We start from the raw sequence: 61,864 nt of genomic DNA, 5'->3' as shown, positions 1-61,864 counted from the left end.
ATCGCTGCTATTTGTGTCGTTTTACCCTGTATCCTACCTCTCTTGGTGCGAACTATTACCAACACCATGTCCCTGCTTGTTGAGAAAAGAGCGGCCACTAAGGCTATGGCAATGTGGGAGGAGGCTGGAGAGATGGCTGGAGAATATGTCACGTTGATGGCCGAGGACTGCCACTCTTCTATCTATGAAACTACACAGTAATCTTTTGATGAGGGTGGAGTTTCAAAAGGGGGGAATGAGGCAGGTGGGAGAACACAGGTAAAACTAACAGCACGCTGTAGGTGTAGGAGCCCCCAAGCCCCAACAATGTTCTTAGCTTTAAATCAGTGATAGGCACTTTATATGTACTTTGATTAAACTTTGATTTACTTCTTCCTCTTAGTATTACAAATACTACTGGAACAGTGTGACAAGATGCTGTAAAGGTGGAGCCCAGGCAATTCAGATTTTGGTGTGTGAGCATGCTGAACTCGATGCATCAATAAACCTTGATCTCTTTTACCTTCGTGGTCTCACTTCCCGTTTTTACTGCGCACTGTGGCGAAAGCCTCAACCTGCTGCAACAATATCATTTCTGAGATTATGGTAATTATCAGTGTAATGCTGAGTTATACATATATGACCTGGGGCACTGAAAGCAATACATTGTCAAAAAAATTAAGTTGAATGAATTAGAATTATTAGAATAACAGAGTTGGAAGGGACCTTGGAGGTCTTCTAGTCCAACCCCCTGCTTAGGCAGGAAACCCTATACCATTTCAGACAAATGGTTGTCCAATCTCTTAAAACGTCCAGTGTTGGAGCATTTACAACTTCTGGAGGCAAGTTGTTCCACTGATTAATTCCACCGATTGACGATTGATAAATGAAGAAGTATGAACCTGTTTAAGCCAAAGTCTTTAAGAAGATGTTGGATAGCTATTTATCTGAAACGGTATAGGGTTTCCTGCCTAGGCAGGGGGTTGGACTAGAAGGCCTCCAAGGTCCCTTCCAACTCTACTATTGTATTATTATTGTAAACAAAATCACTTTGGTTCTCTTGATCAAAGACTGGCATCATGGTGACTTCTAGAAGTTTTGGATTCCTTTTCAGTGTCAACCTGCACTGCCTTTTTCGTGGGACTGTGGAACATCCCAACCAGTGGTGGGTTGCCAATTTTTTTACTGCCAGTTCAGGCACACTCGCACGAGCTCACAACACTTCTGTGCATGAGCAAAAGCATCCAGGCGCGTGGGCGGAGCCTCCTAGTGCTGCTACTACCAGTTTGCCCGATCCGGGCCGAACCTGCAGCAACCCACCTCTGATCCCAACCAAACATGAAATTTGCAGTCCAACTATTCTGTACAAGGAAACCCTTTAAAGTTCCTTTATTCAAGAAAGCTTTCTTGAGGTCAGTGATAGATGATTTACCGAATAAGCCACAGTGTCAAATTCTCTCAAGACTCTAAGCCATGAACACCCATAATATAATGGTCTCCCCTCCATTCCACTGCTACTTTCTTCAGAATGAGTGTTGTTACATCTTTTTCCAGTGAGATACAACCCAATACATTCAGATCACAAAGACTTATTTACTTACTTATTAAATATGTATGCTACCCAATTCTGTCACTGGGCAGCTTACATTACAGCAATATAAAAACACAACATAAAACAATAAAAGCATTAATAACATTTAAAAACATTCAGCATTAAGAATTAAAGCATTAAAATTAACCAAGAACTAGATAAAAGGGACCAAGATGTAAATGAGGTGGAGGCGGGGTCTTCTCCTAATCTACCAATTACCAGTATCTCCAAAGTGGGACATCCCAGGCCAATTGGCAGAACCAGGTTTTCAGGCCCTTTCAGAAAGCCAATTGTTAGATATTAACACAAGCTACTGTGGTTTCCACTCCAGTCCTCTGTTCAGGTGGGAACAGAGGTTTAATCTGATTGGTTGAGAGGTCTGACAGCTCCCTATAAAAGAAGAGCTGTCAGACCTAACTGCTGCTGGATTGTACAGACTTGATTGTTGTAATAAAAAGCTGTTGTTGCGTTAAACCTGAGTCTGCCTTCTCATTGCCCTATCTAACACTGGCGACGAAGGTGGGATTGAGAGGCAGATAAGGCAAAGAACAAACAACGAGTCAATCCAGCAAGTGAATCCAGCCCGGAGCATTGGCGCGGCATCGAGCAACCATTTTGAGCGGCAAACTCGAATCGCCTAAACGAAAATGGCTATGCACGCCCCGCCAACTCCATACGACCCAGTGGCCGAACCCTGGAAATCCTACATGCTGAGGTTCGAATGCTTCCTCGAGGCAAACGACCTCATGGGCATTCCAGACTCCCACAAGAAAAACCTCTTCCTGGGCTACTGCGGCCGAGAAGTCTTCGAAACGGCAAAATACCTATCGGAGTCAACTCCGATCCAAGCGGTTACATGGGTGGCATTGCAACAGACTTTAAAAACGTATTACGCGCCCAAGCCTTCGAGGCACGTTCGCCGCCACGAATTCAACGTGCAGAACCAGAAGGAAGGAGAGTCCATTAACCAGTATGTTGCGGCCCTGCGAAAGGCCCTGCGACATACTGTGACTTCCGTGACCTGGACGACCAAATCCTAGATCGCCTGATCTGCGGAGTGCGGGACATCAACCTGCAGAGACGTCTGCTAGCAAAATCAAACATGTCTCTGCAGATCGCACTTGATGAAGCCAGAGGGTCCGAGTCATCCGACAAGTCCACGGAAGCCTTACAGCGCCAGCACACCGTGCCACAAACTGCACAGAAACAGGCACACGTTCACCATGAGGCCGCAGACCAAGAAACCTCCGACAGCGAAGACAATGACAGATCCCGCATGCGCAGTAGCCGCACAAAGCCAGCGCGAAAATTCAACTCGCATTTGCCGCCCTGCGCAAGCTGCAGAGGAGACCATGCCCAGTCTACTTGCCGATTCCGGGACACAACCTGTCAGCGTTGTGACAAAAAAGGGCACATCGCAAAATGTGCTGGAGCAAAGTCCCTGCCACCACTTGGCAGCCAAAGTCAAACCGCCAACAGAGGCCCAACCCAGGGGCCTGGTGGAAATACCAAGGGTGCCCAGAGAGAGAACCCAGAGAGAGAGAGCCCAGAGAGAGTACCCAGAGAGAGAACCAAGAATAACCTATCAAACCACAATAGGGCAAGTCCGCACAAGGCGGCCAAAAAAGCTGAAAGTCACGGTCCTCATTGAGGACGCGCCCTGCAAGCTTGAAGTCGACACTGGATCGTCCCTCACGATCATCTCCTGGTCGACCCTGAAGCAAGCCATTCCGAGCCTGAAAAAACGGCAGTTTCGCACGCCAGACATCATGCTGTGCGACTACCAGCGAAACCGAGTCCCCATCTTGGGCCAAGGCACCTTCCAGGTCCAGTTCAAGGGCATCAACACCAAGCTTCCAATGACTGTGGCCAGCGCACCGCTACAGAGCCTCCTGGGGCTAGACTGGTTCGAAGTCCTGGGCTTGGAAGTCACCGAGATCAACGCCATAGTGGACGGCGGCGCTGAGGTGATTTTTAAGGAGTTCGAGGACGTCTTCAGCTCCGGTCTCAGTAAGTATGTGGGGACACCAATTTCTTTGAACTTGGACCCCAACGTCACGCCTATCAGGCTAAAACCCAGGAGAGTGCCTTTTGCTCTCCACCCTAAAATCGATAGGGAAATTGACAAACTGGTGAGCCAGGGGATCCTAGAACCAGTCGACCATGCTCGCTGGGAGACCCCTATAGTGACCCCGGTCAAGCTGGACGGGTCATTCCGCATCTGCGTGGACTATAAATGCACAATTAATAGCACGCTGCAACAAAGCACCTACCCTGTGCCCATTGTACAGCACCTACTACATTCGCTAGGGCCAGGAAAAAGTTTTGCTAAATTAGATATGGCGTAGGCATCCAAGCAGCTGCCTGTAGATGGCACCACAGTGGAGGTTCAAATCATTGTGACGCACAGGGGTGCATTAAATGCAATTCGGAGTTAGTATCGCCCCGGGACTGTTCCAAAGCGTCATGGAACGGCTTTTGCAGGGGATACCAGGAGTCGTCCCCTATTTCGACGACATTTTGGTATCGGCTGCAAATGAGGCGCAACTTTTAAAAAGAGTTAGGGCTGTTTTGACCAGAATTCGCGAAAAAGGCCTCCGACTTAAAAAAGAAAAATGCAAAATTAATGTGCCCAGGGTAGAATTCCTAGGGTACATGATTGATGGTTCTGGGATCCACCCGACATCCCAAAAAGTAAAAGCAATCCAGGACACCCCTACACCTCACAATCAGGCTGAGCTTTCCTCGGGCTCCTTAACTTCTACAGCGTCTTTCTCAAACAGAAAGCTACCATCGCTGAGCCCTTGCATCGCCTCCTGTCTAAAAATTCCAAATGGTCCTGGGGCCGAGCCGAGGCCGCCGCATTCGCCGGGGTGAAACACCTGCTCACCACTGACTCCCTGCTGGTCCAGTACAGCCAAACCCTGCCACTGGTTCTAACATGTGACACTTCTCCTTTTGGCGTCGGCGCTGTCCTCATCCACCGCATGTCCAATGGCACGGAAGCCCCCATTGCCTTCTACTTGCGAACCTTGTCTCCCGCTGAACGGAACTATAGCCAACTGGACAGAGAGGCTTTGGCTGCAGTAGCAGGAGTCAAGCGGTTTCACAAGTGGGGCTATTGGCTGGGGACCGACCTACCCCAGTTTCCTTGTCTCTGCACATGACCAGGTGGACTGTTTTCCTGGCTGCCTATTCCTACAAGCTCATCCACTGCCCTGGCTCCACGTTGGGACATGCCGACGCGTTAAGCCACTGTCTCCTATCTGAACTGTTGGCCGACCCCACTCCTGAGACACCGGTCCTTCTTATTGACTGCCTGGACTCTGGACCTGTCTCTTCCACTGACGTTGCCCGCTTTTCTGCCAAAGACGCTGTTATTAAGCAGGTTCTTAACTGGATGTGGAGGGGGTGGCCCAAGGGGCCTGTTGGGGCCGATTTTAAAATGTTTTTTGCTAAATGCGATGAGCTGTCGGTAATCAAAGGTTGTTTACTGTGGGGGGACCGGGTGGTTGTTCCAAGCAAACTGTGAAAGGCAGTATTGGAGGCATTACATGTGGGGCATCCTGGCATCGTCAGGATGAAGTCCTTGGCTAGGAGCTACGTCTGGTGGCCTAACATGGACAGGGAGATAGAAGAGTGGGTGGCTACCTGCGCTCCATGTCAGGAATCCAGACCAGCTCCCCCAGAGGTACCTGCTAAGGAGTGGGAGAGCCCTCAGGCACCCTGGTCTAGGGTGCACATTGATTTTGCAGGCCCCATTCATGGCCAAACGTTCCTCATAGTTGTGGACGCATATTCGAAATGGCTAGAAGTAGCCCTGATGACCTCTACCACGGCAGAGGCAGTCATCAAGGTGCTATGGAGACTTTTCTCCACGCACGGCCTGCCTGATGTCTTGGTCTCTGACAATGGGTTCCAATTCATGGCCATGCAATTCGAGACCTACATAGCTAGCCAGGGAATTCGGCATGCCCTGGTCGCGCCATTCCATCCGGCTTCCAATGGTCAGGCGGAGAGAATGGTGCGATCTGCTAAAGAGGCCCTAGCCAGAATGGGCCCGGGTGATTGGCAAACACGGGTTGATCACTATCTACTAATCCAACATATTACGCCAAGTGCCACCACCGGGAGAAGCCCCTCTGAGCTTCTCATGGGTCGCCGTCTAAGGTCCCACTTAGACTGGCTACACCCAAACTACTCTGCCACATCGCCCCCAGACTCCACAAGCAAGATTCGGAATTTCAGCATAGGGGATTCAGTATACGCCCACAACTATGCCGGGGGAACTCTGTGGATTCCTGCTATGGTGATAGGCATCACCGGGCCTCGCTCTTACTTACTAGAGCTAGAGGATGGTAGAAATTGGAGGAGGCACATTGACCAACTCCGTGGTCGCCTCTCCCACTCCAATCTTAGGGTACCAGACGAAACTCTGAAACCAAACGACCAAGGCCCTACCCAAAAGGAGCAAACATTCACTCCTTTCACAGACAATTCAAACCCGAAATGTCCGGTAGACTTATCTGAGTTTGTTGCAGGCCCACAGTGAGCTCCATGCGAGCAAACCTAAGGAACTCGAGCCACGGCCTGGGGTAAGCTCCAGCAGGTTCCACAGAGTGGAGCTGGAGAGCAGACAGGTCCATCCGACTTGCCTGAAGAGCCAGTTCCAAATGAACTGCGCAGGTCTGGTAGGGCAAAACAAAGACCCGCCTACCTCAAGGCCTATGTAACCAATTGTAACATCCCGACCAAGAGGGGAGGGGTGTTAGATATTAACACAAGCTACTGTGGTTTCTATTCCAGTCCTCTGTTCAGGCGGAACAGAGGTTTAATCTGATTGGTTGAAAGGTCTGACAGCTCCCTATAAAAGGAGAGCTGTCAGACCTAACTGCTGCTGGATTGTACAGACTTGACTGTTGTAATAAAGAGCTGTTGTTGTGTTAAACCTGAGTCTGCCTTCTCATTGCCCTATCTAACACCAATCTCAAGGGCTGATCTCATTTTGAGGGATATGATGTATAAATCCAGCAATATGATTTGTACACTGCAGCATATGAGTTAATGTGTTGGGTGAATCTAGCCAACTGTTATTTATTCAGCAACTTCTGGTTAAACAAATTGTAGTTGAACTCTTAACCACAGACGTACTATTTCGGCTATGCTATTACAGACATGAGGTCATAATGACAGTAGCAAAAAGACATTCGATGTTTTTATGATTGGACCTAAGAATTAATGTATAGAGCAGTAAAGCAAAATATGTATTGATCTCTATCAAATCCACATTGAACAGGTCACTGTTTGTTTCTCCATCCCTGAACTTCAATCTTTCTTCTCTAATTTTTACAGCAGTCAAACTGAATGATGGTGCTAATAATTTCCAAATCTCTAGGGGAGTAGGTGCATTTCCAAGATTTCTAGCTGCTACCCATAGTCCAGGTAATTGTACAACAATATTGTGACTAGCGGTTCTGGATCCATTGCTTCCAAAAGGTGCAAAAGGCTATTTGAATTTGTTCTTGCCATATAAATTTTTGCATGACCTGGTCATCAATTGTACCTGGTCATCAATTTCATTGCTGGTATTAGACTCGGCTGCGAGTTCCTCATCGTCCATTGCAAAATTTTTGTCACAATTCGATTCCACGTCACTCAGATCATTCTCTGCTTCTCCATACCATTTCAGAACAGTTTCTTTGAGGTTTTGGATCACCAAATCCCACTCTTCTTGGTGGAACACTTGGCCCCGACATTATATTTTAAAAAAAGTTAACAAAGATTCAGTCAAGATGACTGAAACTCAAGTTCAAATGCCACTGCAGAAAACCCCAAATAACTTATTCAAGCATGATGCTGAACACACTCTTATTGGTGGAAAAACAAAAGAATGGTCCATTTCTAAAAATAGGGGTGTTCCGAACATTTTGGAAAACTGTTGCGGTCACTATGACCGCAAGTCTGTGTTTATAGGTTAATATAAGATGTAAATTAGGGCCTAATACAGGGGTGTCAAACTTGATTTCATTGTGGGCTGCATGAGGGTTGTGTTTGACCTTGGGGGGCATGGCCAGCTTGACATTATTCGTGTTGGGGGCATCTAGGGTGGCCGGAGTGCTCTGCCAGTGAAAATGGGCTCTTGAGTTCCATTTTCAGCTATGACAACATACTTCAACACTCTGCCAGCAAAAATGGAGCTCCATTTTTGCTGGCAGAAGCATCATGGGCTGGTCCTTTGCTGTTTCCAGTGTGGTTCCATGGTCCTGATCTAAGTACCCTGTTGGTTGGGTCTGGCCCCCAGGTCTTGAGTTTGAAACCCCTGGCCTAATACATAATTCTGCCTTACCTTTGGCCTGAAAGCAGATATGTACACTGTCATTTACAAGATTTTTGTGAACTGATTTCTCTTTAATAAGGTGACCAACTTTTTTGCAATGAAAAGGAGGACAAATAAATTTGAAAAAATATATCGTAAATAAAAGAAATATTTTATTCATTGCAACAATAATACACTAAAATATGATATATGCATAATAAAAACATTTGCAACATTTTATATTGTAATCATGCTTACATGCCTATTAATTATTATTTAAATGAGTACTTTTCCATTGAATTAATATTTTTGTCAATGTATCATCTTCTAACAATATATTGGAAATATCTGAACAAGAAATATCCTTCATATTGAATTTTACGGCAAGTGCTGCAGCTAGAGTATCAACATTCAATCTCGATTTCTCACTTGTCGAAAAATCATTGGCAATTGAAAAAAACTCTTTCAACTGCTGCATTAGTTCCAGGGCAGCACAACGTAAATTGAACAAGTATAAATAAATGTTCACATGGAATATGTTCATTTTTGAAATGGCTGAAAATATCCACCCATCTTTTATCAATTTCAACATGTTGATTTTCCCATTGTATTAATTTTTCAGAATTTAAATATACATTCAGTCTTCTAATTTCTTCAAAGAGACAATTGTCGTCTATTTTAATGTCTAGCATTTCTTTAGATAAAAATTCAACACAAGATTCAGTATCTGTTCAATATACTTGTGATGAAGTAAAAAAAAACACCATTAAAACTGTTTAATAAAACGTGAATTGTACTTACCTCTGTATAATTGAATATTCACTGAGAAAGAAATAATTTCCGTGAGTCATTCAATTGCCGACGTGCCGTGAGTCTACTGCGTGCGTATGTGCCGTGTTGTGTTTCGGTAAGAAGTAAACAAAGCCACTTGCATGCGGCGCTCTCTCTCAAGGTCTCCCGTGCGGAGCGCATGCATCTCATAATTGCGTCTTATACCGCACTATACCGAGTCTTGACAAATTGTCATGTCAAATACAAATACGTCACATAACGCGCAACAGATTAGTCTTCAAATATTGAAAAGGAGGACATGTAGGAGGACACTTTTCGAGGGAGGACAGAACTTACAAAAGAAGGACTGTCCTCCCTAAAGGAGGACAGTTGGTCACCTTATCTTTAATAGCCCACAATCTGTCAAGCTGGACAAGATGCCTTTCTTAGTTGAAAAGTTATAATTCTTTTTAATGCCCCCAGCAACATTTTAATAAGTGTTTACTGTTTGTAGGTGTCTATTAAAAGCAGAAACACAATAGATGTTTAAACTCTCTCCAGAAAAAAAGTTACTTGTCCCATTTTAGCTTTTCTATAATGTTTCCTGTTTTCTCCTTTCGCTCTTACAATTATACTGTAAATTGCTAACACCGTATAGATTGTAAGGGCTGCCAAATCTTGGGAATAACATGCATGACTTAAAGTTACGTTCTGGAATTGTTTATTCCTGCTCAGTTCATAGTTGTGAATTTTTCAGAACCAGGTTCAATAAGTTATGCTTAGCACTCCCATGGAGGAAATTTAGTCTCTGTGGCTAGTCACACCTGCCCTCGTGCTGAGAATTCAACTAAATTTACCTTTCATGTGCAGTTATATTGTCCATTTTATAACAGCCTCATGATAATGGTTCATCCTTCATCTGTTGTGCAAATTTTAGATTGGTCTGAAGAATTTTGTTTTGACTTTCTTCTATCACGTTCTAACATTTAAAATGTAACCAAGTTTTACACTTACGCTAATAATTACCCTCATATTTTTATTTCAATAATTCTTTATGGTTGACTGTAATTTTAACATTTTATAGGATGATTTATGTCAATCTTCCTATAAATTGATTTTTTTTAGATTCAGATACAAATTATATTGAAGAATTTTAGCTATAATAATACAGATAGTTTTTGCCTAACAACTGTTCATTTAGTGACTGTTCAAAGATACAACGACACTGAAAAAAGTAACATAACTATTTTCAGAATTATGACTTTTGAAGCTTCGCCATGATCATTTGATCAAAATTCAGATGTATGGCAACTGTTTCATATTTATGACTATTGCAGTGACCCAGGGTCATATGATCACCTTTTGCAACCTTCTGATGAGCAAATTCAATGGGAAAGCTAGGTTCACATAACAACTGTGTTACTAACTTAACAACTGTAGTGATTCACTTAACAACTGTGGCAAGAAAAGTCGTAAAATTGGGGCAAAATTCACTTAACAAATTTCTCACTTAGCAATATACATTTTGGGCTTAATGTGGTCATAAGTCCAGGACTACTATACCTGTATAACTACTATATCATTTATTTATTTTGTTTACTCATTTCATATTTGTACATTTGATCTTATTGTACTTTGTATTTTGTTTCCTTTGTGTACATTTGATCTCATTGTAGATTGTACTTTTTCCCTTTTTACACTGGTCCTACTGACAATAGTAAAATCTTACCTTATGTAATCTACATTTGTTTTTGTACAGACTGTGTTCATATATTTTTTTAAAAGACATGTATTGTACTAAAATGTTCAAAAAGTTCACCTTTTAAATTAATACTAAGTTTCAGTTTGTATATTGATTCAAATATTTTTGTTATTACTGCTCAAGGTGCCAGTAGAGAGGCATGTCTTGTGTCAGTTCCCAAGTTCCCAAAACCCTTTCCTTCAAAGTCACTGCCAAAACTCTTTCCTTCAAAGTCACTGCCAAAATGTTTACATCCCTAAAAACATACTGAGCAATACATGAGTATAATGAATATTTTCCAGTAAATCTTTGCGGCCAAAATTGAGATCCACATAAACATGCTTCAAACCGGTAGACTCGGGGGCTATAGTAAAAATAATTATTATAATAATTATATCACTTAATACTATTATCCTTTTAATTAATAAGCTCTGATCATGCTTAGAAACAATTTATTGAATTCAGTGAAATCGAACGTAATTAAAAGTAACCTGATATTGACTAAGTTCCCGTATGATACTAAAGTGGCCTAAAGTACAGCACATTTAACAGCAATGGTCATTGATAAGACTTTTCCTCTGTAAAAATATTAGCAGAGGGAGGAAACCAAATGAAACCATCTATTATGAATTGTACTGATTATATCAGGCATAGATTTTCTTCAAGAAATAATCTGTATATCCTACGCCTAATTTCAATCAAGATTTTTCCCCCAAAAATGTGTACACCCAATACTGGGTGATAAAGGTAAAGGTTCCACCACACAGGCATGCTAGTCGTTCCAGGCTCTAGGGGGCAGTGCTCATCTCCGTTTCAAAGCCAAAGAGCCAGCGCTGTCCGAAGCTCTGTCTCCGTGATCATGTGGCCGGCATGACTAAACGCTGAAGGCACACAGAACGCTGTTACCTTCCTATCTGAGGTGGTTCCTATTTTTCTACTTGCATTTTTATGTGCTTTCAAACTGGGGGCAAGTAACGGGAGCTCACTCCATTATGCGGCGCTAGGGATTCAAACCACTGAACTGCTGACCTTCTGATCAACAAGCTCAGTGTCTTAGCTACTGAGCCACTGCATCCCTACTGGGGTGGTAGGTGTGGTCAAATTATTATATTGCAATTGCACATAACTTTGTTACTTCCTCCTCTAGTGATAAGGTGGGTGTGGATAGAGCTTGCTAATTCAGAGCCTAAGATATACCCTTTCAAGATTGCCTTTGGCCTGAAGGTGCGATTTGTTCACTGATCCTAGCAGCCTGCAGGCATGATTAGATAACAGAGTCCAAATGTATATCATTGCCAACATACCAATAGTAAGCAATCTGTAAGCAAAAATGATTTGCCATCACAAGCATAGATTCATAGGGGAAGAAAAAAGCAATTTAACAATTTTTTATTTTATTCTTATTATTTATATTTTATTTCCATGAGGAGGAAAGGAAAGTTTATTCACAAATAAACCTGGTGCGGTCAGGACAAGGTATAGTATTTGATTACTGGCTGTTAAGGAAACATAGTGTTGGGACTTAGTTGAATATTTATTTTGTTGCTAAGACTGTGGTTTCTGGAACTCCCAGAATACAGTGTGTGAGCCGTATCAAAAATACCCTACACAAACTACATTACGGTTTTTTAAAATAAAATGACATAGTAAACCCTATGTTTGTCCTTGACTTAGTGAAAATAGGTAGAACACAAAAATAACAGAATAACAGAATTGGAAGGGACCTTGGAGGTGTAGTCCAACCCCAGCTCAGGCAGGAAAACCTATACTATTTCAGACAAGTAATATTTGACATTACCGCCAAAATTGCATGTTATAAACAAACGGAATAAACTTTACTCCACGATTTTTGGTTCATTTTATTTCCCCCAATAAACATGGAAACCGGATATGCCTTAACACTTGGATTATGAATTAGTATTCCCACTGAAAAATGACTTAAAATTCCAAGGTTCTCTTTCATAATGTAATCATCAGATTAAATATAATTCTATTCATAGATAATGTTTGTATAACTGCATCTCTTTAGCTAGACTGTTCCTAACACTGGAAAATTCCTATGGATAATTTCCAGTTTAGTCAGTCTCTCTATTCATACAGTATCACTCACACAACATGGAGCTCAGCTAGCAAAAATTTAGTTTGATCTTTATTTATTAGGACTACCTCTGACCTCCGCTCCTTCCGTGTAAAGCTCAAGACCCACCTATTCCAAGTAGCTGGCCTGGCTCAACCATGATCTAACTATATCGCTCCTGACGGGTTTTTTATTTGTGTAATTTAATGGAATTTATTTATTTATTTAGGGGTTTTTAAATATTGTGATTTTAATTGTTTTTATCCATCTGCCCACCTCCTCCTTGTACACGTCTTAGTATACGTCTTTGTTATATGTATGTCTTGTCCAGATATGTATTTTATATGTTTTATTGTATGCCGCCCCGAGTCCTTCGGGAGAGGGTGCGGCTAAGAAATAAATAAATATTTATTTATTTATTATTTATTAAACATCAGCAAAGATCAAATGCAGAATGAAGGGAAATCAAAAGGGGTGGGGAATGGGGTTGGATGGGGCTGAAGGATATGGATAAGAAGGAAGAAATTACATCATCTTTCTATATATCAAAAAGGCACAGCTCTTTCCAGAGTGTGTAATCAACATGAGCTTGGCCTTTGGTTATTCCGGTTTTAATTCTGGCAAAATTGATGTGGAAATTTGGACACCAAGCGAGGTTTCCTCTATACAGCACCATTATAGGATCAATTTGGTGGAATAGAATGATCCATCCAACACTTAAAAGTAATTTAATTCAAAGAAGGTAAAGCAGGTGAGTGGAGAAACAGAAGATGAGTTATCTCTCTAATTACCATAACTTGCAGCTTTCAAAATGTGTTCACTTGCTTAATTAAAACAGGAGTTTGAAACATTTTTTCACCCTGATCTGCAGTTGTTAGAAACCCACAGTGTAGTTTCTCCTCTTTTTAAGATAAGGAACACATGAATTTGTTTAAAGATAGTTTGAAAACAAGAATGGGTTTATAGAATGCGTTCAACAATAAACAATCATTGATTGAGTTTACATAACATGCTAAGACACAAACAAACTGTATTATGGCTTAATATACAACGTTATTCAGTGCTTTTGTGTCTTTCAATCTGCTATAGCCCCCCCCCCCTTTTAAAGTACTGTATGCATTTGTATTAAACTTCCAAGTTTGTCTTCATGAAGACTTCACAATTTCATTTCAGAAAAAGCCAATACTTCCTCGTGTTCCAACATGATGGGATTTAAAGGAGAATCTGAACTATGCCCAATGATGTATCAGAGAGACTGCTGTCTTCTGATTTCTGTTTTCCCATTCTTTGATTCCAGGATTGTATTTTGGTTGTCTTTGCATACTTTTTCACAAAGCAGAGACTCATCACATTTTCTTTTCAGTACGAATATTAATGACCTTTATCTTCTTTTGTATTATTGCAACATCAAAATAAAATATGGGCAGAGAAGGTAGATGGTCATCTATATATTTTTTTTACTTTCTCTCACTGTGCCATTTTGTTTGCCTTGCCAGCTAGAATATTGTTACTATTTTTATGGGTGTACAGATACATCCATAATGATTCTATCAGCAAAACAGTATTTCACTTTCTTGGAAAACAGCATGAATATATCAAATAATGTGACTTAGAATGAAATTTTGTATTATTGTACTAATAGCTAACACCTGGTAATTAATGAAAATTTGCTATTTGTCAAAATAATACTCAAATATCTTTTAGTTTCTCAACATAGACCAATCTACACAGGGGTGGGCTTCAAAAATTGCAGCAACGGGTTTACTTCCCTGTTACTGGGTGGGTGTGGCCATGGTAGGTGTGGCCTAGTTGGCCTCCTAAACCACAACGGGAGGGAGAGGGTGTTTTTCGCCCTCCCCTGGTGCTGGAGGCTTTCCTTGAGCCTCCAGGAGGATGAAAACTTATTCCTGGGAGGATGAAAACTGGGAGGGGAGTTGAGAGGCAGGTGGGGAAGGGCAGGGGTGGCATTTGGGAGTTCATTGAACTGGGCAGAATCCTAGCTGGAGGATCGCCCAAACATGTGCGAAGCAGCCCACCCCTGAATCTACCTACACGATTGGACTTATGAGGCTATAGTAAGAGGAGACACACAACATCCTGAGATCAAAAAGGATAAGCTGAATATTAATGTAATAAAAGGTAGGAAGAAAGATACAATGGGTGAGGAAAAAGGCAAGAACTAAACCCACTTACCAAAAAATGTTCAGTGACAGCATGATAGTTAAACTTTTCGCTTTTGCCCATTGTATAATTTACGACAACTTTTTCCTCAGAATAAAAACTGTAATTTTTGGTCATAAAAGATGATATGCAACAGTAATGGGTTCAATTAATATAGCCTATTAAAAGGACGATGATATAAATGCACAATTTATTAGTGCATAAATCAAGAAATCAAAACATATGTCTAAGGCAACATTATACAGATTTCAGATTTATTTTGGAATTTGCAGTTATTTTCCATGGAGACGTCCTGACTAAAGCTATCATTTGGAAAAGCTGCATAACAGGAAGATGTTCTCACTTGTGAAAACAAATGTATCGCTATTTTGGGGCACTAAGGAAAAATCCCTTCTTTTGCAGAAAGCTGTATTATTATTACCGTATTCTTTTGCAGAATTGCCTTGACTGCCTGCAAGTGAACAAGGAATGGCTATCACCAGCACCTGAGAAGTCTATTGAGAAAACAACTGACTAATTTCTATTAAAAACAAAAACAAATGTTGCATTAAAAACAAGATCTGTTTAAGGAGGCTGCTCTATGCACCACAAATTTCTTTAGCTGTTCTAACACTGTATAGGACAGTTATGAATAGCCTTAGATGCTTCAATGCAGGTTCCCAAAGCTCCAAATGCCGCCAAATGAGGTGGACTGAAAATCCTCTATTCTCTAGCCAGTTTTCTTGAGGAAGGCTGTCTTCACATAATGTAGATGTTAGGAATTAATTTATTCCACTGTATTAGCAGCGGTGGGATCCTGCAGGTTTAACAACTGGTTCAGTGATCACAGGCTTCACTTTGGACTTGCAACTTTCTGACAGATTCCCCACTAATGTTCTCTCTGCAAGCAGAGGTGGGTTGCTACTGGTTTGGCCCGGATCGGGCGAACCAGTAGTAGCGGTGTCGGGAGGCTCCGCTCACCTGCCCGGATGCTTCTGCACATGCGCAGAAGCATCACACAAGCACGAGTGAACCGGTAGTAAAAAAAATTAGAAACCCGCCACTGCCTGCAACTTTCCCACAGGCAAAGTAAATGGGGAAGCCAGCAGGAATTCTTGGGAGAGAGGACAGGAGAGGAGGCGGAGGTGAGGAGTGGGAAATGAGGGAGGGAGGGGATCTGGCACTGAATCTGCATGATTAAGAAAGCTTCCCTTATTGCAAATAATTTTTATCAGGAACAAAGTTGGTATCCCAAAATGAACATTCCAAAATGGTTCTCTGAAGCTGACACAAACAAATTATAGCTACTTTGAATTAGCACAGTGTATGTGTAGTTAAGTATGGGCACCAGAAACCAGGGCCTGGCACAATGTTTCAAGCCAGTTTTATTAGTTTAAAAAAAAGCCTCTGTTCTAAAGTTATATAACACTAATCACCTGATAAATCATCATTATACTTCTTGAGCTTTGTAAACAAGCCAATCATGGCCAATTAGTCATAATTACTAAAATAAATTAATCTATTACTATAAAGTAATTATTTTAAACTTCACTCATTTGGAACTCATTCCAAAGGAGAGATAATAATGTGACTGGTACTTACAACATAAACCATGAATCTTAATTTAAAGATGGATGTATGACAACCTGGTAACCCAGCCAAACTTATTATTTATGAATTTGTTCATATTTCATACTTCTAAATCTCTCATCTTCCTCAAAGAGGGGCTCTGGGCAGTGCATAATATAATGTAACCAATAAATAAAAACATATGAAAATTAACGTTAAAACATTTTAAAAAATTAAAATTAGAAATTTTAAAATTACAGAATGACAATATAACATCAAAACCGGAGGAGGGATGCTATGAGGCCATTTAACACTAGAGCATTACAGCTGTGTATCAGTGATTGTACTAGAAAAATATGTCATTTTAGGAATACTGGTTATAGGGACTATTTATTTATCTACCCAGGAATTAATTTGTTGGGAACTTTAGACAAGACTACTCACATATTTACTGTTCCAATCAGCTGAAGACAAATAAACAACTTTGGAATGTGATGCATAAATATAATTTTATTTTTGAGGAATCCTTAACAGACAGGAGTTATGCTGTCTGTAATTGATTGTTTTCTTCAGATGTTTCATTACTCAAACTAGATAACATTATCAGTGCTGGTAAGTGGGGTTTGCTCTCAATTTATATTTTGTTAGTGTTGGTGGGAGTGGTCGATGGGTTTTTTTTTTTAGGTTGGGCTGTTTACTATTGGCTTGTTTGGCAGTTCTTTGGAATGTTGTTCACTTCTAGATTGTTTATCTTGCTGTTAATTTATGCTCATCTGGTTATTGATTGCTGATAGGGAAGTTATTTTTGCTCCCTTTTTGGTTTGTTGATTGCCTCTTTTGCACTGTATGTAGATAGTGTTTATGTCTATGTGTCTGTTTGATTTGGCCAATTTGTCAAGAGTGTCAGGTTGCCAGGAATTTTGTAGCATTTTTAGACTTGGCTTGGTCTTGGATGGCCATAGTTTTCCAAGTTGAAATTATGGTTAAGTCTGTCCATCTGCTGTGAAATGGGTGTATTCTGCCAGTCTTCTGCCTGTTTGTCCTATGTAGTCAGTGGTGGGATTCATTTTTTTTTACTACCGGTTCTTTGGGCGTGGCATGGCTTGGTGGGGATGGCAGGGGAAGGATACTGTAAAATCTCCATTCCCACCCCACTCCAGGGGAAGGATACTATAAAATCCCTATTTCCTCCCGATTAGCTGGGATTTGGGAGGCAGAGAATAGATGGGGGCAGGCCAGTCAGAGGTGGCATTTACCGTTTCTCTGAACTACTCACAATTTCCTCTACCAGTTCTCCAGAACTGGTTAGAATCTGCTGAATACTACTTCTGTATGTAGTGGTTGTTGCAGTCCTTGCATTGTATACTGTAGTTGATCCCTGTTTTTTCTTCTGGGTCTGCTGGGTCTCTTGGTATATTTGGGATGTTTTTGAGGGCTTCAGTTGTCTTTTGTGCTGCATTGATGCCATGTGGTTGTAATAATCTGAATGTACTCACACGCTGGCACACAGAGAAGAAGATACTCTTGTAGGATTTTTTTAAAAAATACATTGTTTCTAATACCACACATCTATTTCTCATTAGTAACTAAATTCCATTCCAACAACTTGCTTGTGAAGTGACATAGTAGCTAAATGACACACACACACACACACACACACACATACAGAATGAGAGAGATATTGCAAACATCACTCTCTTGTTCAGACAGAGTTGTGTCATGCATCTACAATAGCCTTATTCTTGCTCTGGCATCTGTTGTTTTCAGGCACCTGAAATGAGGTTGTAAATGCATCCATTGGTTGGAAAATGATTTTTTTTTAAATTTCTGTTTTAGCTGTCATATTTCCAAACAGTCACTAACCGAGGTGGTCACTAAATGCAGAGCGGGTAATACGTCTGTAGATTGTATATATTAAAATACATGTTTTACCATTTTAAATAAACCATTTAAAACAATAAAAGTATATAAAACTCATAAGCCAGACCACTGTATGATGTTTCAGCAGTGTGACAATTAACCCACATCAAGGAATCCAGAAAACATCCCTTGTGCAATCACCTTTCTTAGTTCTGAAATCTTCTTGATGAGCACATGGGAAGGGGGGAAATGTCCAAATTACTCACTCAAATCTAAGCCTGGGGAAGGGAGAATATCACATACATCCTTGTAAACAACTTGGAGAAAGGTAGACTGTATATGTCATATAAGTCTATTATTGGTTAATATACAATGTGAAATGTGAAATAAGATTGATGCATTTTTAGTTCTTCCTGTAACAGAGAAGACCCCTGCAGAATTATAAACAGTACCCTGTGGGATTAGACTCTTGGCCAATCTAGCCAAGAGTGAATGGCCAACTGACTACACCAGTAGTGGGTTTCCATTTTTTAAATACCAGTTTACTCGTGCGCGCACAACGCTTCTGTGCATCCACAGAAGCATCTGAGTGGGTGGGCGGAGCCCGCCGCTGCCACCACTACTGGTTCGCCCAATCCGGGCCGAACCAGCAGAAACCCACCTCTGAATTACATAAAGAAACTCACTAGTTTGCCACCAGATAGTCTTGAATCTTCCTGACTGGTGTCTAATAATTATTTACAGGGTGTAATGTTGTGGGCCAGCAGGAGCTGTTGGAGCTGCAACCAGACTCCGACAGTGAGGGGCCTTATGAGTCGGCTCTGGAAGATGTGGAGGACCCTGGACAGGGTTCCAACTCCGAGCAGCGATCAGAGAGGCTGGTTGGCCACCAGGAGGCGCCTGAGGCATGGAGCAGTGGTGAAAGCCAAAGGGAGTGTGCTCCTGACTTGCCATGGAGCAGTGGGGAGGAGACAAGGGAATAGGTTCTGGATGCTCCGCAGTGGAGGGCTGATAGACGCAGAGAACAGCTACGCAGTTACAGGAGATAATTGGACCCAGGTGGTTGCAATTAGGCTCCTCTCAAGGCTGTATATAAGGAATGACTTTCTGGAAGCTATTTGCAGGAATCAACATATTTACCAGAGCTGGAGACGCTATCGCGTCTGTGTTTGATCTTGGCAAGCTGGATTGCTGCCAAGGTCTAGTCTGTGCTGGATTGCTGCCAAGGTCTAGTCTGTGCTGGATTGCTGCCAAGGTTTAGTCTGTGTGTTAATAAATCATTGTACAGAATCCTTGTCTCAGAGTGCTTTGGGCGTATGAAGAGGGGGGTCAGAACAGTGTAGTATGATTACATGATCCTGTTGATTATTACAATGATTATCAGGCAGATCTATGTGGAACATTGTCTCAATTATCCTGCCTCAAGCTATTTAGATCCTTCTAGAGTCTATCAAATAATTAAATATGGCCGGGTAGCAAATGAATAATAATAATAATAATAATAATAATAATAATAATAATAATAATAATAATAATAATAATAATAATAATAATAATAATAATAATAATAATAATAATAATTTTATTTGATTAGCCGCAACCCTCTCCTGAAGGACTCGGGGCGGCGTACAATCAAAACAGATAAAATACAGATAAAGACAAACATACATACATAAAGAACAAAGACATATACATGTGCATGGAGGAGGTAGACTCATAAGTGAATAGCCAATGCATCTCTTTCAGTGATGATGGCATATTGCTATGGTTGGCTTAGTCATTGTATCAATGCAGGTTCCATATTGTATAGGAAAGCCTCACATATCACATTAATCAAGTTGTGAGGTTACCAATGCATGAATCACTGTGATGAGCTTATTCCTGTTTTAATCAGTTAAAATGTTACACAACGGGATAATATTAATTTTAAAATAACATAAATTCATTTTCTATGTAACCTTGACTGTCCTGATAGTTTTATCTTGAATCAATTCCTTTGTGAGAAAATCATATTTAAAACTTGTGCAGGATTAACATTTCATTTACCACAGCATGCCTGGTAATTTACTCAAGCATTTGCTGTTTGGACCAATTGATCTAGATGCCACGGCTGCTGCTGTCCTACAGAAGCTTGGGTTTTTGAAGGGGTTAATTGTAGCCTCTACAGTAATCTAGCAATTTACAGGAACTTAAAAGATGAGGAAATTAATTGTATTTTGTTTGTAGACAAAGAAACCATTTAGAGACTGCCCAATTTCTAATGAATTGGGGCAACTTAAAATTTAAAAAGAATGCAAAAAAAAAAAAAATCAGAAAAGGAGTGAGTGGTCAGATGACAAAGATATAAACAAAAAAACCTGTTTAACAAGGGCTTAGTTTTTACCCTATACAAAAACTGGGAAAACTAGCCAGACCTTTAAGAGCTGCCTGAATGTTATCAGGGTAAGCAATCAAGATCTCTAGGGTGATATTATTCTAGAGGCAGTCACTGGAACCACTACACCCATTTCCTTGGCCTATTGATGATACTACCTGAAGCATGACTACTCTCACCAGACTGACAGAAGCAACTGGAGACATGCAGTTCCTCAAATAACCAGGTCTATACCAGGAAGTTCCTTTATAAATTATAACTAGCACTTTGAATTGCATCTGAAAGTAAATGGCAGCAAGTACAGCTCTGGTAACAATGGGATCACATAGGCAGGAAGAACACCCATCACTGCCTATATCACTGCATTCTCAACAGCAGCTCTTCAATGGTCTTCAAGTGATGGCTAACCTTTTTCAAAAGGTGTGCCTAAACTGTGTGCGCGGGTGCTATTGTGTGTGTGCGTGTGTGTGCGCGTGTGTGCCCACCCACCTGCACATGTGTGAGCAACCTTCATGTGGGGGGGGGATTTCCGCCTTCCCCAGGCTCCGGAGGCTTTCCTGAAGCCTAGGGAGGGCGAAAACAGCCCAACAGGCCAACCGGAAGTTTGTTCCCAAACTTCCGGTTGGGGTGTTTTTCACCCTCTCTAGGCTTCAGAGACTTTCCTGAAGCCTGGGGAGGGCAAAAAAGGCCTCCCCCGGCCCTCCAGATGGCCGACAATCACCTGGCCAGCACGTGCATGTGCGCCGGAGCTGAGGTCTGCCATAGGTTCACCATCACAGGTCTAGACTCTTTAGATTGTCTTACAGTGATCCATGAAATGTCAAAGACGTGAGTCTCAAGAGCCTCGTGGTCAAGGAAAGGGAACAACAGATGTGCCAGTGCCACCCTTCCAGAGCTGCCACTTGCTCTTCATGCAGAAGCTGTGAGTCCAAGATTACCCCCAGATTGTATACCAGTTTCAAATGAGGAAGTAGAATCACATCCAAGATCAATGACAGAAAATGTCCACAAGTTTATCATGACCAATGGAATCACAACCTACTGAGAGATCAAAGAGCACTCAGTTGGATGCCCTATTCCTGTCCAGATGATCCACCACAGGTTCACAGGTGCAACTAATGGGGCTTCTGTGTTGAAACCTGCTTTGGAGTTTCACTGAAACAAGCACTTCAACTGGATCTATCCAATTGGAATCCAACACTAAGCAGATTTGAGAAACTCAATATGTCAGATAAGAAGAATAACAGCCCAATTGGTGTTCCAGTGATTTGTTTCTCTCCACTGGAAATGAGATCTTAAACAGGACTACTAGCTATCTAACAAGTAATCTTTAAGACATAATACTTGGGTTGAACATCCTGTCCTATTTTAAATAATGTAAAGTGAATTTCTTAATGATTTCAGATGGTTATTATATACAAAGATGTTGTATGTATATTTCAGAGAAAATATATTTCGGGGAATATATAATGAGGGTTTTTTGTTTTTATTTTGTAATTGTCTTATTGCAATTTAGGAATTAGATCATTAACTCTTATAGTTTGGACTTACTCTAATATTGTTGTATTTAGAGCTGAAATCAACAGATAAGATTGTTAACAAGATTCTGGATCTATCACTCCATTAGAGATGCAAATATTTGGAAGATCTCTATTTCAATTACCATATATAAAAATACCAAAGAATTTCAGACTTTCAGCATGGGAGCTGGTTGAAATAATTATTATACACATCTTTGATGAAGTGTTGAGGAAAAGTATCTTTTTGTTAGCAATGTTCTGTTTGCAATATAATTTTTAGTGTTTTCTCAGCATAACTGATTTTTGATGGTTTATTATGTTGTTAATATGATTAGAAGTATGTATATTTTTTCTCTAAATTAGACTCATAGAATTTAAAAAACAAAATGAAACAGTGAGAGCAACATCATCCAGCACAAATTGACTGTTTCCGGGATTAGGACTCAGTTGCTCATAAACGACCACTCTTAACAAGAATTCAAACTTAGTTTAGGGGCCTTTTTCCAGTTCACCATTAAATCCAGACACCATCCAAAGACCTGCATGGATACTCTCCTGATTTAGATGTAATGTGAAAAATAAAGCTATATGTCTATAACAGGGGTGTCAAACTCAAGGCCCGGGGAACGGATCCAGCCCGTGGGGTGTTTAGATCTGGCCCGTAGGGCTGCCCGGAAACAGTGGAGGACTGGCCCGCAGTGCCTCTGCCAGTGAAAACGGAGCTCACAATGGCTGCGGGAAGCCCTCCCGAGCTCTGTTTTGCTGGCAGAGGGTTGCAGGAGGCCATTGCAGCCGAAAATGGAGCTTGGGAGCCCATTTTTGCTGGCAGAGCGCTCAGGCCACCACAGGCGCCCCAACATAAGGTGCCCTGACACGAGTGATGTCAAGGCCAAACACATCCCTGATGCAGCCCTCAGTGAAATCGAGTTTGACACCCCTGGTCTATAACATATAAATTACTTGTACTTCAAATTTTCTAAAATGTATTCCTGTTGTTTTGTATAGATATTGAATAGCACTGGATATGAGAGGGTTTTTCTCTCAGTGCTGTTTGTTGTGGTCAGCCATGCAGTAAAGTTTCCATTACTCACAATTAATTACATAAGCTACGTAATTAATATTAAAAGTTGATGAGAGGCAAACAATAATAGGACTGCACCGTTCCCCCTTTTCTGGTACATGCGGAAAATATCTCTTCCAAGAATAACCACAGGTAGACCAGCCACATCTTTTGTCTGTTGTGTGAATCCACAATAATTTGCATCCTGTGGTATATGGCTTAGCCCAGAATTTAAAATGTCACTGCTTCAATACACCAGCAAATGCTTCCTTTTATTTTCTCGTGTTGTTCAAACGGCAGTGAGTCTCAAAGGATATTAACTAAAAAGAAAGAAGATACTTTTAATGAAACTATTTAAAGCAGGATTTTTAAAAGGCATCTACAGCAGGATATTTAAAAACTATTTCTTTAAGCTCTCTCCTAAACTCAAGCTGTTTTCAATGTAATTTCAGGCTCCATTAATTGGGTAAATAGAGATGCAAACTTTGCAAGTCTCAGCAGAGTTAACCACCAAAATGCCTTTTGTTAGGATTAGCTAATTGCTCAGAATGCCTACACACCTTTGGAACAGACTGTGTTTTCCTTCCTCCTCTCAACTAAAGTTAATCCAGATTTCTGATGCCAAAAAACAAACAATGTTTACACAGATTATATTACTAGCTAGCTCCTTGGAGACGTGATATACAATAATACAATATAATAATACAATAGCAGAGTTGGAAGGGACCTTCTAGTCCAACCCCCTGCCTAGGCAGGAAACCCTATACCATTTCAGACAAATGGCTATCCAACATCTTCTTAAAGACTTCCAGTGTTGGGGCATTCACAACTTCTGGAGGCAAGCTGTTCCACTGATCAATTGTTTTAACTGTCAGGAAGTTTCTCCTCAGTTCTAAGTAGCTTCTCTCCTTGATTAGTTTCCACCCATTGCTTCTTGTTCTACCCTCAGGTGCCTTGGAAAATGGTTTGACTCCCTCTTCTTTGTGGCAACCCCTGAGATATTGGAACACTGCTATCATATGTCCCCTAGTCCTTCTTTCTATTAAACTAGACATACCCAGTTCCTGCAACCGTTCTTCATATGTTTTAGCCTCCAGTCCCCTAATCATCTTTGTTGCTCTTCTCTGCACTCTTTCTAGAGTCTCCACATCTTTTCTACATCGTGGTGACCAAACCTGAATGCAGTATTCCAAGTGTGGCCTTACCAAGGCATTATAAAGTGGTATTAACACTTCACATGATCTTGATTCTATCCCTTTGGCTGTCTAATCAACATGGCCACCTTCAAACTCTGTGTGTCAAATAAAAGCAAAGATTGCAAAAGCTCATAAACTTTTAATCACTTGATTTAAAAGAGAACCAATCTAAGTAATCCCTAGAATTTCTCTAGTGATTAATTTATTTAATTACTGAAATGAATCTTACATTCATTACCCAGATATCTGGGGATTGCAATTTTCAGAATCTTCAACCACCATAAGAAGGCTGGTCATATGTACAATTCATCAGACACACACCCTTTATGCAAGATTAGCTTTTCCCAACCTGCCATTCTTCTGCTGAGCTGGGCAATACAACATATATGGACTTCCAGTGAACCAGATAAGAGGCAGTCTTAACCCATCTGGAGTTGGAGTAGCTTCTGCGTAACTTCTAGTAAAAATATATATATCTTTGTTTTGTTTCTACTGAACCTTCTACTATGCAGGTTCACTGGAGCTCTAGTATTAATATAAGAAAAGCATCTTCATTCCATGTCAGGCTTCTTCTATTGCAGTGGTCCCCAACCTTTCTGGCTCCACAGACCAGCAACAACAATGGTGGCAGTGGTGATTGCAGCAGAAGCAAGAGGAGAGAATGGTTTCATGTGTGTAACAAGCTCTGTACATGAGCAAATGAAGCTTCGCACACTCGTCTGTTATTTGTGCAGCCTGGTTCCAAGCAGACCGTGGACCAGTATTGGTCTGTGGCCCACAGGTTGATGACTCCTTCTCTATTGACACTCTCCAGACTTAATAATATTATATTCCTCATCATTTCCAGTCATTTCAATTTTCCCACTCAGTGGAAAATCTAAGTTTTATTCCAACGTATTTAGAAGGCTAAAATTGCAAAGCCTTTTTCTTTACACCATACAAGTTACTGTTATGGTTCTCTAGATGTCTTGTTCCTTAAATTAAATGTCTCTCTTACACACACACAAACACACCATAGCTTTCTTCCTGAAGAAGCTATTTCAACTCCCTGCTGACTTTAGAATTTAGAACTTTCCATATTTAAAGACATGTAGATCAGCCTTGGTTCAAAAGTGATATTCTTATATTTTAATAAGGACCAGGCTTGTTTAAGGGAAATAGAGATACTCAACACTCGTTTTAAAACGCTACAGAAAACTATCAAAAGGTATCAATCACACTTCTATTTAGAATAAGATGAATTCTAGCTCTTGTGATGCTGAAGTATCTTTACAGGCAGCATGGCTGGCAAAGAATTCTAATAAACAATAATAAATAAGTACGTATTGATGTTGTTAATAAATAATAAATACTTTTAAAAAAAATATTGCCACAGCAAAATATCAAAATTCTTATATTTTTGGGATAGCATGGAAATGGCATATATATCAGTCCCAAGAGTTTAAAACCTGGCTAACAAAAGCCTGAAGTAACCAAACACAGAATTTGCTATTTGAATTCAACATTAAAAAAGGAGACCAAGTGTAAGACAAGATCACAAACAAGCTCAGCAGTTGATTCCAAAGTTTTCAAACAAAAAAATATTTTGGACACCTGTCCACCAAGCTGCCAGCAATGCAATTTCAGACAATTTATACATTCAGTGAAAACTACAATTTGACTTTCTCATAACCAAGGATAGTTAGGGACAACTATTTTCTGTTATTTATATCAGCTATTATCTATTTGGCATCCTATAAATGGGTTGAGGATGCAGTTTGCAGAATTTTTAGAAGCTAGGCATTCTGGGGGTTGCTGTCCAGGCCACATACTAAATACAAGGTTAAGGCAGGCTACTTTAAAGTACAAAGAATGTTGAATCATCACTGTTTCAAATTGAAAAAAATGAGGTAGTGTAAAAACAATAGGAAGATTCTAGATTTGAGCCTATTTTGAAAGCCAAATATTAATTAAACTTTCATTTTATTTTATATTTTATTTGTTTAATTGGTTAGCATACGGTGAACATAGCCAGGGAAGTCTACCCTGCTTTGTACCAGAGTAGTTTTGGCAGTTTAAGGTTGCTAGTTCATTTTGTTCCTGCATGTGCGCTATCCACAGTATAACATGGGAGCCAAACTAGCTTTGCAAATGCTGGTTAGCGTTGGTGGGAGTTGGGTGATGCAGGCTTTTTTCCACCTCACCTCGCATCTGGGCAGGACTGGTACTGACTCCTGCTTTTTCATTGAATGCTGCTAGTGCTATCTATTTATCTATTTGCATTTGTACATGCTTTCAAACTGCTACATGGAGAGGAGCTAGTGGCACATGACTGGAGCTCACTCCCCCATGCGGGGCTGTAGACTCAGACTGCCAATCATCTCTGCCCAACACCAGTGTCTTTAAGATGTTGCACCACGATGCCCTCTATTAATTAGACTAAGTTGGATGTATAAGGAGCATGTATACTTACACATAAAAAGTAAGTTGAATACAGTGAGAATGGTTGCTTTAGAATTGTGTGGGCTAAAATAAAAGGAAGAGAGGCTCAATAATGGATGCAATGAGTTAATGTAATATGAATACAAAAGAGAATATGAAAGAGGTAATTTGAGGTAGTTTGTTCATACAGAGTCATACAGAACAAAGATCAAATTTCCAACTACAGGAAGTAAAAGTGAATAGATTGAGAGAAAAAGGGAAGCAGTGGCTAGAGGGAATTTATTAGATTTTCCGAAGGAATGGTGAGAAGTTTAGAGAAAAGAAAGCAATGTATGAATCGTTATATGGACATGGTAGAAACATGGATGATTTCGGGCACAGAAAGTATAATGAAGTGTGTTGATATAAACTAGAAATTAGATTTACTTTTCTTTCATCTCATGCCTTTTTGTGATCAATGTTTCTTAAATTCTTTTTGCACTTTGTATATTGCTTTCTCTCTATTTTTAATGATACTTACCCCAAAGGGGAACAGCATGTTTCATGTATGTATGTATGTATGTATGTATGATGTATGTATGTATGTATGTATTGTGTCACAACCCCTGGTATGCCCAAATATGCTTCCCTTTTCTGTCTTTCGGCTCACTCCAGGAGACCATCCAGGCAGAAAACCATATTTTTAATGTTGCCTTTGTTACATTTGTGTTGGATTTTATTTATTTATCAGCACAAATACAACACAAATATATATATGCTTTATTACGTAATATCAATATCCTCTCAGAAACAGGAATATGCATTAATACTATTTATTTCACTCAGCTTCCTTGAGTAACTCTCTTTTGGACCATCTACAATTTCCAACATTGTCATGTCAATGGCCATGATCTTTAGTTGATTACAGAAGTGTTAAAAAAAGATGGAATAAAAATTGTACCTATTTGTTTTACAATAAGATCTTAATGTTCTATCATGCCTATGCTTCCTCTTTCCATTATAAAAAGATCTTGCACATCTAGTTTAAATAATTATACAAATATAACAAGGGGAAACTATTTTTTCTATTAAAATGATAATTTGTGAATCGGGTGGAAAGTAAATAATTAAAATGGATATGAAAGTGTACATTCTTCAAAGAAGAAATGAAAACTGGAGTGGAGTGCACTGATCTTTGTTCAGGTTTACCAATCTTTTTTTTAAAGCTTTAATTCTGATAGAATTTTTTTTTAAAGTGATTGAGTGAGGAAGTGTTAATCATGTCTTATCAAAATTTGCTATACCATGAACTGCCCAACAGAATTGTAATGCTGCATTTTGTATACTCACCATTTTATTTGTAATACTTATTGCTGACTAGCAACAATGGTGGCACCAGCAAGATGAGAGAACTACATTTAACCAACATTGCTGACTTCAGTATCTTTCTTTCTTACATTTTGGCAAAGAAGAAATTTGTGTAGAAAAAGTGGCATCTACAATTTTCATTGCTCCAGAGAATTTTTCAACTATATTATTATGATAAAATAATTTTATTTTCATTTATTTTATTATATTGTGTTTAATTCAAATAATTACATTATAATTACCCAGTATACATACATACTTATATATATATATACAAAGGTTGATTTAACATACAATATACATCTCATAATTGCATATACAATTTTAGTAGAGCTTTCATTCGTTTTGCATAGATTTAATCCATGTTTATCTCAAACTTCAAACTCAGTTTTTGCAAATAAGACAGTAAGCAAAAGAATCTGATCAAACATTTCACATGATGTAAACTAGTAGTTTGAAAAGTGTAGACAGTTCTGGGGATGGAGATAAGAGTGAAAAATTAATAAGGGGCTACAGTTTGTGCAGATAAAAACTCCACATGCGCCAAAACCTGAGGGAGCATTGAACACCAGCGATCAGAACACTTTTTCAAAGCATTGAATATTTCATAGCATTTTTGGGATCGCATCCTTTCTTCCAGCTCACTTTGGCATAAAGTTAACCTATGGTTCATTTGTAGAAGACATGGCCTCATGACACAACCCTTGTCTTATTCCCAGTTCACTGGGAAGACAACCTAAATTTGTCTTCAGCTATTCCAATTTCAGGTAGTGTTTTCCATCTTCTCCCAACACAATTCTCGACCTACTAATGATCTACAAGGCTGAATTCATAACCTTGGTCTTAATGCAGTCTGCACCTGGCATCTGCCAAGGACCTATTGGGTAAGTGAAGATGCTGCAGCCACAACGTTTGGTCACAGGGTGCTGCCCTTCATGCCCATTCAGGAGAACCTGAGCATCGGGTTTGCACAGAAGCACATGCCCTTCTATTGCCTGACCTGCACTTTGCAATCTGCCTTTTGTTCTAATCTGTTTATTATTATGTATCTATTAGATTTTTATCCTGCCAAGGTGGCGAACATACCTAATGTTCTTTCCTTCTATTTTCTCCCCAATAATCGTGTGAGATGGGTTGGATTGAGAGGGAGTGACTGGCCCAAGATTGGCTTTGTCTTAATGTTTCCCTGCACTTGGCTTTAAAACAATCAGAGCAACATTGTTCTTCCTTTTCTTCTTCTTTTAGTTTTGGGCTAGCATCCAAGCTGCATACAAGAACAATCTATGCTGGTTAAAGGGAAAACATATGAAGTAAATGGGAGAAGTTAAAAGGCTTGAGACCCATTGGCTTAAACAAATACAAATAAGCTCATTCTCTTTAATCTTTATTACTGAAGATGTACAGATAGTGCTTGTTTGCTAACCATAATTGGAACTGGAAACTTGGTTCTTAAGTGAAGGAATCTCTAGTGAAACTGCACTTGGGCTCGTGATCTTACTTTGGCTTTTTTTTTTCTTTACAGACCTGCCAAGGTCATAAATATGAGAATGAGTCATAAAAGTACTTTTCTATTACCATCATAACTGCGAGTGAGCAATTCCGCACTTTAAAAATACCACATAATCTACTCATAACTATTCTATACTGTTAGGAGGGACCCATAAGTGTTTTGTGCATCACACGTTTTTCGGAAGCTAAGCGAACCCATTGCTTTTGCTGTTCGGCAATCTTTTCTGCCAAACATTTTGTTAAAATAGGATCCACTTTTGAGTCAAATTTGTTGGCAAACCAATGCCCGTAGTTAAGGAGCCATCTGAGTTCTGCAGTTCCATAGATGCACACGCTGCGAACATGTGTACCAGTGCAGGGAGGGTAGAGCACGTTCTCATGGTAGTACCATTTTACCAAACGGGTTTTGATCTGAAGATCTGTGATATCTTCAGCTTCTCTTGAAACCTGTCCAGGTACTCCAGGCATACGAACAAGAGTTGCCCAGAAATGTTCATCCGGTGAATAAGTGTCCTTTGACCATTCCAAAAAATCTTGAACATGGGAATTGCCAAGAATATATTGTACAAAAGCTCGACATAAAATAAAGTATGCACTGCCTACAAAAATTTTTAGATTGTGTGGAGGTGGACTCTTTAAAATACTAGTTTTCGCAGGCATCTTCATATAGTGATAAAACTTTTTTTGAAGTTCATAGTGATAGGTAAACCTTTGTGTTTTACTACTGCTTGGTCTGATAGTCTCCAACATGTTACCTCCATTAAGTCTCTTAAGTTCATCTACCAGCTCAAAGTTTGATCTCAGGGGAAAATCTTGGCCACACAAATTAATTACATACTTCCATGGAACTGCAGATTTCAATAAATCAGAAAAACAATTCAAGTCTGCCTGCAGTCTTGAAATATAGGCATACTCAACCACTTCCAATTTGGATGCAATGAATATATTAGAGAAACATTTGGCCAGATTCTCCAAAGCCTGTTTGAAAGTGCCAGATGACTTTTGATCATAATGGATACAGTAGACATTCTGACTACTATAAATTGTATGAATGAGCCTCTCGACCATTATGGCGTCTTTGTGAACAACTAGAGAATAAGCCAAAGGGAATTCTTCCTCTTCTGGAGAAACAGCCTTTAGGTGATATTCTCTGATTGTTCGGTATTCCTGGCAGTTACTGGTCATTGCTATAACATCTTCATCTTCTAAATCAATAATCTTTTTTCTCTTTATCTCTAAAGACTTTCCAATCTCTGTGGGATCTTGATCATAGATGGAGGAACAATTAATTGTAGGTTGGTCATATTGGTTTACATGGCTGTACCTGTTTTTCACAAATGATGAGGTGCTTAAAAACGGTTCTACAAAGTACGTATCTTGGTGAAAGAATAAAATCCAATCATCTTTGAACAGCCAGAGCAGAACCACCATTAAAAACAGTATTAAAATACGCCATCGTATTGGAAAAATATGGGAGCATTTGCATTTCTTCATTCTGTGAAAAGAAAGAGTCAAAGGCAAATTAAAGACCATTCTATATGTTTATAAATGATACAAGATTTAGCAAGGTAAACTATTTCAATGATAACATAAATGCATTTCCTTGTATTTCTCTCCTACGATTGCCAGCAAGATCCTGTAAAATGTATGAACACCTCGTAATGGTTTGTTTTCTTGATTCAAAATTGTCTTACCTCAGGAATGGGTTATAGGTGATCTCCTTGGCCAACTTCTTTCACTTGCTTTCTTGCCATACTTTCCCTAAGAATTGCTGATCAGAAATGCCTCTTCTCCATCCCATTCAGCAGAAGTGACCTCTCTTCTTATCAGACGATGCCTCATTTGATCCTACGAGAGTGGCAGGGGGGGGGGGGGGGAGATTCAGTTTGCTTGTATTACAGAATACAAAGTTTCATAAAATCAATTTTGGAGGGAAACCTCCCTCCTCCAAATATTACAGAAAATAATGTTAGATGGACAGCCAAGAGATGCAGTTTGGTCTAGTGGTTAAGGCACCAGATTGGAAAGTAGGAGACATCCTGCCTTAGCTATGGAAGCCAGCTGGGTGATCTTGGGCCAGTCACTTTCTCTCAGTCCAACCTACCTCACAAGGTTGTTGTTGGGGAAAGGGGCGGAGGAAGGTGTGCTGGATACACTCACCAGCTTGAGTGTAAAGGCAGGATAGAAAATAAATCAAGTAGAGTGTGCTATTCACTTTATGATGAATACTAGGATCTTGTTGATTGCTGCTAAGATGTCTTAAATGTTCAAAATAGACACAACATTCCCAGCTTTTCATTCTGTCCTGTCCACCAATGGTGGAACCTCCTCAAACCTCTCAGTGACTCTTATTGCAAGACAAGGAATAGCAATAGCATTTAGACAAATACTGTTCCATAGTGCTTTACAGAACTCTCTGAGTGGTTTACAAATATCAACATATTACCCCCAAATCTCTGTCCTCGTTTTATCTTGGAAGGTGGAGTCAACTTTGAGGCAGTCAGGATCAAACTCCTGGCTATGGGCAGAGTTTGCCTGCAATACTACATTCTAACTAGTGTGCCACCATGGCTCAAGAGGAAGAAAGCAAGAGAATAAATAATCACAAATGAAGGTGGATAGACGCATCCCAGGATAATGTTGCAGGATCTAATCTCCCAGTGACTGACCCAGATTGGATCCTGCGGAATAAACAGTGTTTGTAATGAGACACAACTCTCATTATTCCTAGCTACTGGCCATGTTGCTAGAGATAGTAAATTGCAGTCTAAAATGTCTCAAAGGCATTAGATTGGGAAAGGGTGGTTAAATTATCTTTTCCTTTATTTGTGATCTGCCAGTAACAATAAACATTTATCTTTGTTTATTGCTTTGAAAAAAAAATGCAAACCAGGGTATGACATAAACACAGTACCTGGATGTGAGCTAAATCTATCACTTTGAGACACATCTAGGTAATGATGTAAAGGATTTTGAAAATGCATGGGAAACTATTTATTTTTATTTATATGTCACATTTGGAGACTGCCCACAGAGCTGCTGTGAATGAAACTTTGATAAAAACGGCCATTTCCTGACTAGAAGAAAGAAATACACACCGCGGTGTTAATTCTTATTGTATCCACTCAACATCAGAGAAGATTGCAACTGCTGTTGGTGGGGGAATTTGTTTCCCCATTGAATTTGCTTCTCAGAAGGTTGCAAAAGGAGATCATATGACCCACCCAGGACATTGCAACCGTCATAAATATGAATCAGTTGCCAAGCACTTTGATCTTGTGACAATGGGGATGCTGCAATAGTCAGAAAGTGTATAAAATGGTCAAAAGCCAGTTTTTTTCTGTACAATTGTAATTTTGGATGGTCACTAAACAAATGGTTGTAAATCAAGGACTACCTATATTCTAGTATGTATGTATGTATGTATGTATGTATGTATGTATGTATGTATGTATGTATGTATGTATGTACAGTACTTATGTATGTATTTATATTCCATATTTCTTAAATCTCCTTCAAATAGGGCAGGGGTGTCCAAACTTGGCAACTTTAAGACTTGTGGACTTCAACTCCCAGAATTCCCCAGCCAGCAGAGCTGGCTGGGGAATTCTGGAAATTGAAGTCCACAAGTCTTAAAGTTGCCAAGTTTGGACACCCCTGAAATAGGGGCTCTATAGATACTATAATATTTTTCTAATATTTTCCCTATTTTATTTTAACAAGGTGCCTTGTTTCTTACAAAAAAGGCTTAAGAAGAATAAAATGGCCTAATGCAAAAGATGCCTGTAGAATAATGGCTAAGTATTAATTAATCTAAAATTGTGCTAATGCATTCTCTTCATTTTCTGAAAATCCATCGCTATACATATAGGCTATAACATTTATATAAAAGATATATTATCTACTTGTGGCCCCAAGAAAACTTTCGTATGTAACCACAGACCCTGTACAACAATTGTGATTTTTAGTTTTCAGAAAAGAAAGCTTCTTAAAGGCACGGTGGCGCAGTGGTTAGAGTGCAGTACCGCAGGCTACTTCTGCTGACTGCCTGCATTTTGGCAGTTCAAATCTCACCAGGCTCAAGGTTGACTCAGCTTTCCATCCTTTGGAGGAGGGTAAGATAAGGACCCAAATTGTTGGGGGCAATAGGCTGACTCTGTAAACTGCGTAGAGAGGGCTGTACAAGCACTGTAAAGTGGTATATAAGTCTAAGTGCTATTGTTGTGGGGAAATAACCATATTAAACATGGTTAAATTAATTTTCCCCAATTTCTCATGTCAGGCATATCACTCAAAGGACAAGTGTAGATTTCAACCTGAAAAATGTTAGGTATTGCCATTGAAAAGATCTATGGCAAATCTATGTCCCAATTATATTGTGTTTAGAAACAACTTTATTAAAAAAAGGGGGAAAATTCACCATCTGCACAAAGTCAGAATTCGATCCAATATTCCCCCTCTAATATATTAAGTGCCTGGGCAAATGTTATCAGTAAGGACACACAAACAACAGATCAGACCCTCTCTAATTTGTTTAAATAGACCGTTCTAAAACACACTGTCAGCAGAGGATAGACATACATGGGAATTGGCAGTATAATGGCTTGTTCAGCAATGTTCAGAAAGAAAGTATTGTTCGGTTTTTATTCAAAATCTGCAACACGCTGAGCACTTTGACTCAGATATACTGATGAATGAAAAAAAATGTAAACCAAGTTAATGTTTGACTGATTCTGTAATAAATGTTGAATGATACCATCATATGTTTGTAAGAAAAACAAAGCAAAATTTGTGCTTTTTTTGTTAAAAGCACAAAAAGTCTGGATTTAACTGTGAGATACAGCATTTTAACCTTAGAAGTAGGTAGAGACATCAGGACAGAATTCAAAGATGATGAGACATAGCTGATAGGTGACACCGTTCCTGAGCTACAACTTCCATTGGGACTTCTCCCCCACCCCCTTCACTAAACTGGGCGTGGGCATTGCCAGCGTGTGATGCATCCAGCCTGAGAGCCATGAGATTGACAGCCCTGCTGAAGATGCATTCCTCAGAAGGGGTCCCTTTGCGTCTGCCTTCTAACAGAGCAGAAGTTTCATTGAGACACTGTTTTTTAATAGGTGATCAGATTTTTTAGATGCCGTAGCAAACCATCATGGACCCTCAAAAAATTATATTTGCAGTAGCTCAATTCTGTCAACTTATTTAAAGCTAAGAAACTTGTCATGGTCCCATCAGAGCCAGGTTTGGCGGCGGAGGAGAAGGAACTAGAATAGAATAACAGAGTTGGAAGGGACCTTGGAGGTCTTCTAGTCCAACCTCCTGCTTAGGCAGGAAACCCTACACTGTTTCAGACAAATGGTTACCCAATCACTTCTTAAAAACTTTCAGTGTTGAAGCATTCACAACTTCTGGAGATAAGTTGTTCCGCTGATTAATTGTTCTAACTCTCAATAATAATAATAATAATAAGTTTGAATTTATTAGCCGCTCCCTTTCCAAGTAGGACTCGGGGCGGCGTACAATGGGGCATATAAAACACAGAAAATATATAAAACACATAGGCGTACATACAGAACATACATACAGATACACAAACACGGACTCGGAGGAGGTAAATTTCTCCTTAGTTCTAGGTTGCTTCTCCCCTTGATCAGTTTCCATCCATTGGTTCTTCTCCTGCCCTCGGGTGCTTTGGAGAATAATTTGACTCCCTCTTCTTTGTGGCAGCTCCTAAGATATTGGAAGATTGCTATCATGTCTCCCCTGGTTCTTCTTTTCAGTAAACTAGACATACCCAATTCCAGCAATTGTTCTTTATATATTTTAGCCTCCAGCCCCCTAATCATCTTTGTTGCTCTTCTCTGCACTCTTTCTAGAGTCTCCACATCTTTTTTATATTGTGGTGACCATTAATTGGAACTGGGACCATCCGATAGGGATGGCATATCTCCCTTGTCATGTTTTTTCCTCCAAGATGACGGCACGCTTAGATGCTGCGGCTTTGAGCTCCTGGTGTCACAATATAGTTAGGCAAAAACTAGTCTATACCCACAGGGAGTTATTAAAGATTGGATCTTCTAGTCGACTAGATATTACCAGCGACTTCCAGGAGTCTCATAATATACCGAGTGACATAGTAAGACTGCCAGGCTCTCCATGGATCGTTGTTGGGCCTAAGAGGCAGCGAAGAGAGCAGAAGCAGAAGCGGGGATGCAGAGCTGGTTTGCTAGTTCGGTCACGGAACATTACCAAGCATTTTTCTAACCAACTCTAGATCCTTTGTCCACAAAACTGATGTACTAGAGCTGTGGATGGCAGCGAATAAGCTCGTTCGTGACTGTTGTGTGATGATCATCACAGAGACCTGGCTTGGGAAAGTGGTAAAAACCTGTGCTGACCAATTAACAGGGGTCCTGACAAGGATTTGTAACCTCTCCCTGCAACAGGCTAGAGTCCCATCATGCTTGAAAGCAGCCACAATTATCCCAGTTCCAAAGAAAGCAGCCATAAAAAGCTTGAATGTCTATAGACCCATTGCACTGACGTCTATAGTGATGAAGTGCTTTGAGAGACTGGTCCTAGAACACCTCAGGTCCTGTGTTCCACCAAATTTTGATCAACACCAGTTTGCTTATAGAAGCAACAGGTTGACATGGAACGCCATCACCACTGCTCTACATATTGCACTGAGCCACCTTGAGAAATCTGGGAATTATATCAGAATGCTTTTTATAGACTATAGCTGGGCCTTTAACACCATCTTACCAGGAATTCTCATTGAAAAGTTGACTGGCCTGAATTTCCCTCCCCTCACTTGTGAATGGATCAAAGACTTCCTGAAGGATCGTCCACAAACAGTAAGGGTTGGGTCCTTTACATCTTCCACGCTGAATCTCAGCACAGGCTCCTCTCAGGGCTGTGTGCTCAGCCCCTTCCTGTACTCGCTGTATATATATGACTGCATCTCCTCTGATCCATCCAACATCATAATAAAGTTTACAGACAACACAACGGTGCTGGGTCTCATAACTGGAGGGGACGAATCATCATATAGGGAAGAAGTCCAGAAGGTATCCGCATGGTGCTGAAGAAACAACTTATATCTAAATACTAGTAAGACAAAGGCACTAGATTTCCGGAAGCACAGAGAGAAACCTGCCCCACTGTATATCGAGGGGGGCTGTGTGGAGAGGGTTTCCTCTTTTAAATTCTTGGGAGTGCTTATTAGTCAAGATCTCACCTGGAAAAACAACACGTCTCTGGTGATTGGAAAGGCCCAACAGAGACTTCATTTCCTTAGAGTCCTGCGAAAAAATCAGGTGGAACAACGGCTGATGACCTCTTTCTATCAGCCCACCATAGAAAGTGTCCTCACATATTATATTACAATATGCTATGCTGGTTTAACAGCTGCGGAGAGGAAGGCACTACAGAGAGTGATGGTTCAACCAGTTGCGTCCATCACTGGCCATTGGGGGCGAACAGCTGGCCCCCGTGGATCGGGCACACAATTTGGGCGTCCTCCTGGATGCCCGGCTGTCAATGGATGACCATGTGACAGCCGTGGCAAGGGGGGCGTTTCACCAGGTTCGCCTGGTGCGCCAATTGCGTCCCCTATTGGACCGGAACGCCCTCTGCACAGTCACCCATGCGCTTGTGACGTCCCGACTGGACTACTGTAATGCTCTCTACATGGGGCTCCCCTTGAGATGCACCCGAAGGCTGCAGCTGGTTCAGAATGCGGCTGCGCGGACAATTGTGGGAGTCACTAGATACTCCCACGTAACACCTCTGCTGCGCGGGCTGCACTGGCTGCCTGTGGCTTTCCGGGTGCGTTTCAAGGTGTTGGTTATCATCTTTAAAGCGCTCCATGGCACAGGACCTAGCTATTTGCGGGATCGTATCCTGCCCCATACATCCCTTCGGCAATGCCAGCGGGCGACGCCCAGGAGTAGGGCCTTCTCTGTGATGGGCCCGACCCTCTGGAATGACCTCCCCCCGGACATTAGAACTACCACCGATCTCCGCTCCTTCCGTAAGAAACTTAAAACCCACCTGTTCAATTTAGCCGGCCTGGCCTAATCCCAAATTTTAGTCCCTCAAGTCTGCATTTTGAATTTTTAGGGGTACGCTTTTTAGCTGATTTTAACTTTTATTATTCTGTACAGCTGAATTTAGGTTTAATTCGCTTTTAAGGGTATGTAAGGGTATTTATTTTTTGTATCTGTTTTTAATGTGATGCCTGTATACCGCCCCGAGTCCCTTCGGGGAGAGGGGGCGGTCTATAAATTTTGAAAATAAATAAATAAGTGATCAATTCGGCACATTGGTTGCCCTCTGACACCACTGGATGACATCGCCAGATCTCACTGCTTTAGCAGAGTAAGGAAGATAGTCAGAGATGATTGACACCCTGGTCAGTGTCACTTTGCACTTCTACCATCAGGCAGAAGACATCAAAGTATAGCCAGCCGAATAAATAGGTGTAAAGATAGTTTCTATCCTTGGGCTGTCAGACTTTTAAATACAACCACAATCACTCCATGCACACGCTAGGTTTTTTTTTCTTTTTTCGTTTCTGTTATAATTTTGCACCAGTGAGGTTAAAACGAATTTCGTTGTATTTAAATACAATGACAATAAAGATTATACTTATACTTTAGAGAGGCCAGGGGCTGAGGATGATGCTGTCCCAGGCCCGTCAGGAATTGGGCGAGTTGGTCAACCAGACAGGGAGCTGCCTGCCTTCACAGACACAGGGGAGTATCAGCTGCTGACTGAACTCCAGCATGATATTGGCTCTGACAGATCTCTGATGAGGAAAAGCTGCCTCCTCCATTCAATCCAACGGCAAGGAGAGCAGAGCATAGGCAAGCTAAGGAAAGGGCTGTGAGGCTACATGGGAGAAGATTGCCCCACCTCTCCTCACACCAGAACACCTGGAGTGAATGATTTAACGATAAGCCGTGGGGAGTTAGTCTTTGCCAAGGACAATTGTTTGTTTTGGATTACACTCCCCCGCTTTTGACTTGTGCCTTTTTTCCTGGCTTCCAGGTCTGCTTTTCGCCTTTGCTTTGAGGACTGATGTTTTTCTTGCCGCAGTCTTGTTGACTGTTTTTGCCCTTTGCTTTGCGTTACCTTCAGAACTGCCTTGTACCTTGTGCCTTATCTTTGCCCTGTAGATTGCCATTTGTCTTTATGCCTGGACTTTGCCTTGTGGACTTTCCTGGTAATATAATGGCTCTTGTTTGGGGACTGAGGGTGGGTGCCTTCAGGGTAGCGTGGAGTGAAATCTTACTGGTCATTGCGGGGGGCATTCACACTTCTTGAGGGAAATAAAGGACTCTGTAAAGGCTTGCCTTGACCACCTGGGTCATAAGAAAACCGGAGAATATTTATTTGGTAAATATCTGCATTTAAAGCGAATTTAAATGAAATTTCTCCTTTTGTTGCCATTCTTTTCTTCAAGAATAATTCCTTAATTCCTAAGGGCTTATTGGTGAAAAAAAAAGTATGAAGGCATTTACCTTCTCCATTTTTCCCTGCCTTTAGAAAGTTTTCTTATATGAATAAATGGTAGAAAGGATCATTATAGCAACCAGTGAGTCATGTTACCAACTGCTATCATATCACTCATATTTCGTAAGTGCAAGCTCCTTTGGTAAATTTTGCCCTGTTTTGACACTGTTCTAATTATGCTATCAACAAAGACCTCAATCTTCAGGCAGCATAAAAAAAGCTTAAAATATTACAGAGTTTTCTCCACAGAAGTAACTTCTGGAAATGAAAAGCAACCCATATGATGTAGATACTACAGGTAGTCCTTGACTTATAACAGTTCATTTAGCGACTCTTCAAAGTTACGACATCACTGAAAAAAGTGACATGACTGTTTTTCACGCTTCCCCATGGTCATATGATTCAGACGCTTGGCAACTGGTTCATATTTAAGATGTTTGCAGTGTCCTGGGGTCATGTGATCAGCTTTTGAAATCTTCTGACAAGCAAAGTCAATAGGGAATCCAGATTCACTTAACAACTGTGTTACTCACTTAACAATTGCAGTGATTCACTTAACAACTAACAACTATGGCAAGAAAAGTCATAAAGTGTGCCAAAAGTCACTGAACAAATGCTTTGCTAAGCAACACAAATTTTGGGCTCAATTGTGGTCATAAGTTATGGACTACCGTTATTTGTAATTTTTGCTCTATTAACTGAAATTTGGAAGTTTCAATTTTGTCCTGTCCTCTAACTTCCTATTTAATGTACTGACTAAACTTTCAACCACAGATCCATCAGATTAGATGTGTGGTGTAACGAATGAAGTACTTTTGTGGCATTCTATATGTGAAATACATTTCCATTCCCCACATCATCATCCAAATGTTTTATTTTATGGTGTTTGCCACCACGGACAGATTCTTTTCAGTGGTTGGCCCATTCTTACTTTCTGTCATTGCTTGTAGAGTTTAAACAGACTCTAAAAAAACTTTTTACTTATAAGTGGCCCCTGTTTGGCATGTTTTAAATCCTATCTATTCCAAACTAAATTCCAATTGTGTACTTCTTACTTGTGTACCACCAGTAAACATAGTCCTTGTTTCTTAGAAGACATGCATAATTTTAAGCTACGAATTTGCTTTAAAAAAATCCATCTGTTCCTTTATATTCTCAGAGAAGTATGTAATGTGCTGCATAATGTAAGAGGCAACTGCACCTTTATTTTTTTCTGGACAAGAGGTGATAAATAACTTTAAAGTATCTTAATCACTTCATCTGAACCATAAGCAAGTAATTGGTACTAGAAACATTTTTCAAATTTTGCCCCCTAAATTTGAAAATACTGACCAGAGTAAATTAATTACAGTGTTGATGTATTCCACATCCATGCAAATAAATCTCTCATGACCACATTTTATTGCCTATGAATAACTTACTTGTAAGGACCATGTTTCTTTCAACTTAAAATCTTACACATATAACGGAGTACAATTCTGCAATTGATCATCATTTGTGCTTGTTAAATCATGCTATTTATTGGCAACATCACTTGTTATTTCACTGTGGTTTGCATAAATCTAAAGATCTGATTCATAAAGTTTTTATTCCATGAATGGAAGACTTTAATATATTAAAGATACTTTAACATGCAGTCTACTGTTGAGAAATGCAAAACTACTAGGAGATACAACCAAGTTCTGTTTCGAGGGACTAAAGTAACCAAAATTATTAATATACACATTTCATTTATTAAGCTATGAGTGCATTAATGCTCTATGAGCTGCAGGTCATGAAAACTTTTAATAAAATGTACTAGTTTGAAAAAGTGCTACCAGAACTGGATTTAACTGTGATTTTGGAGGGGGGGAAAAAACCTGGGAAAAATTCCAAAACATCTTCTCCAAAGACAAAAATAGTAGTTTTTATGCCTTTGTTTATTATACAGTAGAATATCCAAGCTATGAAATGTAAATTGTTTTTAAAAAGTTTTAATTTTGCTTACAAATTACAAAAGCATGAAAAAATGCCTAAATACAGTAAAATAATCCACATACTTAAGAATATATTTAGAGGGAAAAGATTAATAGAACCTCCAAAAAAGGAAGAATATTTTTTTTTAAAATCCCAAACTAAAAAAGAAAAAAATCTACATTTTTCAGAAAGAAGAGATATGATTCTAATAGAACATCTTTACCTATGACTTCATTTGTCATCCAAACATACCCTATAGAAATGTGTGTACGCTCAACCTCATATACAATTTCAAAATTTACATTATATTATTACTGTGTTTCAACCATATAAAGTATGTCCATACATTAATTAAAATAAAGGCAATAATGTTGTTTAATAACTTAAAAGATTGATTATACTATACAAATCTACATCTATAATACACTTATCTATAGTTACGTTTACTAATAAGTGCCATACACTACTATAATATGATCAGTACTAAGTATTATTGTAAAATATCACAAAATCTCCACCATAGTAATACATATACATTAACACACTAAAAGAAAAATAAAATGTGAAATATAAAGTACATTTCAGCAAATTTTACATTCAGATTTTTAAATATCAGTTGGAATTTTCTTTACCTTTTCCTCCACTTTCTTTAATGTATTCCAGAAAATTGTCCAGTCACCATCTGGTTTAGTGGATTATATCAGCATAGTTTTTTACAACTTCCTGTTACTTGCACCAATAGTATATTATTGTCAGATGTGCCTGATTAACAGTGCTTTATCAAATATGTAGCTATCTTACATGAAGAAGAAAGACATTTCTCTCTGTGAAGAGAAAAAGAAAAAGAGGTTAAGATATTTTAAAGTATTTACAATTTCATTCTTGCTTTCCTATCTAAGCTCTTCTGAACCAAACAAGAAATATTTTATATTTCTTTATGAGTGTCCTGAGAGAGGTAGCATAAATGTAACTTTTTTATTTTGTGTTATATAACATAATCATATTATTCATATTCACTATAAAATTATGTAAATATATAACTTTATAAACATATGAATATATAAATATTCACCTTGATATTTTTCTCAGCTGTCATATATATTTAATTTTGTACTACTCTCTAATTGTTACTTATTGTTTTATGATTTTTACCAGCTGGAGCAGTGGTGCTCAACCTTCCCAATGCCGCGACCCTTTAATACAGTTCCTCATGTTGTGGTGACCCCCAACCATAAAATTGGTGTCTCGGTTCCTAAGACCATCGAAAATATGTGTTTTCCGATAGTCTTAGGCGACTTCTGTGAAAGAGTCTTTCGACCCCCAAAGGGGTCCCGACTCACAGGTTGAGAACCACTGACCTAGAGCCTGTTGTTTGAGATGGGTGGATATAGACTTGAAGAAACAAAATAACACATTGTAATATAAACAACAGAATTGAAGAACAGACATTTTAAGACAGTTGTTTGAACAACCAGTATTTATTTGCAAAGCTACTGAGCATAATTCATTTCAAATGCCCTGTATTTATCTTTTATTTCACTTTATTGCATATGGCCTGTGGCAAGCAAATAAATCTTGTTAATTCATTGGCTTTTTCACTTAATGGAGAAAACATGCCTGGAGATCAAAGTTATGGCTATCAATTAGTAAAAAAGAGGGTGGTTTCCAGTGTCTATCATGTTTCATGTACACACATGCATATATGTAAAATATTTGCTACACTATATTGCTACCATGATTATGAAAACCTATATCCCTGTATCCCTTTGTATATACTAAATTATTTACCCATTGAAATGATGGGGAACACTATTTTTGCCTGTTCAGTTGCTAAATATATAGTTGCTAAATATACAGTGAAACAATGGTTCTATAAGAAAAATATTTTCTATGGTATCACTATATTGATTCCTACTATTCTATAAATCCGTATTTTAGACCAAAACATTTATCTCATACCCAAATAATAACAAGTAAGCCTCAATAATTCTTCTTTTTAAATCACCCCTATTTCCACAATCATCTCTTCCAGTCAATTAGTGAATATCCATTGTTAGTAATAAGCAGAATTATAATTGACTTTCCAGATTTGGGACAGCATAAGACTTCAACTTCAATCGGTTTTTAAATTTAGATAAATGTGTCACGTGACGACAATGTGACACCACTAGTTTGACACCCGTGCTCTAATGGATCAACTTTGCCTTCACGTGTCATCCAAACATATCCTATAAAAGTGTGTGTATATTATATAATTTAAAATTTTATATTATAATATTCCTGGGTTCAAACCCTGTGCAGTATGTCCATACTTTAATTAAAATAAAGGCAACAATGTTGTTAAATAACTTAAAAGAGTGATTACGGATATACATCCGATCTTTGTAAAAGCAGTTTAAAATAGCAGCTGTCATAGAATCACAATCTGAATACAACTTCATGTAATGTGGATAAGTCAGAAAATATGAGTAAACAAACTATGGTGGTTCTGGGGTGAATCGATAGCCTGGGACGACATGTTTACTTGCAGTAAGGAAATATTTACGTTCTGAATTTGAAGCTGCTACAGCAGGAAGCAATATTTTCCTACAATTGTTCTAGATGCTGAATCTTGCTATTCAGAACTGACAGAGTTGTTCTAATACTAAATATGCCAACCATTTCATTCAAAAGTAGCTCCCACAATTCTTGTCATACAGAGCTGATCGTTTTTCTGATTTTTGTAACATAACAGCCCTTTGAACTGAACAACGCAACCAAGTCAGTGGTGGGTTTCAAAAATTTTTAGAACCTCTTCTGTAGGTGTGGCCTGTTTTGTGGGAGTTGCTTGCAGGCCATGTGACCGGGTGGGAGTGGCTTGCCAGCCGTGTGACCGGGTGGGAGTGGTTTCGCAGTCAAGTGACTGGGTGGGCGTGGCCAATTTGTAAAATGTGGCGAAACTCACTTAACAATGCTCTTGCTTAGCAACCAAAATGTTGGCTCAGGAACTCTGGCATTTGAAGCCCGCAAGTCTTAAAGCTGTCAAGTTACGAGACCCTTGCACCCCTAACCCTTTAGGAAAAAAACACAGGGGTGTTCACACTTGACAGCTTTAAGACTTGTGGACTTCAACTCCCAGAATTCCTCTTCTCACTCTTCATCTTGATGATGTGCGGACGGGCAGGGGGAGAGAGCTGGAACCGGTTCTAAACAGCACTGTAGATTTGTGGAACCTCTTCTATAGAAGAGGTTAGAACTAGCAGGAACCCATCCCTGAACCAAGTTATAAGTAATCAAAGTTGAATCTATTAACAACTAAGCATACATTCTTTCATGCACAATAGATTTAAAGACACAGACTTTTAATTTTTCTTCGGGACAATCTTGATCACAACAGACAGATCGAAATAAAAACTAAGACGATAATAATGCAGGTAGTCCTCGACTTATGAGCACAATTGAGCCCAAAATTTATGCTGCTAAGTGAGACATTTATTGTTTTTTACCCCATTTTATGACTTTTCTTGTCACAGTTGTTAAGTGAATCGCTGCAGATCTTAAGTTAGTAACACTGTTATTAAGTGAATCTGGCTTCCCCATTGACTTTGCTTGTCAGGAGGTCATAAAAGGGGATCACATGACCCCAGGACATTAGAGCTGTCATAAATGACAGTTGCTAAGCATCTGAATTTTGATCACATGCTCATGCGGTGTGAAAAACGGTCATACTTTTTTCAGTGTTGTAATTTTGAACAGTCACCAAATCAACTGTTGAAAGTCAAGTACTATTTGTAGTTAACAAGAGTAACTTCCTCTTTCAATCTATGTTCTTTGTCATTATCAAACATTCTGCACAAAATTCTTTGCTGCTGTCTTTTTTTCTTGTGTTTTATATTAGTTAAACCCTTGAATTCCAAGATAGGCTACTCAAATGATTTGATGTTTTGATAGCTGCTATTATTCCAAATGCTTCCTATTATTTTTTTACTATAGTACTGCATTTTATTTTCTTATTATTTTCTCCATGGCATAAAGATTGCTTCTTCTTTTTTTGCCTGGACCACACTTCTGCAATCAAATGAAATATTAATGGTGCAATGTTTCAGGATGTTTTCTGTTGGACTAGCACATGCTTTATGTTGGACTTCCTTAATATTTTCTAAGAGAAGACCCAGAGCTGTGATCCACTACCACTGTATTCGCCTTAGGTTCAATCTGTTTCTTGTGTACATGATGAACAATTTTATACTTCTTCTTCTTGTGCCATATCCATCATCAGACGTTGACAATCATGTTGGCAATCCCATTTTTGTCAATAGCCGCATGAAAAAGTGCTGCTGAGTTTTGTCCAAACCAGTCACTTAGGTTTTAAAGCCATGATGTTCTTCTTCTGCCTGGACCTCATTTGCCTTCAATTTTTCCCTGGAGGATTAAGTGAAGGATGCCGTATCTTTCTGGGTGTCGCATCAGATGTCTAAAATATTCTAACTTTCACTTTATAATGGCTTTGATGATTCCCCTTTGTTTTTCCAGGCGGCTTATCACCTCCTCATTTGTGATTTTGTCAACCCAGTTCATACGTAACAGCTGTCTGTAAATCCGCATTTCAAATGCTTCTAGTTTCTTCAAATGCTTTTGTGTCAGAGACCAACTCTCTATTCTATAGAGCAGGATAGAAAAGATGTAGCATCTGACAAGCCTGATTTTCAGTCTTAGGCTTATGTTGTGACTTCGATTTTATACTTAAATTTTATACTTAAATAAGTCTATTACATGGCTTGTTGGCATTTATGTATGTAAAACATATTCTGTTATTGAGCATAACACTAATTCTGACTAATTCATATAAATCGATGGATTATAAAACTTGGAACAATATCAAAGAAGCCACAATCCAAACCACATTTACTAGGCAACATGTCCCAGTACATACGTAATCATGAAGGTACATGTTTAAACTGCTCTTGTAAATAAACAGATTTATAATGACTTAGTGTTGTAAATGTTTATTAACTCTGACTAAAAGAGCACATTACTGAAGGATCTTCCAATTATAGCTTCTATTTTGTCTGAACTGACTTCCAAAAATGCTATGCACTTAAAGTTTGCATACCATGTACACTTCATGTGTTTTAAAAACCAAGTATCTAGACTTGTCAGCTGAAACACACTGTATGCTTACTTTGGATTTCATGTTGTCAGCTCGTCATTAAATTATGTTGATGGGATTAATGAAAATTGGGAAAGGCTGGATTACATTATTCAAGAAGGCTATTCAGTGATCTGGATTTGAAAAGATGATTCAGAAGGGTAGGGGGACACATATCACACCCAAACATTTTCTCAGACTCATACTGTTGCAGCACAATCGTGAGAAAATGGATGCTTGGATTAAGGACGTGGCAACAGAAGCAAACATCAACATGTGCTTTGAATCATGTTTTTTTTTCTTTTTTTAATCCAGATTAATGCATACCCCTGCTATCTAAGTTAGCTTCTTCTTTTTTGTGAGCATACGTAGTTGTATCTGACAGTTTTTAGATCAGAATTCACTTCTTCATCACCATTTTCACTGTTATATTGCTACTATTTGAAAACTGGTGGTTCTCATTTAATATTGCATTATTTAAAAAGAGGATTTAAATGTATTGTTTAAAGGAGTACAAAAAAAAAAACATTACAAAATGCTGTAAGCAAAAATGTTTTGTTCCAAATTGTCCCTAATTGTATTTCAAATATATATTGAGAATAGAATAGAATAGAATTCTTCATTGGCTAAGTGTGACTGGACACACAGGGAATTTGTCTTTGGTGCATATGCTCTCAGTGGACATTTAAAAAAAGATACATTTGTCATGAATGCATGTAAATTTGATCAATGAGCTCATTTTAATACCTGGATTTGTTTAAGAAAAAATATATGAATAAGCATTCAAATTTAACTGCTCTTTTCCAACGTAAATTAATTCACACTATGTTGTCATTTTTGCTGAGCCAAGAATTCTGGAAAAAAGTCAGGCTTATTGGCTGTCGAAAGACCTCTGTAGGATCAGGGCCAGCTGTATATTGGGGAGGTGGTGGGGGCTAGATCATTACAAAGAAACAGGGGCTGCATGAAGAAGGCAGACCTCCTGAGTTAACACAAGGTGGCATTGTTTCAGAGAAGAGACCCAAAGTGTGTCCTCATTGTGGAGCATGTGGAATGGGGAAATACTGGGGTTAATATCATTCTCTCTTCTTTTTTTTAATAGTCTTTTTTTTTTAAAGATGTGACAGTTTTTAAGTTTGTTTTTTAAATTAATTGTTGCATGCTGCACGGAGTCACTTACATCTGAGATGGAAGGCTATTCAAATATGTTAAATAAGTAAATAATGATTTTGAGTCTAGAAATAAAAGTTAAGAAGCATAGTGAAAAACATGGAACTACAATTAAATATAAACAAAACCAGTCAAATGTAGAACCACTAATTTCAGAATTGACACTGAAGAGGTGGATAACTTCTGCCTTCTAGGATCAATTATTGACAATAAAGAAACAAGCAATCAAGTAGGAGTTGGTACAGAAATCATGAAGGCCTTGGAAAAGATATTCAGGTGCTGTGATAGGTCTCTATCTACAAAAAAAAAAAATCAGAATTGTGGAAGCAATGGTATTTCCGATGACACTCCATAGAAGCAAAGTTGGACTTTGAAAAAACAGGCAGAAGCAGTATTGGTGGTGTTGAACTTGGAGAAGACAAATAGATCATAGAGCAAGTCTACCCAGGGTTCATTCAAGGGGCAATGACCAGGCTCAAATGATCCTAATTATCACATATTGTGTGAAGTCCTAGCTCTCTGGAGGAGGCTATAATCCTGGGAAACGTGGAAGGAAAGAGAAGAGACTGACCAGCAGCAAGGTGGATGGGTTGTTACAGTTGTGATATGAGCACCACAGGAATATATGAAAGATCAGGTTATGGACAGATCATCACAAAGAAAATCTATGTGGTCACTAAGAGGCAACATTGATTTGATGGCACATAATCATAGCATTTGTGAGATCTACAGTGATGATGTAAATAGCACAAATACAATCTGGTCTATTTCTACAAGAACTCATTCTATATTCTAAACTGCAACTACTCTTAATAGACAAAAGCCACGTACTAAACCAATGATTTACAAATACAAAAATCATCCTATTTAACCATGCTCAATAATGACACTATGAATAACATAAAAGCAATTTTAAGGAAACTGAAAATAAAAGCAATTTTAAGGAAACTGAAAATAATTAAACCTCCTTGCAGAACTTCTATGTCAGAGACTGTGTTCGTACTGTAGGAAGTTATCACCCAGCCCTCTCCCAGAAAAATGAAATATCCTAGGAAATATTGAAAAGGCAGAATATTATATTTTCCTGGATGTGAAAAAGGGAGAAACACATTTTAAACACAAAGTAAATTCCTGCAGCTTCCTTCCCATCCCCACTTTGTCAATGGGCCATTAAGAAGGCCAAGCTAGTCCACTTTACATAATAAAGAGTTCTCCCCATCAGCTCCAGGGGGATGGGATTAAGGCAGGATAATATTGCCTTTTACTCAACTGACCACATGGCATCTGAGAACTCAACCAAACCTGGATTCAAAACTCAGCCTAGAAGGTTGCCCTTGCCCGGGCCCATGGGAGTCTGGCAACCAATCTGAATACATTTCTTACATAGGAACAGGAAACAGATAGGTGGGACAGAACAGATTATAAAAAGCCCTGCAAGCCCTTCTTCACCCCTCTGCTCTTCCCTTCCTTTCCCTTCTCTTCTTCTCCACCAACATTAAAGCATGTGATCACCTTTTCTGTTCAGGACTCAAGCCATGCGGTCCTGTCCACCATTAAAACCATCTTTCCAAGTAGCCTCCATGTCTCCAGTGTCTTTTTCCCCACTTGGAGCCAAACCCAGAAGGACATTTCTTCCAACAGTACAAAATTCATAGCTTGCTTAATCATTGTTCAGTCAGGACAATCAGTCACAATTGACCAGTTTCACATCCTACCAAACCATGAACTACAGTCTGAAAATAAAAGTGAATGAGTTCACATCACAATAAGACAAAATCAAAACAAACCACATTGGGGGTTTGACAGACAGCCATCTGCTCCCTCCTCTCTTTTGTATTACAGGATCAATCAAATTAATCACATAATCCCAATCAAATTAATCACATAAAACAGAAACAGGCATAAATTCTCACTTTTGATAGCAATAAACCAGGAATCTGGAGTTGGCCATCATGCAAATCTTTACAGTTCTAGCTTGATGATTGTGTGAAGGGATTAAGAAAGAAGCCGTATATATCAGCATTGGCCTGCTTATCCTCTATCTAGGGGCTATGATGTCAGCTCCCAAATACTTTTCTGACATTTCAATATGATTTCAACATATTTAAGAACATATTTATTTCCGTCAGAGAGGCTTACCCTGGCCAGAGCAATACTATAAAATGCTATCCTTGACTAATACTTGATTGCTTATGGATTCTTTATATCATTGCATTTTTACTTAGTAATCTACATGAAACATGGATTTCTTGTTTAACTGAACTAGTTGTACTTTATTAGGTTGTAATGTTTTTATAATTTACGTAGTTGTGTAAAAATTCATATTATCTAATTGCTTTGGTTATTTTGAATTGATTACTCATTATAGATTTGTGAAAGCAATTAAATTATATATCATTTTGCACTAAGGAATAATTTTATGTTGTTCAATCTCATTTTCCAAATATTTGTCTTCCAGGTATCTCCTTTGAAGATCTAACAATTACCTAGATTGTCTCTTGACTGTTTTGGAAAATAGGTTTGACAACACCATTGAGTGAGAAACTGCTGCTCATATACATCACCATACTCAGCCAATCTTGGAAAGTCTCAACAAACACAATTACTTGATAAGATACTTGTAACCTACCTCACATGTAACCTGTATAAACAAACTGTTTTCTTACATTTGCCCTCCTTCTCTCGTCTATATATAAATTCCATATCAGTCTAGACCAGTGGTTCTCAACCTGTGGGTCAGGACCCCTTTGGGGGTCGAATGACCCTTTCACAGGGGTCGCCTAAGACCATCGGAAAACACGTATTTTCGATGGTCTTAGGAACTGAGACACCAATTTTATGGTTGGGGGACACCACAACATGAGGAATTATATTAAAGGGTTGCGGCATTGGGAAGGTTGAGAACCACTGGTCTAGACTCTAGACCAGGGATGTCAAACTCGGGGCCCGGGGACCAGATCCGGCCCAGGGGGTGCTTAGATCTGGCCTGCTGGGCTGCCCTGGAAATAGTGAAGGACTGGCCCGCAAGGCCTCTGCCAGCGAAAATGGAGCTCTGTTTTCACTGGCAGAAGGTTGCAGGAGGCCAGCACAGCCGAAAATAGAGCTCACGAGGGCTGCAGGTGGCATTCCCAAGCTCCGTTTTCGCTGGCAGAGGTTTGCAGGAGGCCATTGCAGCTGAAACGGAGCGCAGGAGCCCGTTTTCGCTGGTAGAGCACTCGGGCCACCACAGACACCCCCAACATGAGTGATGTAGAGCTGTTCACACCCACCCTGGCTACGCCCCCCCCCCAGGTCAAACACAACCCTGATGTGGCCCTCAATGAAATCGAGTTTGACACCCCTGCTCTAGACATACTACATGCCTGATGATGTGAGCTGCAGTTCACAAAAGCTAGTGCCTATTAATAAAAGATTGTTAGTTGGAAAAGGCACACCCGACTGCTTCTGATTTTTGCAACAAAAACTAACTCAGTTCTTCTCCTACAATGTCTAGCTGATTTTTAGTTTTATCTAACTGCTCTCAGAATCAAACATACATTCATTATAACCAGGCTCAATATGTCATTTTTCTTTACAGCATAATCACATAGTAGGTGCAAAGGGCAACCAAGCAATCCTAGGAAAAAATTGCAACTGTCTTCAAAAATTTCAGGCAAATGTTATGCTCATTTGCACACAAGTTCCAAAAGATCTTTTCTAAGTTATTTCTGAAGCATTGCACAGCCGTAATGTGCATATCAATACAGTGGCCTTTTCCAATTTGATATCATTCAGATATATTGGATCTTCATTCTAAGGCTGCCCAGATATGTTCATTGGGTTCTCAGCAAATGTGGCTCTAGCATTGAAATTCTATTACAGATAGTCCTCGACTTACAACAGTTCATTTAGTGACTGTTCAAAGTTACAACGGTACTGAAAAAGTGACATGACCATTTTTCACACTTACGACCGCTACATCATCCCCATGGCCATGAGATCAAAATTCAGATGCTTGGCAACTGACTTGTACTTACGACCGTTGCACTGTCCCGGGACCTTTTGCAACCTTCTGACAAGCAAAGTTAGTGGGGAAGCCAGATTCACTTAGCAACCATGTTACTAACTTAACAACTGCAGTGGTTCACTTAACAACTGTGTAAGAAAGATCTTAAAAGGGGACAAAACTCACTTAACAGACGCCTCACTTAGCAACAGAAATTTTGGACCAAATTATGGTTGTAAATCAAGGACTACCTGTAGTTGATTTTATTCTTTTACTTTCGATCAAAAAAAACATTATTGGGAAAAATATGGGTGGTTTATTTCTCCTTCCAAGAAGAGCTGATTTTCCAAAGACAAACTTAATAATTATTTAGTAGTAACTGGGATATCCAAAATAAAATAGTATTCCATTGATTTCTCAATATCATAATTATGATTATATATACCTCAAGACCTACCAATAAAGTATAAAGTACATATAAGTTCTTTCCAGTAACTTAAACCCATCATTTCATAACCTGCAGAGGAGATCCTGATCTCTTTCAATGAGACATCATTGCAGAATTTGTAGAACACATTTGTAGAATATTCTCCTATCAATCTATTGAAGGCTAAATATGCACAGTTGCTTCACTCTCCCAGCATAAGACTTGGTTTCTTGCCCCCTAATCTTCCTTTTCTGACCCTGTTGCAAAGCACAGAATCCAGGCTGGGCAAATCATTAATACTTCCTTAATGTTAATTTAATTAGTGATACGAATGTATTATTTTAGCTATCGTAATTGGGCGCATGTATTGGCCTGGCACTGCACACAGAAAATTGCTCCCCTACTCCTTATGTAGACAGACAATAGGGGAGCATCAAGGAAATAAGAATGTTGCACAAGTGGGACGCGGAGCCATTTGTCAGGGCACGCGAGGCGCTGCCCTGTCAGCTTTAAAAGCTATTTTTCGCCTTCCCCAGGCTCCAGAGACTTTATAGGAGCCTGGGGAGGGCGAAAACAGCCTCCCCTGCCCCACCCCCCGGAGGCTTCAGGGACCGTCCAGACAGTCCCTGAAGCCTTTGGAACGCTTAAAACCACCCTCCGAGCAACCCGGAAGTGATTTCCGGGTTGCTTAGAGGGTCGTTTTAAGCGCTCCGAAGGCTTCAGGGACCGTCCGGAGGCTTCCCTGATGCCTTCGGAGCGCTTAAAACGACCCTCCGAGCAACCCGGAAGTCACTTCCGGTTTGCTCGGAGGGTGGTTTTAAGCGCTCTGAAAGCTTCAGGGACCGTCCAGAGGCTTCTCTGATGCCTTCTGAGCACTTAAAACAACCCTCCGAGCAACCTGGAAGTCACTTCCGGTTTGCTCGGAGGGTGGTTTTAAGCGTTCCGAAGGCTTCAGGGAAGCCTCCGGACGGTCCCTGAAGCCTCCGGAGGGCCTCCGGGGGGGTGGGGGGGTGCTCTTTTCGCCCTCCCCAGGCTCCTATAAAGCCTCTGCAGCCTGGGGAGGGCGAAAAAAGCATGTAAAAATTGGGGGGGGGGGTCACGCGTTGCACGCGCATGCGCACTGGGAGGGTCGCGCGTTGCATTATGGGTGTGGCACGCCCGCACACGACCCCCCTGGGCTCCCCCCACTTGTGGCACACGAGCCAAAAAAGGTTCGCCATCGCTGTGCTAGATGAAGCAAAGAGATATAGAAAATCCTCAACTTTTTACTGCCCTCTAGTCATACCCTGCATTTTTACAATCCAGGTTTCACACCTTTGCCAGCAGCCTGGATATGACTACACCCAATCATGCCTTAAATGATTCTTTCTGCGGACAAAACATCCTCAGAAGAACCCAATACCCTTAATTTGCCCTACAAGGTAATTACCACTGTATGTTAGGCGAACACGTCAAGGACTACATGAGAAGAGGGCATGCTCATGCAACAACATGCTGAACTTGTATCCTGGCTGAGGATTAAGTGCTATATATGGTACATACCATGCAAAGCTATTTTTTAAAAAAACTAAAAACCAGCATGGTTGAATGTGATCTGATTTACAGACTATACTAAGATGATGGCTTATCCAAAGTGTCATGGAACGGCTTTTGCAGGGGATTCCAGGAGTCGTCCCCTATTTTGACGACATCTTGGTATTGGCTGCAAATGAGGCGCAACTTTTAAAACGAGTACAAGCAGTTTTGGCTAGAATTAGAGACAAGGGCCTCTGTCTCAAAAAGGAGAAATGCCAAATTAACGTGCCAATGGTTGAATTCCTAGAGTACCTGATCGATGGCTCTGGGATTCACTCGACCACACAAAAAATAAAAGCAATTTAGGATGCACCCACACAGACCACAAGCCGTTGTTGGGCTACTGGCTGGGGACCATCCTACCCCAGTGTCGTTAACACCCCACATGACCAGGTGGGCTATTTTCCTGGCTGCCTACTCCTACCACCTTATCCACTGACCTGGCTCCACTTTGGGGCATGCTGACACTCTCAGCCGCTGCCCACTGCCAGAACTTCTTGCTGACCCTACCCCCGAGACGCTAGTCCTCCTCATTGACTGCCTGGAGACTGGGCCTGTCTCGTCCACTGACATTGCCCATCATTCTTCGAAGAACTCCACCTTCAAACAAGTTTTGAACTGGGTGTGGAGGGGGTGGCCCAAGGGGCCTGTTGGGGCTGATTTTAAAATGTACTTTGCTAAGCGCGATGAATTATTGGTGGTAAATGGCTGTCTACTGTGGGGGGACCAGGTTGTTGTTTCACCCAAACTGCGCATTGCAGTATTAGAAGCTTTACATGTAGGGCATCCTGGAATTGTCAGGATGAAGTCTTTGGCTAGGAGTTATGTGTGGTGGCCTAACATGGACAGGGAGATCGAAGAACAGGTGGCTACCTGTACACCATGCCAAGAGTCCACACCAGCTCCCCCAGAGGCGCCCGCTAAGGAGTGGGAGCGACCTCAAGCACCATGGTCTAGGGTGCACATTGACTTTGCTGGCCCAGTTCACGGCCAGACTTTCTTAGTAGTTGTGGACGCCTATTCGAAGTGGTTAGAGGTAGTCTTTTTTTTTTCCAAAATTTTTTTATTGGCTTTTACACATATATGGGGAAAGGTAGGTGGATATACAAAAAAATAATTTTGGCAGCTCCCACACTGGTGTTAGTAACCCATCCAGCACTCACGGTTTTTACAATCTTAAAAACAAATACAAAAGATAAGCAGAAAACAAGATCTTATTCTATAATGTTAACCATGTGTTCATTCATTTTCCTTTGTCACTTTCTAGAGTATCACCAATTGCTATTTATTTCAAATGTTTTTATTTTTGTGATCTGAGCCTTTTCGATATTGCTTCTTCCTCCCTGTCCCCAGAGGAGCCTTCAGCCCCCCTCCTTCTTATCCTGCACCATCCTGTCCCTCCCCCCACCTTCGCTATGTTCGTCCTCTAGGAGGGGAATGTTCTTTTTGACGAAGGCTTCAGCCTCCTGTACTGTATTGATTCTAATCCTGTTTCCCTCCCAGAAGATTCCTTCTGGCAATAACCATCTGAACCAGATTCCTTTGTTATATAATTTCTTTGATAAGGAGGTATACCCTCCTCCTTCTCTCTCTTATCTTTTTTGGAATCTGCTTAAGAATTGTGATTTCTTTGTCTTTATATATCAATGGTCTCTCCCTTTGGGTCCCAAGTACCTCATCCCTTGTGGTCTTTAACATGTACCTCCCTTGGAACATTATGATTTCTAGCATATGCTGAATTTATCCTATAGACTAGATCCATATCCCATCACAATTGATTTTTGTCTCTCTTAATATAGTCTGCTAATATTGTACTCATAACTTCCTTAAGGTCTTCATTATCTGACTCTGGTATGTTCTGGAATCTAAGAAAAAAGGACATTCTTTCAAATTCTATTTTTGCCAAAAAGTTTTCCAAGTCTGCATTTCCCTTCCGAATTATTTTGATTTCTTCCCCCAACACAGCTGCTTCCCCCTCTAACACCAAAAACTTTTGTTTATTTTCTGCAATATGATTTTTAACATCTCTAAGTTCTTCTTTGAGCTTTGTCATTTCTTTTTTCAAGTCATTCTATCCCCTCATCAGTTCTTTCGATCCCTCTCCAGCCCCCCCTGGCTTCAACAATGATGTAATCTTTGTCTGTTGCATGCTGGGACTGACAGAGGCAGATGGGGGCAGATTGGGGGGGGCTGAAAAAGACTTGCCCGTCGGTGGTTTCTTCGGCCCCATTTGCTTGAAATTCAGAGATGTCAGTCTTTTTCCAAAGAAATGGCTGAGGATTGCGCAGCAGCCCCAAAATGCAAAACAATATTGAAAGTGGCCATTCACAGTTCACAGTTCCAAGGCACTGAGGCAAACCAAATGCAGGATATCTAACAGGCAAAGTTCAGTAGAACCACATTTCAGGGAGAGGATCCCGGTTTGCTTCAGAGAGAATAATGCAGCTGGAGGTGGTTTCGAAGGGCAGGTTCATTTATAATTAGACAAACAAAGAAGGGGGGGCGCCATCTTAGTTCCTGTTTCCAACGGGGGAAAGAAAACAGAAATCTCTGTCCAGATTTTTAAAGAAGAAAGGCTCCACAGTCATTCCTGGCAATCGTGATAAAGATCTTTCATCATTGGCTACCTTACGGAGCCAGCCGGGGAGATGAACGGCAGACAACACGTCTTGATGCCTTCAAGGACCAGAAGTCGTCTCTTCCGGTTACAGGTAGTCTTGATGACCTCCACTACGGCAGAAGCGGTCATCAAGGTGCTATGGAGACTTTTCTCCACACACGGCCTACCCGACGTCTTGGTCTCTGACAACAGGCTCCAATTCACGGCCATGCAATTTGAAACCTTCCTAGCAGCTCAGGCATGCCCTGGTCGTGCCATTCCATCTGACCTCCAATGCCCAGGCGGAGAGAATGGTGAGATCTGCAAAAGAGGCCCTCTCTAGGATGGGCCCGGGTGATTGGCAAACATGGGTTGACCATTACCTACTAATTCAGCACATCACGCCCAGTGCCACTACTGGGAGAAGCCCCTCTGAACTTCTCATGAGACCGAGAAGTGGTCTCAAGTGGGACGGCTGCACCCCAATTATTCTGTCTCATCACCCCCAAATTCCACAAGCAAGATTCAGACTTCCTGCCACAGTGATAGGCATCACCGGCCCTCGCTCTTACCTCTTAGAGCTCGGGGATGGTAGGAATTGGAGAAGGCATATTGACCAATTCCGTGGCCGCCTCTCCCACTTCAATCTTAGACAACCAGAGGTAACTCCTGCACGAGTTAACCAAACGCTCACTCCTTCCACAGTCAGCTGAAGCCCGAGGGTACCGGGAAACTTATCTGGTTTTGTTGCAGGCCCGCAGCGAGCTCCGAGCGAACTGGCTCCAGAAACTCCAGCCGCGGCCTGTGAAAGGTAGTTTCCACCAAGCGGAGCTGCGGAGCAAACAGATCCGTCCAACCCCTCGAACTGCGCAGGTCAGGAAGAGCTACCCCAAAGCCCGCCTACCTGCGTGACTCCATTACCAGTAGGATTGTTCCATCTAAGAGGGGAGGGGGGGTTAGATAGTCATATCAACTACAGTAGTTTCCACCAAGGTCCTCTGTTCCGGCGGGAACAGAGGTTTAATCCTATTGGTCGAAGGGTCTGACAGCTCCCTATAAAAGGGCTGCTGTCAGACTCAACCTTCGCTGGATTGTTCTCACTTGTTGTACTTAATAAAGAGCTGTTGTTACCGTTAAGCCAGTGTGTGCCTATCCATTACCCAATGTAACACTAATAACTTAGCTTGCTGTACAACCTGATACAGACCCCCATGAAGTCAAGTTATTTTCCAGGCACAACCTAGAAGGGAAGGGAAGGGACAAGTGTTTCTTCAGCCTGCTGTTATTCTAGCAGCCAACCTCTTAGAGCCAGGCTCCCAGAAATGAAGCAGACTTAATAGCTGGCATTGTAAAAACGGCGCGAGAATGTTGCAAAAGTCAAAGCCATGCTAAAATTAAATTCGGAAAGTGATCGGAGTCACATCCTCTGCAATCACAGGAAGCACCCAAGTACTGCCTGAGTTTCCGAAACCAAGCGCTGGAGAGCAAAAGCCAAGCCAATTCCAAACGGGGTGGGGTGGGGGAGAGAATAGGGTGGAAAACATTTATATTATCGTCCTGAGGAAAATATTCCCAAGCAGGCAGTCGGCCAGCCTTGGTTTCTAAAGCGAACGGCTCTACCCTTCTTCCACCGGGGCGAAGACGGGCAGATGGAAACTTCTTTGCCTCGCTGAAAAGTGAACTCTACTTCGGAGCAGCGCCGCTCCGCGCGCGGGCCGAGGCGGGTTCTTACCTGGCTGCGCTCCGACGGAGAGAAGGGAGCAGGCAGGGCGTCCCCCCCTGGCCTGGCCGCTCGTGCACGTGGCCCGGTTCCCCCCCTCACCTCCTGCCTTTTAGCCCGCGTCGGTGCCTCTGAGGAAGGAAGCGCGAAGGAACAGTTGCAAGTGAAGTGACGCGGACGAAGGAGGAGGCGCGGCGGTAGCTCCTCCACACCAAAAAAGGGAGGAGGAGCGCAAATGTGCAGCGGTACATTTTCCGACTCCGTCCCGGGCCGTCGCCAGCAGCAGCCTGAGAGCAGCCCGAGGGGGTTTTGCGCGCCAGCGCTCCTGCGGGATCTGGTCGCCTCTACTCTGATTTCGTTTCGGAGGCAAAGTCCATCTCCTGCAGCCAGCGGTCTTCTAATCGCCGGCCCGCAGATCTTCCCGACCCGATTCGCTTCTTCGGCGAGAGCCAAGCCTGCCAAACTCCCGGGTTCATCCCGCAGTGCAACTGGCGTACACAGCCTTGCAGCCTCGGTGCCTAAGCGCCCGTCCCTAAAACGCCTCACTCGCGATCGAATTGACCTAAATAGACAGTATCCGTGTTCTGGACAGCGAGCTGGTTCTCAGTCTTGTTCCAACACGCCTTTTACCCCCAGACAAATTAGGGAAATCCTGCCGAACTAGATTTCTGGGATGCTTTCAGCCTCTTAAAAAAAAAAAGAGGTGCGCTGGTCATCTCACCTAGAAGGAAGTGGAAGGGGGCTTAGAATGAAGAGGTTGGCCACGTTCTGAGCAGGTGCCCAGTTGCCCCTTCCACGAGGATTCATTAATGGGTTGTTTTCTTCTCGATTTTCATTTCTCCAGGACTAGACTGGATCCAGCCCATTTTTTAACTTTATCTTTCTTTTGCGCGACCCCCCCCCCCCAATTTTCCCTCTCTGGGATAGTTTGGTTCAGACTTGGGAGAATCCCAGTTTCTTCACAGAATCTCTTTCCAACATTACATTTACAGTGGAAAGAACAAAAAAGAAAGGTAAAAATTTCAGTTTTGTAACAGTTCTCACATTTCAAAATTCCTTTGGGACTGGGAGAATTACCAAGGTCCAGAGAGATTGCCCTCTACTGTATTCGGCTCCTTGGAAGTCAATGGACTAGAACAGCAATGACGAACCTTTTTTGGCTCGCATACCATAAGTGGGGGGAGCGCAGGGGGGTCATTTGCAGGCGTGCTGCACCCATAATGCAATGCGTGACCCCCCCATTGCGCATGGGCGCACTACAGGCACGACCCCCTCATTTTTGCATGCTTTTTTCGCCCCCCCCAGGCTCCAGAGGCTCTATAGGAGCATGGGGAGGGCAAAACAGCCTCCCCTGCCCCCCTGGAAGCCCTCCGGAGGCTTCAGGGACCTTCAAGAGGCTTCCCTGAAGCCCCCGAAGCAGTCAAAACGACCCTCCGAGCAAATGGTTTGCTCGGAGGGTCGTTTTAAGTGCTCCAAAGGCTTCAGGAACCTTCCAGAAGCTTCCCTAAAGCCTCCGGCGACCCTGCGAGCAAACCAGAAGTCCGTTCCCAAACTTCCAGTTTGCCCGTAGGGGCGGTTTTTTGCGCTCCGGAGGCTTCACGGAAGCTCATGAAGCTTCCAGAGGGCTCCGGGGGGGGGAGGCTCTTTTCACCCTCCCCAGACTCCTATAAAGCCTCTGGAGCCTGGGGAGGGCAAAAAATGGCTTTAAAATAGGGTGAACTAAGCTGGCCAGCACACGCATGCGCGCCGGCCAGTTGACAGGGCAGTGCCTCGCATGCCCTGACAAATGGCTCTGCGTGCCACCTGTGGCACGCGTGCCATAGGTTCGCCATCGCTGGAATAGAAGGTTTACCTTTAGCAGCAGAGAAACTGGGCTTCTTATCTGCTCAAGCTAGGAAATTGCACAGTTAGGTGCCAAAATTTAGGAAATCTATTAATTGCCACTCCATTTTTCTAGAGAGGCTAGAACAGGGGTGTTAAACTCGAGGCCCGGGGACTGGATCCAGCCCATGGGGTGCCTAGATCTGGCCTATGGGGCTGCCCTGGAAACAGCAAAGGACCGGCCCACAGTGCCTCTGCCAGCAAAATGGGAGCTCAGGCCCTCAGGACGAGTGGCCCTCCTGAGCTGCGTTTTTATTCACAGTGGGTTGCAGGAGGCCATCGCAGCTGAAAATGGAGCTCAGGAGCCCTCTTTTGCTGGCAGAGCGCTCGGGCCCCCACAGGCATCCCTGGCATGAGTGATGTCAAGCTGACCACGCCCACCCTGGCCACACCCCCTAGCACGCACACACCCCTGGAAGTCAAACAATTTAGATGTGGCCCTCAAATCAGGTTTGACACCCCTGGCCTAGAGAAAGGGATATAGAAAAGAAAGAACTCTGGAATTGCACAGTCTTCTGGAAATATACAGGAATGAACAAGAAGTCATCATCTCCAAGTATGTTGTAAGTTTGGGTTCCTGCCCAAGAAGGATTCCAACCACACCTACAATGAGTACAAACTCATTGCATTGCAGCAGGGCATGAAGATATGTTTGGCAATATTGAGACTCATCAAGGGAGATGATGAGCTTCTGGACTGACAGCAGAGAACCTAAACCAGGGGTGTCAAACTCGATTTCATTGAGGGCCACATCAGGGCTGTGTTTGACTTCGAGGGGCTGGGGAGTATACGTGGCCAGGGGGCGTGGCTGGAGTGGGCATGGCCCGCTAGACATCACTCGTTGAGTTTTTGGCCACAACGGCCTCCTGCAGCCCTCTGCCAGCAAAAATGGTGTCTGGAGAGGTCACGTGTCACCCTCCTGGCCTCTGTTTTCAGCCACTTCGGGCTCCTGCAGGCCTCTGGTAACAAAAATGGAGCTCAGGGAGGCTGCATGCAGTCCCCTGGGCTCCATTTTTGTTGGCAGAGACACCACGGGCTGGTCCTTCGCTGTTTCCAGGACACCCCACTGGCCAGATTTAAGCATCCCATGGACTGGATCTGGCCCATAGTGTTAGATCTGGGCAACGAGAGAACAGACTGCGGACACGAAGTGACTTAACAGCTCTTTATTAGTAGTAGTAGTGATCCAGCTTGCTCTGTGGCCAGAGGGTTCCCCTTTTATAGGAATCGGGTACGCCTCTCGACCAATCAGAACGATACCTGTTTCCCGCGGTAGCAGCGGACCAGAGAGGAGACTTGCCACGATATATGTTAATATCTAACACCCCTCCCCTCTTAGACGGAACGTTGCGGTTAGTTATATAGTCCTTAAGGTATGTTGGCGTTTGTCTTACTCGGGTGGAACGTCGCAGTTCGGGTTGATCGGAAGTAGTTGCAGGATTGGTTGCTTTCTCTGTTTCGCGTTCGGGGGTCTGTAGGCTTTCGTTACTTTGGCGTTCGGGGATCTGCTGGTCCTCGTTGTGTTGGTGTTGTTCTTGTTCTGTCCTGGGCTCGCAGGTGTCGTAGTTCTCTGTGTTGGGGGTCTCTGGTGGTTGATTCTGTATTGGCAGGTAGCTCTCGTTCTCGGTTCGAAGGTCTGAGTGCGCCAGGCGACCCCGTAGTTGATCGATGTGCCTTTTCCAGTTTCGCCCGTCTTCCAGTTCTAGCAGATACGATCGTGGACCCGTGATGCCAATGACCTTTGCCGGCATCCACAATGTTCCCCCTGCATAATTGTGGGCGTATACCGAATCCCCTATGCTAAAACTCCGAATTTTGCTTGTGGAGTCTGGGGGTGCTGTGGCAGAGTAATTCGGGTGAAGACGGTCCAGGTGAGACCGTAGACGGCGGCCCATGAGTAGTTCAGCGGGGCTCCTACCCGTCGTGGCGCTGGGGGTAATGTGTTGAATCAATAGGTAATGGTCAATGCGTGTTTGCCAATCACCTGGACCCATCCTAGCGAGGGCCTCTTTTGCGGATCGCACCATTCTCTCCGCTTGTCCGTTTGATGCCGGATGGAATGGCGCGACGAGGGCATGCCGAATCCCCTGACCTGCTAAATACGTTTCGAATTGCATGGCCGTGAACTGGGGCCCGTTGTCGGAGACCAGTAGGTCGGGCAAGCCATGAGTAGCGAAAAGTCGCCGTAGGACCTTAATGACTGCCTCTGCCGTGGTTGAAGTCATTAGGACTACTTCTAGCCATTTGGAGTATGCATCCACAACTATGAGGAAGGTCTGACCTTGAACTGGCCCTGCGAAATCGATGTGTATTCTCGACCAGGGTGCTTTAGGTTTTTCCCATTCTGTGGCGGGCGCTTCCGGGGGTGCAGGCCTCGATTCCTGGCATGGATCGCAAGTGGCCACCCATT

General features: G+C 41.3%; 1 protein-coding gene across 1 annotated transcript; it reads right to left on the bottom strand.

Annotated features, from left to right (window-relative positions):
• Positions 1-28,200: 28,200 nt before the first annotated feature.
• GCNT4 (glucosaminyl (N-acetyl) transferase 4) lies at positions 28,201-57,806 on the bottom strand. Its single transcript, XM_081945117.1, has 4 exons — positions 57,586-57,806; positions 41,602-41,793; positions 31,186-31,339; positions 28,201-30,986 (listed from the first exon to the last, which is right to left on the bottom strand). Exon 4 carries the CDS (start codon positions 30,983-30,985, stop codon positions 29,630-29,632), a length of 1,356 nt encoding a protein of 451 aa, XP_081801243.1. The 5' UTR covers position 30,986; positions 31,186-31,339; positions 41,602-41,793; positions 57,586-57,806; the 3' UTR covers positions 28,201-29,629.
• Between the last annotated feature and the right edge of the window lie 4,058 nt (positions 57,807-61,864).

This window comes from Natrix helvetica, assembly GCF_964273705.1.
Source record: "Natrix helvetica genome assembly, chromosome: 2".
Lineage (NCBI taxonomy): Eukaryota > Metazoa > Chordata > Lepidosauria > Squamata > Natricidae > Natrix > Natrix helvetica.
The sequence above is the reverse complement of the archived record's forward strand: the minus strand, read 5'-3'. Positions and strand labels throughout refer to the sequence as shown.

Bases quoted from the DNA above. Each gene is read 5' to 3' on its own strand.
- GCNT4 (XM_081945117.1), bottom strand. From the start codon at position 30,985: ATGAAGAAATGCAAATGCTCCCATATTTTTCCAATACGATGGCGTATT.